General features: G+C 39.6%; 1 long non-coding RNA gene across 1 annotated transcript; it reads left to right on the top strand.

Moving 5' to 3' along the window:
• The first annotated feature begins 26,663 nt into the window (after positions 1-26,663).
• Positions 26,664-49,693, top strand: LOC122428749. The gene is made up of 3 exons (XR_006265812.1): positions 26,664-26,733; positions 44,986-45,120; positions 49,632-49,693. It is a non-coding gene; the product is annotated as an uncharacterized LOC122428749 (long non-coding RNA).
• Positions 49,694-72,089: the final 22,396 nt, after the last annotated feature.

Below are 72,089 nucleotides of genomic sequence, written 5' to 3'. Positions count from 1 at the left end.
TGGTTTTGTATTTGAAAACAATGCTTATCATTCTATCACCAATCAGGCCTGTGTACATTCAGCCCAAGAAGAATGATGTGTGTCAGAGAGGCCTGTCTACACTGCCTAGATGAGATTGGGCCTTGATTTGCGGCCACAGCTGCTAATGGCCAAGAATACAACTATTTTCAACCACTCCACTTAGATTCACATTCTTCTCTGCCCTGGTGCTTTAAAAAGCACCAGGAGGTTTGCCTGTATCCTGGCAGGCCATCATTCTACAGACTGACTTTAATTTGAGCTTGGCATGTCATCGCACGTGTGTGGGAGCATCGTCTGAAATCTTCAGAAATCTTTTCTTTCTTCAGAACAAGTTAAATTGGCCTCAAGAATAAACAAGTGACCTAAGAGAAGCATGACTGATGAGTCACTCTGAATGCTGCTGCACAATTCACATGCTGTTATAGCTACAGGATCCCATGTCCCAGACTCGACTTTTGGACTTTGAGAATCTCCCTCTGTTGTCCTGCCTTGCCTTCAGATGACTCTCATAGGAGAAGATAATAGATGCATTAGAGAGACTCCTGACTGCCCATGTCATGAGACATTGCTCACAAGTTTACTTACCTTCACTCCTCTGAAATGGCCTATTCTCTATAATTACCTTATCATCTACATGCTTCAATCTTTTTTCATAATTTTTCCAGAACCCTAATCTCAGACAGTAGTCAGATGTTAGCAGATTTGATTATTAAAATGATATAAAATTTAGTCTGGATGATAGTATATATTTATATTATTTAAGCTGTCTATTCAATTTACATAAATACTTAAGTCACATTTAAAACTAAAGCACTTAAATCTGGGCATCTTCCCCAACTCACCCATTTCCTGGCTGACAAGAGGACCTGAGGCCAGCAGCGTACTTCCCTGTTATAAACATACATTAAGATGAGTTTTAAAGCAAGTGAAATTGGGGGTTGAGTTGTTGTATGGTCAAGATTCATACCAAGTAGGCAACCCACAAATGGGAGAATAATTACAGTTGCAGAGGTTCTCCCCAAGAAATGATTGGTTTGAGCCCCATACTGGGCTCTCCAGCCTGGGAGTCCTGTGCCAGGAGGATGAACCCCCATAATGTTTGTTTTTGAAGACCAGTGGTGCTTACTTGTGGAAGACCCAGAGGACTGGAGGAAATAGAGACTCTGCTCATAAAAGGCACATACAAAATCTCACACACCCTGGGACCCCAGAATACAAGCAGCAATTTGTACAGAGCCTGGGTCAGACCTACCTGTTGACCTTAGAGAGTCTCCTAGAGAGGTAGGAAGCAACTGGAGCCCTCCCTGGGGACATAGACACTGGCGGTGCCCATTTGGGGGAACTTGTTCTACCATGTGGGCACTGGTGCTGGTAAACACCATTTTGCAATCCTCCCTCTAGCTTATTAGCCTCAGGATAAAGCCCCCTCCCTGCCTACCAGCCTGTAGGCACCAGGACTGAGATGCCTCAGGAACAAGCAACTGAGTTGGCAGGAACATAGCCCTACCAATGAGCCAAGAGGCAGTCTTAAGACCTCATGAATCTGCAGTCACTCCCGGACATGGCCCTGCCCACCAGAGTGCAGACCTGGCCCCACACATTGGTGGGCAGGTACCAGCCCCAGAATACCCTGGGTCCCAGCCCTGTCTACCAAGCCTGATCTAGCCTCAGTACCAGCCTTACCTGTTACCAGCCTAAGGATAAGCACAGCCCCACAACCTGCCATGGCTGCACCCGTCCCACCTACCAGCAGGCCAGCAGCCAACTGGGCCACAGCCTTAGCCAACAAATTTCAGGACAACCTGGACCCCACAGCCAACTATGTCAGCAACTGTCCCAATTGGCTAGCAATCCAACACCAGCTCTGGGACACCTAGGAGACTCCAGGATCTAGTTCTGCCAGTTGATGTTCTAGCACTAGCCCCAGGACCTGGCTTCTCTCACTGGTGATCAGGTACCAGATCTTGGATCTTCTGGACCCCACCTCTGCCTACCAATGAGCCAGGATGAGCTCCAGGGCCCCCTGGGGTTCTGCAGCCAGATGCCTCATGACCCAACCCCACCAACAGTGGCTGGCAGCCTGCACCCACACAAGGCAGGATCTGACCACAAAGCAGAGTGGAAGCCAGTCCGCCCTAGCAGACCACCCACTGTAGTTAGCCCACCACAATAGAAGGGCCCACATGACCCACAGCAAGACTAGTAGTAGTAATAGGAGACTTTAATGGCCCGCTTACACCAGTGGACAGGTCATCCAGACAGAAAAATCAATAAGGAAGCACTGGCTTTAAATGACACATATCATTTATGTGATAAATGCTCTTTATCACATATTAAAGATCTTTAATGATATTATAAAAAGCTCTCCAGAAAGCAGACATAAAGTTTGCATGAAAGTGAAAGTGAAGTCGCTCAGTCGTGTCCAACTCTTTGCGACCCCATGGACTGTAGCCTAGGAGATTCCTCCATCCATGGAATTTTCCAGGCAAGAGTACTGGCTGGAATGGGTTGCCATTTCCTTTTTCAGGAGATCTTCCCGACCCAGGAATGGAACCTGGGTCTCCTGCACTGCAAACAAGTGCTTTTACCATCTGAGCCACCAGGGAAGCCACCACTTCAACATAATAAAGGCCATTTATGACAAACCCACAGCTAACATCACATTCAATGATGAAAAGTTGGAAGCGTTTCCTCTAACGTCAGGAAGAAGACAAGGATGCCCATTCTTGCCACTTTTATTCAACATAGTGTTGGAAGTTCTAACACAGGAATCAAACCAAAAAAAGAAGTAAAAAGAGATCCAAATGAGAAAGAAAGAAGTAAACCTATCATTGATTGCAGATAATATGATATTCTTAATAGAAAATCCTAAAGATGTCACAAAAAAATCTACTAGAGCTTAACAGCAAATTTCTTAAGGCTGAAGAATACTAAGTTAATATACAGAAATCTGTTGCATTTCTATACATTAACAACAAACTCACAGAAAGAGAAATTAAGAAAACAATTCCATTTGTAATTGAATCAAAAAGAATAAAATACCCAGGAATGAACCTACCTCAGCAGGCAAAAGACCAGTACTCAGAAGACTATAATACACTGATGAAAGAAACTGAAGATGACCGAAACAGAAAGGCATATTGTGTTCATGAATTGGAAAAATTATATTGTTAAAATGACTATACTACCCAAGGCAATCTCCAGATGCAAGTCCTATGAAAATACCAATTGGATTTTTCACAGAACTAGAAAAAAAATTGTTTTAATTTATACACAAATGCAAAAGACCTGAATAGCCAAAACAATCTTGAGAAAGCAGAAAAGAGCTGGAAGAATCATGCTCCATGACTTCAGACTGTATTTCAAAGCTACAGTAATAAAATCGGTATCATACTGCCAAAAAACAAGCACACAAATCAGCAGAACAAATAGGGAACCCAGAAATAAAGCCACACATTTATGGTCAATTAATCTATGACAAATAAGACAAGAATATACAATGTCTCTTTAATAAGTGATGCTGAGAAAACTGGAGAGCTATATGTTAAAAAAAAATGAAATTAGAACATTTTCTTATACCACGTACAAAAATAAACCCAAAATGGCTCAAAGGCCTAAATGTAAGACTGGAAATCATAAGACTCTTAGAAGAAAACATAAGCAGAATACCCTTTGATATAAATCAGCAACATTTTTTTAGATCTGTCTCCTAAGGCAAAGAAAACAAGAGCAAAGACAAACAAATGGGACCTAATTAAACTTAAAAGCTTTCACATAGCAAAGGAAACCATTGACAAAACAGAAAGACAACCTATAGGAATGGGAGAAAATATTTACAAATGATATGACTTATGAGGGGTTAATATCCAAAATACATAAACAGCTCTTAAAATTTATCAAAAAGCAACCTGATTAAAAAATGGGCAGAAGATCTGAATAGATATTTTTCCAAAGAAGACATACAGGTGGCCAACTGGCACACGAAAAGATACTCAGCATGACTAGTCACCAGGGAAATGCAAATCAGAAGCACAGTGAGGTATCAACTCATACATGACAGAATGGCTATCATCAACAACACCACAAATAACAAAGGTTGGCAAGTATATGAAGAAAGGGGAACCTTTGTACACTGTTGGTGGGAATAACCTTTGTACACCATGGAAAGCAATATGAAAGGGCCTCAAAAAACTAAAAATTGAACTACCATATAATTTGGCAGTTCTACTCCTGGGTGTATGTCCAGAGGAAACAAAAAACACTAACTTGAAAAGATACATGCATCCCAATGTTCATAGCAGCATTATTTATAGTAACCAAGAAATGGAAGCAAAATAAGTGTCCATCAACAGAAGAATAGATAAAGAATATGAATTAAATACTACTCACCCATAGAAAGGAAAAGAAATTTTGCCATTTGTAGCAATGTGGATGGACCTGGAGGGTATGATGCTTTGGGAAACATGTCAGATAGAGAAAGAGAAATACTATATGTTATCATTTATATGTGGACTCTAAAAAATAAAACAAACTATTTAATATAACAACAAAAAAGAAACAAACTCACAGATACAGAGAATGAAGTAGTGGTTATCAGTGGGGAGAAAGAAGCAGGAAGGGGCAAAATAGAGGAAGGGGATAAAGAAGTACAAGCTATTCTGTATAAAATAAATTAGCTACAAGGATATAAGATGAGATGAGATAAGATAAGGACAGAAGATAAGATGGTTGGATGACATCACTGACTCAATGGACATGGGTTTGGGTAGACACCAGGAGTTGGTGATGGACAGGGAGGCCTGGCGTGCTGCGATTCATGGGGTCACAAAGAGTCGGACAGGACTGAGCAACTGAACTGAACTGAACAAAGATATATTGTACAGCATAGGTAATAAATCCAAAATTTTATAATTTTAAATGGAGCATAATCTATAAACATTTTGAATCATTGAGTTTTACATCTGAAATAATATTCTAAACCAACTATACTTCAATAAAAACAAAACTAAACTCACCTGAACTTCTTGAATAGCAGAGAGAAACCATATTAGAGAATAAAATCTAATGAGGATAAAATTTTAACTAGTGAGGAAAAGATCTTTGTAAAGAGATTATACCAAATTCAATTCCTAATGAACTGAATTGTCACTCTTAAGTGAGAACCAAGTTGAATTATGAAAGTAGCTTTGTCACCTAATTTTTTGATCAGAGCAGATAAATAATACATAAAATGATAGAGTATACAGCATGCAGGTTGGTTAGAATGAACTGTGTAGCCCCTTTCCCCTTGTGACTTTGCACTGAAGTCTGAAAATAAATAGATATTGGCTTAGATGGAACTCTGAAAAGAGATGGAAACTCATTCCTATGAAAGGGCTACAACTATAATTTCAAAGAAGTGTTTTGGGTGTTTTCTGGTAATTCTTGGGAGAAAAACAGAACAGGGAATATAATCTTAAAACATAATGGGATGGGACACAAGCTTGCAGTTAAAATGTAGAAAAGTATACCTTACAAAAAAGAATTCTTTATAGATCCACAGGCTGAGGAAAAGAAGGTTTGAGAATATTTGAAGTAAAAAGAAGAAAACAAATGATGTAATTGTTGGCACATATTATGGCTGCTTGGATGGATAAAAATACAAAGAAGTTATCTTGACAACCATCTCAGAGACTGGATAGAGGAGAGAGATTTGAACTTCCCATATAGATGCTGAAAAGCTCACCATCTAAGAATAATGACAAAAGAAAGTTCTGTGACTTGCAAGCTTCGTCTGTCCACAAGGAGAATGCCACTACTTCATCCTTCCATTCATTTCCTCAGTGAATATCTACTGCTTGTCTATTTTGCTCTAGGAACTGGGAATGCAAGAACAAATAAGAAAAATGGTCTGAAATTCAAACTAACATGATAAACTATTGTGGCAAGGTCACAAATAGAGGCATGTAACAAGTGAGCTCTACACGGGGTCTCTGAAGGAGACCACGTGAATGACATCACAGAAGGAGGTCAGTAGGTTGGGACCTGAGCCACGGCTCAGCCAGGGACAGAGGTGAGGAGGAAGAGCTTTTTGACCAGAAGAAAGCACATCTCAGAACCAGAGAGACGTTTGGTGCGGCCAGAACCTCTCAAAGATGGAGTCTGGTAAGACAGGTGGCTGAAGAGGTGAGCATGTGAATTTAGGAAATGAGAAACTCATCCTGTGAGTTAAGAAAAATGCGACGTAATTGGGTTTTAATTTTAAAAGTTTTACATTGACTCTAATGTGAGCGTAAATGTGAGTCAGTTTTACACTGACTCAAGTATGTTGGAAGAGGGCAGGATGGGCTAGTGAGCCATATTGACTTCGTTTTCTTTTGGCAAGTTTGAAAATTGCTAGATCAGGGAACTCTTATAGACATGCTTTTAGATTCCATCATGGTATTTGATGAACTCTCTTCTCAACAAGTTCTGGAAATATGTACTGGATGATAGCACAATTAAGTAGATTAATCTCTAGACTGCAACCTACCTTTCCAGTCTTCTCTTTTCTTGCTCCCCTACACCTCCCATACTCCAGCCATTAAATTTCTTGATGCCTGAACACACCCTGTATGCTCCAACCTCATTGCCTTTGTTCACATGTTCTCTCCACCTGGAGTGACATCCTTTCATCTCCTAAGCACTGAAACTCTGTCCATTGTTCAGTGGGCCACCTCCTCATACGTATATTTGTACTTGTCTTATGATCCTTGCCTTACTCTATGTTGCATGACACCCATTTAGTAACTACCTAGTACTCCCTATTGCCTTTTAACATGTTTGAAGGCAGTACTATTTTCCTATTACTTGGTATCATAATAATGAAGCTTATACTAGCACCATGAGTAACATCTTTAGTGTTCTTCTGCCTTCCAGACACTATAGAAAGATGCTTGTCATCTTTATTTCCAAGTAGCAGTAAAACGTACTAGTTGGAAGCAAAAATATATCAGTCACCCAGACCCAAGTTAGGTCCTGGCTGTGACACTTATTGGCCGTGTGACTTGAGGCAAGTTATTTAGCCTCTCTGAAGTTCAGTTTTCTCATCTGTAAACTTTTAAGGTTGTTTTGATAATTGAAGTAGACTAGTGTTTAAAAGACATTTGAGGGGAACTCCCTGGTGGTCCAACGATCAAGAATCTGCCTGCCAATGCGGGAGACAGTGCAATCCCTGGCCTGGGAACTAAGATTCCACATGCTGTCGGCAACTGAGTCCATACATCACAACTACTGAGCCAGTGCCCTAGAGCCCAAGCTCTGCAACAAGAGAAACCACCACAGCCAGAGGCTTGCTCATCACAACTAGAGAAAGTCTGTGTGCAGCAACGAAGACCCAACACAGTTAAAAATAAATAAATAAATAAAGTTGTTTTTTTTTTTTTAAAGCAATGATATAAATTTAACAAAATAAAAAGTGAATAAAAGGCATTTAAGGGAATTCCCTGATGGTCCAGTGATTAGGACTTGGCACTTTCACTGTGGTGGCCCGTGTTCAATCCTTGGTCAGGGAACAAAGATCCCACAAGTCAGGTGATGGGCCCAAATAATAGTAATAATTATAGGATAAAATAAAATAAAAGGCATTTATTACAGTGCTTAACACTTAACGGGCTTCCCTTTCAGTTCAGCTGGTAAAGAATCCGCCTACAGTGTAGGAGACCTGGGTTCGATCCCTGGGTTGGGAAGATCCCCTGGAGAAAGGAAAGGCTACCCACTCCAGTATTCTGGCCTGGAGAATTCCAAGGACTGTATAGTCCATGGGCTTGCAAAGAGTCAGACACGACTGAGTGACTTTCACTTTAACACTTAACAAAAGCTCAGAAAACAAATTATGTTTGTGACTTCACTCACCGCTAAACCCATTTCACAGATACTGTGTGTGTTAGTCACTCAGTCGTGTCCGACTCTCTGTGACCCCATGGACTGTAGCCCACCAGGCTCCTCTGTCCACAGAATTCTCCAGGCAAGAATAATGGAGTGGGTAGCCTTTCCCTTCTCCAGGGGATCTTCCCAACCCAGGGATCGAACCCCGGTCTCCCACATTATAGGCAGATTCTTTACCAGCTGAGCCACCAGGGAAGCCCTCACAGATACTAGGGAGATGCAAAGATGCATGTGGACTCCTTTCAGGGAGCTCACAATTTAGTGGAGACCAAACCTCGTCAATGCCGTTTAGTTTTGATAAATATTCATCCTGAGTGTAGGAAAACTTGAAAATGGCAAAGAAATGTTACAAACGTTTCACCTTCAAATGGATGTTACAGGAAATACTAAATGATGATGAAATCATTTTCCTAATATAGCACGTTTAGATTACCTCTATGTAATCCATTAATATTTAACACAAAAATTGTAATTACCCATACAACTTTTTTTTTTTAATGATGGGAAAAAATCATCATGGGAATATATCAAGAAAAAAAGAGAAAGAAGATGTTGAGACTTTTTAAAAAAAGCTTCTTGTTGTAGTAAACAACTGTACTTTTCACCCATTAACTTCCCTCTCTTTAAATATGACATTTAGAGTTGAGGGAAGCCACAGAGTCTTGGAACTTGGGAAAAGCCTTACCTGCCATCTATCCCAGAGAGGGAAGAAAAGACTCAGGACCCTGAGGTCTCACCTGGGGCAGAATCCAAGGTGCTGCTTTACTTTCTTTGTTCTGCATGCAGTTCCTCTCCATCCTTTACCACACTGCTTTCTGCCCTGGGAAGCTGACCTCTATGACTTGTATCCACAAGCTCTCCTGTCCTCAAGCTTTTGGTTGATTTCTTTCTACCAAAAAGAATCACTATCAGGAGATGCTTAGAAGAAAAACTATGACCAACCTAGACAGCATATTAAAAAGCAGAGACATTCCTTTGCCAACAAAGGTCCGTCTAGTCAAAGCTATGGTTTTTCCAGTAGCCACATATGGATGTGAGAGTTAGACTATAAAGAAAGCTGAGCACCGAAGAACTGATGCATTTGAACTTGGGTACTGGAGAAGATTATTCCAGGACTTTGAAAAGACCCTAATGCTGGGAAAGATTGAAGGCAGGAGGAGAAGGGGACAATGGAGGATGAGATGGTTGGATGGCATCACCAACTGAATGGACATGAGTTTGGGTAAACTCCAGGAGTTGGTGAAGGACAGGGAGGTGTGGCATGCTGAGGTCCATGGAGTCGCAAAGAGTCAGACATGACTGAGTGACTGAACTGAACTGAACTTGAGAGTCTCTTGGACTACAAGGAGATCCAACCAGTCAGTCCTAAAGAAAATCAGTCCTAAATATTCACTGGAAGGATCCAATGCTGAAGCTGAAGCTCCAATACTTTGGCCACCTGATATGAAGAACTGACTCGTTGGAAAAGACCCTGATGCTGGGAAAGATTGAAGGCAGGAGGAGAAGGGGATGACAGAGCTTGAGATGGTTGGATGGCATCACGAACTTGATGGACATGAGTTTGAGTAAGCTCTGGGAGTTGGTGATGGACAGGGAAGCCAGGCATGCTGCAGCCCTTGGGGTTGCAGAGTTGGACATGACTGAGCAACTAAACTGAAATGATCAGGAGATGCCAGTTTCAGGGAGAGTGAGGTATTTATACCCCCAGTACCTGCTCTGGTAAACTATAGGTTGTGTCTGGGTGCCTCAATGAAAGAGCCCATTAGAGCCCAGCGCCCTTTTCTTTTCTTTTTTTTTTTTTCCCAGAGCCCTTTTCTATATCTACCTTTATAGCTGCCTTACTTGCTTTGTTCGTGGGGTGATAAAGTGTCAATCATGAGTGAGAGACTGAGGACTTAGGCACTTTCTTTTGCCCTTTAGCCATAGAGGTGGCAAAAATAGCCCCTTCAGTATTTCACTGTCTCTTGCTGATTTAATTATATCCTGTTTACATTTTTGTAAGTTGCTGTATCTTAATTTTTTGCTCGTGTTTGTTATTTATTCATTTTTCTGCACCGGGTTTTAATTGAGGCATACAGGATCTTCGTTGCCAGTGTGTAGGATCTTCATTGTGGCATGCGGAATCTTTAGTTGCAGCATGCAGGATCTAGTTCCACAACCAGAGATCAAACCCAGACTCCCTGCATTAGGGGCACGGAGTCTTAACCACTGGACCACCAGGGAAGCCCCTACTCCATCTTTCAAATTCTCAATTCCTCTTCTTGAATGTGCCACCTGGAACATTGTTGGTATCCAGACTGACTTCCTTGATTTCTAGTTCAGTACTTTCCCCCCACACTATGCTTCCACAGAGAGATAAAAGAAGGATTGCTTTCATGGGACTGGGTTTTACTCCTTTATTCAAAAATTATCTTCTCTTGGAAATATTTTGATAGTTAAGAATTGACTGCAATTTCAGTCTCTTTTGTGATGACATTGCAATTTCTTTGTAGAGCAGTTCAGAAAAAAGATTGGAATTTTTCCTAGGTGAATTGCTGATAGAACCACATCTCTTTCTTAGTTCTTGTCCTTCCTCTGATGAAAATAAAAAAGAGGTTATTCTATGAGATATTGGAACCACAAAATAATGAGACAAACTCACAAATAAAATCCATCTTAAGAATAAAATAGATATCCATGAATGCAATATTTCAACTGTAACATAGCATAAAGAGAGGGCAGGCTGAAAGTAAAAAAGCTGATGGGGATGGATTTTCTTTACCTATTTTGTAATAGTTTTTCTTTTGTAAAAGTAATGAAAGAATAGGTAGGGAGGAGGGGAGAATTGGTGGGAAGATAAGACACGCATGCCTGGTGCTGAATAAAAGACGATTTGTACCTAGTACATTGTAGAAATTGTTCAAGAACAGTTCAGCCATGTAAAAATATGACCCTGTAATACTGCCAAGGTCAATCAAACTCATAGTTATTGACTCAGAAAGAACTGGCCTTACAGGATACCACTGCTCCAAGCCTGCTAAAATTTATTCTTCCAATTATTAACATTTAGAAGATATATTTGAATACTGAGAAATTAATTGTACAGAAATTATGATAAAAAAACACTCATCTTTTTATTTTTCCTAGTGGATAAAACTTTAAAGAGATGCCATAAAAATCTAAAATAGCTACCTAGTCACTCTATCACAGCACTATTATTTTCATTATTTGAATAGCAGTTATTGCTATTGGATATTTTTCTTATTTACATATTTATTTGTTTGGCTTTATTTCTCTAATACAACTTAAGCCCCGTAAAAACAGATATCAGCCTTTTTATTCAAGGCTTGTTGAGCAAATTAAATAAATATTGACTCATAAATAATAATCTGTAGAGAGTTACCCATTAAACTCCAAATCTATATACCTCAAAACCAATAATCACAGTGTCCATGATTGAATAAGAATAAAGAATATGTTGAAGAGTATGTTTATTGCTATCCCATTTATGCAAAAGAATAAAACATGTTTTTTTTTCTCTAAAAAGGTACTATTTGTATGTGTATTACTTGTTAAAGGTAATGCACATACATAAAAATTTGCAAGTCTACAACTTTTTTTTTTAATTACAAAATTGTAATCCATTTTTTCTTCCAGAGACTCAGATTTGGGAGGCTTTACATTTTTTGGACTTCTGTTTCATTTGATTTTTTTTACAAGGAATTGGCATTAATTTAATAATTTTTATAAAAGAAAAAAATAAAATCATGAGGTCAAATTTTGTAATATAATGGCTTTGGAGGCAGCTATTGGGACAAATTAGAATCTGAATTCATAACAAATTATGATTTTGGTTTTCTCTCTCATTCTCTGTTTCTGTTACTAGAATAATGAAATCTTTCCCAGGTTTCAGTTCCTGTCCCCAGCTCATCCCAATAATATATTTTCTAGCCACCTTTCTACCTCTGACCATCACCCCATTAAAATTTTTCTGCCCAATAATATTCCTAGGCTGAGCCAACTTTCAGGTTGTACTTGATAGCAAAAGGGGAAAATGGACAATCTTAAGAGACAGGATTAAAAAAGATTGAAGATGTCAGGGGAACACGAGAAGATGGCAGGGGAAAGGCTGGGGGAAGCGAGAAGAGCTCTAAAGAGATTTCTTCTGCTTCCTACCTTCTCCCTAAAGAAGAGCACTGAAATGTCTCTCTGTACACAGATCCAGGCAATACATTTTAGAACTAGAAATACAGGAGTATCAAGTATCCCCACGTCTGAGCTGGCATTTTGCCTACTCGTCCATGAACTCTCTCACTGGGTACGTCCTGAAGCCTTCTTGGAGATTGCAGGTCATAAATGTGTGTGATTAATTGCCTATGTTGAAACCAAAAATAATGTTTCCAGAACATTCAGATTACAGGGTGAAGCAAGAGGCCGGTGGGTGACAGCAAAGTCTCTGTTAGGGAACCTGACGGGGATGGCTGAAGAAAGATTGCACTCGCTTGGGGCAACCTAGTAAACATTTCTGGTAGATAGAACAACAATAGGATAAGACTAGACAACAGGAATTTGTTACAGATTGTGAAAGGCACCTAATAAATTGAAAAGGACACAGGCTAAAGGACAGAGACTTAGGTAAGAGCAGAGGTATATGTGAAGCAATTGTTAAGAGAAGTTCACAACTTAGCTTCTAAATACAATTAACCCATGTTGATAGATCATTAGAGGTATCTATTGCCTATGGGTAAGAGCAAATGATTTGTTATTTCCCTCTTCTGGTTTATAAACTATAATTGCCTCTCTTGGTATTATAACCGTGTGTACACAAAAACATATATATATTTTTTTTTTTTTAATATGTAAAAATATATTAAATATATTACAGCAGTTCTGCCCAGAATCGAGTAAAGGGAAGCCAGTGGTGGCTTCAGTTGTGGCCATACACTCTTAAAGACTTGCTTCTCACTGTTGAAGACCACCCCACACATTTGGAACAGTGCTTACTTGTCCAGAATCCCGCAGCCATCCTGCCACCTCAGTTGTGAGGTTTGCCAAAGGCAGTTCATGTTTGAAACCCCAGCAATTGCTGTTAAATGAATACAGACACTTTCCAAGTGCAAGCTCATTCCCAGGGGCTAGGGCAGATCCCGTCCTGTTGTTTACTAGTTCCTGGACCTTGGTCTTCCATCCTTCCTCCTCCTCAGTGACCTACCCAAGGGAGGAGTAGCTGATCTTGACTTCTTTCCTCACCATATCCAAATTCATCATACACCTCCCTTTCGCAAGAGGCAGCTTTCACTGAAGTAGAAAGGTGATATAACCTTCCAAGGGTGGTTCTGAAGTAAATCCAAGGTGTCTCAGTGCTAAAGAATCTGCCTGCCAATGCAGAAGATGCAGGAGACGTGCGTTTGATCCTTGTGTCGGGAAGATCTCCTGGAGGAGGAAATGTCTACCCACTCTAGTATGCTTGCTTGGAAAAGCCCATGGACAGAGGAGCCTGGAGGGCTAGAGTCCATGAGGTCACAAAGAGTTGGACACAACTGAGAGACTAAGCCCCATATGTCTACCTACCTTTCTAAATCAGGCTACCATCTGTGACTCTAAGGTGATGTCTGGTGATTTCATTTTTTTTTTTTTTAATCCTGGCCTAAACTATGTACTTTCAGGCACTTCTCTCTCTAAAGAAACGGACAAACACAAATGTAATTTCTGATTGTCACTACCATGTAGAGGACCCCTATGCATGTGTTAACTTCTGCTTTCAGAATTAGAAATAGTGTGGCAAGGTACAAATCACTATCTTTAGACGTCTTGAAAACCTCAAGGCTTCATGATCCTCTTCAGAGTAGAGCTTTGTACTCATGAAGACTTTTTTGGATGTAAATGACAGAAACATAACAGGATCTATCAAAAGCCAAAAAAGCACACTTATTAGCTCACCTCACAGAATGCCAAGTAGGCCCATGTGGTATTGTCAGGGCTCTCTTATTGTGTATCTCAGAGCTGCATGAGTCACTGTGTCTTTTAGTACTGACCTAAGGTTCTCCATGTCAGGGAAGGTTGTCAAGCCCATACCCTTACAGGGTTTGAGCCAAAAGAAAGAGAGAATGCTCTTAAATATATATACATATTGTGTGTGCATATATATGCAGTTTTACTCCAATTTATTGGACTGCATGAGTGTTTTGCTTGACTGGCTGGACCACATATGGGCCCTGTAAATCTTTGTGAATAGGGGCTTGGGGTTCCATGACTAGCCAAGTCCAATGATAATTCCCTTTAGGGTGAGATCAGTCAAGATTGCCAGTGTGGAACAGCCACAAAAACACACAGAAAGAGAAGAAACATTACCTCAATGAGAAAAGAAAAGCCAAGTTTAAGTCAAACTGGGAAAAGGAGGTTGCACTGAGTCCCCTTAAGCTTGTGATCGGCTGAGTCTGCAAGGTTCTCCTGAGAGCCATAGTCCATCCAATCCTGTAAGTGGCTTCATCAGGCATTCAGGTAAGAACAGAAGACTCAGTACAAACCTTTGACCTCATGTCCACAGATTTGAGCTGGGTCTTTGGGGCTAAACTACAGACTTGTTTGATAAAATGTGCTGTCACTGATGCAAATTGGAATGTCAGTAATAGCCTTATTGACTTTGGTGCAAGAGCATGAGACCTGAAAAGTCATTTGTTCTGCAATCCTTTAGAAGAACAAGGGCCAGGTAATATGATCTTCTTCTACTGTGGTATTACTGGAAAAAGGATTGGACTTTTGTTCTAGTTTCATTTTCTGTTAATATGTAGTTGTAGCCGAGGGCAGTTTATTTCACCTCCTTGGAACTTGGTTTTCTAACATGTTAAAGGAAGTGGTTATGCTGGTTGATCTCCAGCATTTTTGATCTTTCAGCTCTGAATTTTTAAGATTTAATTTTTTTCATTGGCTTTCTCCTGACACTTGGGCTGGAAAAGATGAGACCATGGTAAGAGATGGGCAAATCATGGTACTAGACAATTGGAAAGGATATCTAAAAGGTCATTAAAAGACATATGGTTATCTTCTATTTGTTTTAGTTTTCTAAAAAGATATCAACTCCAATGCCATTATTTGCTTTTGAATTAAACAAAAATTACATGCTTATTGTAAGGAACATTTTAAAAGGACAATTATAGAAGTCCAGTGAAGCAACTTTAAAAATAAGTTAGAAAAAGGACTTAAACCCTAACAAGTAAATACAATGATTGGACCTTGTTTTGACTGTGGCTTGAACAAAACAGCTGTAAAATATATATTTTTCACAATTGTAGGAGATTTGAATATGATAGCTATTAGAAGGTATTAAGAAATTACAATTATTATAATTTTCCTAAATGTGATAATAATATAGTTATATTGCAAATTATGGGGGGAAATGAGAAGTTGTTCTTATTTTTTAGTGATGTGTAGTTAAATACTTAGGATTATATGTTATGACAGCTGTGATTCACTTATAAACACATATAATCAAATGAGATACAGTATTAGCAATGAGAAATCTCCAAGTTTCTATGGTTATTTCTGTACTATTTTCTCAGTTTTTCTGTAATCTTAAAAATTAAAAACAAAACAGCACCCCAAAACACAATCAACTGGAGATGATTATCTTTTAAAATTTCAAGCTGTGCTCACCTTACATCTTTAGTTTAAATATAGTTCAAATTTTTAGTTTTCCCAGGTGAAATAGCAATTTAATACCTTTAAGTCAGCTAAAATATGACTCCTGGATTTTTAGCTTTAGGAAAGAGCTATAAGGTAGCAAAGTAGCAGTCTATTAGGAAATAATGGCGTTAGAATCTTTAATATTAAACACACACCCCTCCCCCCCACATACACATAGATACCTGAACCCTTGTAGTTTTTGCTTATTGTGCAGATGAGGCTGAATGATGTAGTGGCTATGCATTCAGACCCTAAAGCCAAAGGCCTGGGTTGGAATCTTCCTTGCCCTGCCACTTATTACCTGTGTGACCTTGAAAAAGATACTTAACACCCTGTGCCTCAGTTTCCCCAGCTGTAAAATGGGAGTAAATGTTATCACCCATGTGATGGGATCCTTTTGAGCATTAGGAGTACATTGCACTTAACACACTTCTTGGTGCTTAACAAGTATTAATCATTGTTTGTTTATTTTGCTACAGGAAAGCCAGGAGTGGTCAAGGTCAATGCTCAAGGAGAAAAATACCTTTACATTTCAAGTGATGAAACTTGTTTGTCCTAGTGTGAACAGCATTGAGATAGAGAGATTTTTAAAAACAGAACGGGCAGTGTGGCATTGTGGCATCTGTTCCATCTTAGTAATTTCCCATAACAAGTGGTTTAAAGTTTTCTCCAAACCCTAGAAAACTAGTATCAGATACAAAGTCTGTCTCAAGAATCTCCAGAAATAACTACATTTTCCCAACAACTTCAGGCTGGAAATATATTTGGTAGATGTTTCATGATACTTGGCAGACATATTAAAATGATAGTGTGGTTATTATTACAACATATCCTGCAATCATTTATAACCAAGTAAGACTCCTTCATTAGCTTATGTATGTATTGTAAGTGCTTATTGAAAACCAAGGACTTGATCTCTCTGTAATACATTAGTTTCCCATTATTTCTGACCTTGTAAAATTAAATATTGCCCAAGAATATGAAACAAGAAAATTTTTTTTCAGCAGAGCTACATCATTATCCTTTTGCTTTCTGGACCGTTTTATGAAAATTCAAGGCTATTTAGATTTATCTAATAAAACTTTAGAGAAACTGCCAAAGACTTGGGTTTCATATTTGTGGTCAGGTTTTTATTTAATAATGGTGCCTGCATTTTAACCAATCTTTTTTCCTTAGCAAGATAAGTAGTAGATGACTTCTCTATTGAAGAATCTTCCATAGCCTTTGAGTCCTCTATCATGCCAACCTGATTCTTTGCACATCATAAAAAGCTGTTTAAAATAATGTATATGGAAGTTAACTAGATTTCTGGTGGAGATCATTTCAAAATATATATATATATATATATATCAAGACATTACATTGTACACCTGAAACTAATATAATCTTATAGTTCAATTATACCTCAATAATGGAGAAGGAAATGGCAAACCACTCCATATTCTTGCCTGGAAAATTCCTTACCTGGACAGAGGAGCCTGGTGGGTCACAAAGAGTCAGCCACGACTGAACAGCTGAGCACAAACCTTAATAAAAGATAATTTGTACAGCTGAAATTGTTGTATGGCTAGAATTTGCATAAAGAAATTCTTTAGTGTCTTGGAGCAACTGCAAGAAGCTAAGTCCTTCAAATTCTTATGTTAAGGAGAAACCAGGCAAAAGAGACTAAGTGACTTAGACTTGAATCCCTTATCCATTTGATTTCAACTTAAATCAGGGAGATTTGTTCCTCTCAGAGAGCTGTTGATATCCCTTTGGAAGCAAGGTCATTTCAGTTCAAATCACATCACTCTTTGCAAACAAGTCCAACTGCAGCGTAGCACAGAAAAGGAGCTGTCTAGACAGGAAGAAACGGACTCGGCTTCTTTTGGTCCCAGAAACTCAGTATCTGGTTAAAATGGAAGCAATGGCTCTGTAACTATATGGCACACAACTGTGCTAAGAACAAAATAGAAATTTAGATTTTTTTTTTTTTATTAGATAAAAGGTATCAGATTAAGTGAACATGCACCCTAGAGGTCTCTAGTAAGTAAAAGTCATGTTGATAATATGATGAAGTCTTATTTACCATTTCCAACTATTGCTCTCTCTCTCTCCTAACAGCTTTAAGTTTTCCTTTTTCTGCCCTAGTTTTAGTACTGAGAAAAGTACCTAAATCTTAAACGTATTTATTCCACACTATATAGGGAGGTATGTACACAGGTATGGGCTTTCCAGGTGGCTCAGTGATGAAGAACCTGCCTGCCAATGCAGGAGACACAGGAGATGTGGGTTCAGTCCCCAGGATCGGGAAGATCCCCTGGAAAAGGAAATAGCCACCCGCTCCAGCATTCTTGCTTGGAGAATCCCATGGACAGAGGAGGCTGGTGGGCTATAGTCCACGGGGTTGCAAAGAGTCAGACAAAACTGAGTGACTGAGCACACACACAGAAATATGCTCACCAAATATTGGGTCTTCCCAGTTCTCTTTTTCAGCTCCTTATGACATCATTTTCAACCATCACTATATCCAATATCTACATACTTATCAAAATCTATTATATCTATAAACTTACATGCTTACAAACAAATATTACTATTATTATTATTAATTGGCAGGTGGTGAACAAATATTATTAATATCATTATTAGCAGGTGGTGAATTTGTCCCATTTCTTCGGTTTTTCTTAGGCTCCCTTGCTCTCCCTCAAGTCTGGCCCCACCTGGTTACTAGAGGAATTTGCAGACTAGTGAAAACGTGAACTGGTTCCAAGTCAGCTTTTATGGGCGGCTTTCTGTGAGGTCGAACTCGCCCAAGCATTTGCGTAGCGGTTCAAGCGCCCCACAAGGCGTGTGTCTGCTGCCTACACTCTCCAGTGGTGAAGCAGGCAAATTGGGACACAGCAGCTGGTCGTGAAGACAGCTGGAAATAACCCAGCCTGATAGGATCAGCTATCAGAGGCAAGGCGGCACCGCCGCGTGTAAACAGCATGCTCTCTCTGAGCCTCTGAGGCGGTGACACAGGCGGCCCCAGGCTCAACCTGCCCTCAAAATAGCCGTGAAGCCACCTCATATGCAGTCTTGCCCCCGTGGAATGAGCATCGCAGGCTTTTAGTTCTGAAAAACCCCTTGGAGCCTGTGTCACACAACTCTCTTGTTTTGCAGATTAAAAACAACAACAACTGGGACTTCCCGGGTTGTGGCTAAGACTGCATTCTCAACCCAGGGGACGTGGGTTTGATTCCCGGTCAGGGAACTAGATCCCACACGCTGCGACTAAAGATCCTGTGAGTTACAACGAAGAGCCAATGCAAACAAACTAGTAAATAAATTTTTTTTAAAAAATGACAACAACGAAAACAAAAACTCACAACCAGGAACACAACCAGATGTGCGACATCCATAGTTGTCACATATACCTGCATGGATGTGTGATTAAGCCCTCTAGGGATCCACGTAGATTCGTATATCATTTGATTGCTCTTAAGTTAGTATATTTGTTTTCTTCCAAAGAGCTAACTCTGCAAATCAAAAAAAAAAAAATTCTCAGATTTAGTCTTGAATATCAAAGTAAATATTTGGATCCACCCTCAATGCAAATACCCTCAGAATGAGTGATGTCACCCATTATGTGGTTCCTCCGTGACAGCCTTTGTCTGGGACCAGACACGGAAACTGCTAAGATGAAAGGCATGGTGATCTAAGGGTGTTCACAGTCTAGTGTCAGAAAGAGATATATGAGCAAATAATTAAGAGACGTTACGAGTCACATAGGAGATTTACGTGAAGAATCAGCATGCGGCAAAGGAGCTGAGTAGTATGTGGGTAGAAAATCTAGTCAAGGAGCCCAGAAAAACTCATATTTAAATTAAATCTCTATAGTAACATTTGAATTCTGCAGAAGGGAGTGAAAAGAATGTAGTGAGTATTTTAGGCAAGAAGGAAGAACATTTTATTTAATCAAGCCAGTGTCTACCAGTCACCATTTTCTCTCTTAGTCTTCTAGTTTACTGTCTAACACAGCTAAAATTTGTGTAAATGAAATGTTTTAATAGTCTCCTTTGAAGCAACACTCATGACCTTCTTTATTTTCCTTCGTTCTTAAGAGAATCTTATATCTTATTTCTTGGTTTGTGTTTGTGTTCTATTTGATTGAGGTTGTCGGAAATATGACCCTAGGATGGACAAGAGGCATTATGTGTTGAAGGTCACTAAACATCAGCTGGTGTTAATTCTCAAACGAGGGGGAGCATTGAGATTTTGGGAAATTGTGAAAGTCATCCAGAGCAGAAGGACTTTCATTATGATCTCAGATTAAAAGTAAACAAACAAGATATTCACAAAAAAATAGGAAGGACTAAAGGACACATTCTCAAAGTTCAAGTTTTTTGGAGTCAAGGACATATAAATTAAGACAATATGCTGTCATCATTGGGTTTCCCTAGTGGTTCAGCAGTAAAGAATCTGCTTGCAATGCAGGAGATGCAGGAGGCATGGGTCCAATCCCTGGGTTGCGAAGATTCCCTGGAGATGGAAATGGCTACTCACTGCAATATTCTTGCCTGGACAATCCCATGGACAGAGGAGCCAGGTGGGCTATAGTCCATGGGGTCACAAAGTCCAGACATGATTTAGGGACTGAATACACATGCACAATATCATTATTTGTCTACAAATTGATATCCATGCAGACGATTTCTGTGTGTGTGTATACAAACTCACAAATCTTATATATTTTATATATATAAAATATACATAAAATCTTATATATTTTATACAAATCTTATATGTTTTAAAATAAAAATATGTACTTACTATATAAGTATATAATTAAGATTTTGCCAAATTGCCTTTAAGATTTATAAGCCCACAGACCCCTCATCCCAAGAAGATCATGTATGCACCTAGACCATGATGCAAAGATGTTCATGGTAGAAATAATTTTTAATACCTCACCTGCCGAATGGAATAAACCTAAATGTTTGATAATAGGATATACTTTAAATATCTTATGATATACCCAGTTAATGGACTGTAATATGGCCATTAAACATGATGTTCTTCTAGAAATCATAAGGATTAACATAATAGACATAGAGTACTTAGGAGTGCCCAGAACCTAATAAAGGCTCATTCCATGTTAAATTATCATCATCATTATTATGATCATATCTTAAGATGTAGTGAGACGTTCCTATATATAGAATGAAAAATAAATACAAAGCAGTATGTAAATTATGATACCAATTAAATATATGTATACACATGTATAGGGCTTCCCAGGTAGCACTATTGGTAAAGAATCTGCCTGCCAATGCAGGAGACATAAGAGATGCAAGTTCAATCGCTGGGTTGGGAAGATCCTCTGGAGAAGGGAATGGCAACCTACCGTGGTATTCTTGCCTGGAGAATCCCATGAACAGAGGAGCCTGGCAGGCTATAGTCTGTGGGGTCGCACAGAGTTGGACATGACTGAAACACTTAGCACGCATGCCTGCATACACGTGTATATTTACACATTCACATATACATGTGTGTACACTACTGTGCTCAGTCACTCATTCATGTCCAACTCTTCATGACTGCATATTTGAAGCCAGGTTTCCTGCATCTTCTGCATTAGCTGATGGACTTTTTACCACTAAGCCACTGGGAAGCCCATACATGCATATGTGTATCTATGCATGTATATATATAAATATTTACACATTTGGCAAAATGATGGAGAGTGTATTAGTTTACTAAACTGCCATAACAAAGTTCTACAGACCAGGTGGCTTAAACAAAAGACATTTACTGTCTGACAGTTCTGGAGGCTAGAGGTCTGAAATCAAAGTGTCAGCATGATTGGTCCTTGCTGAGGGCTCTGAAGGAAGAGTCAGCTCCAGGCCTCTCCCTTTTGCTTGCAGATGGCTGTCTTCTCCCTGTGTCCCCTCATATAGTCTTCTCTCTGTGCATAATGGCAGCCATGTTTTCCCTTTTTATAAGGACATCAGTCATGTTGCATTAGGGCCACGCTAATGACCTCACTTTAAGCTGATTACCGCTGTAAAACTCTTTCCAAGTAAGGGCACAGTCTGAGCAAGTGGGATTAGGACTTCAATATTTGAATTTGAGAGGGAACACAAGTCAACCCAGAATGTCTGTATATCAGTAATTCTAGAATTATATATGACATTTTAGCTTGCTCTTTTTGCTTACTTGTTATTTTCTATGATGGACCATTGCCCTTAATTAAATTTTAAAATGCTATTAAAAAAAATACCATGCCTCAGAAAGCCAGATACCCTATTTAAAATTTTAAATGAAAATACTTTTAATTCTCTGCACTTCCCTATTCATTTTTAATATCACCTCCATTTCTACTGCATAAGACTAAGCCTAGAGCTTCTAAAGAATGTTTAATGTTTCTTATGCAGAGGAGAAATTTGGAGATTGAAACTCTGGACATTCAAACTATGTATGCTGATATACTGTATGTGATATGGTGCTAAGTCACTTCAGTTGTGACTGAAGTGCGATTCTATGGACTGTAGTCTGCCAGGCTCCTTTGTCCATGGAATTTTCCAGGCAAGAATACTGGAGTGGGTTGCCATGCCCTCCACCAGGGGATCTTCCCAACCCAGGGATCAAACTCGAATCTCTTGTGTCTCCTGCATTGGCAGGCGGGTTCTTTACCGCTAGTGCCACCTGGGAGTTCAAGGTTATTATTTTCCTTTGGAATTTCTATTTCACTGTAAATTCCTGAACTGTTGATTTAGGGTAAAATAGAATTATTATGTAGCATCAAAGTAAAGCATCATTTTGGAGGGATGCTTACTCACTTGAAAGTTTAAGAATTTATCAAATCTAAAGCCAGTATTGCACATTTTTCCTGAATGGTAAGCATTGCTATTAAGTAGTAATCCTGTGTTAAAAAGTTATAGCAGAGGTTAAAATATGTTTTATACAATAGATATACTTCTGAGTAATCAAGGCTTCCCTGGTGGCTGAGTGGTAACGAATCTGCCCGCAATGCATGACCATGGGAGTCTCGGGTTCGCTCCCTGGGTTGGGAAGATCCTCTGGAAGAAGGCATGGCAACCTACTCCAGTATTCTTTCCTGGAGAATCCCATGGACTTTTGAGAGTCCCTTGGACAGTAAGGAGATCAAACCAGTCAATCCTAAAGGAAATCAACACTGAATATTCATTGGAAGGACTGATGCTGAAGCTGAAGCTCCAATACTTGGGGCAGCTGATGGGAAGAGTTGACTCATTGGAAAAGCTCCTGATCCTGGGAAAGACTGAGGACTGGAGGAGAAGAGGGTGACAGAGGATGAGATGGTTGGATGGCATCACTGACTCAATGGACATGAGTTTGAGCAAACTCATGGAGATAGTGAAGGATAGAGAATCATGGCGTACTGCAGCTCATGAGGTCACAAAGAGCTGGTTATAACAGACTGAGCAGCAACAACAAAACAAAGATATCAAGTTTATATGGGAAGAGTTCACACTTAAAAATAGCTTTGAAATCTATTGTTTGAAAGTGCTAGTCATTTGACTGTAAGCTTCATTGTTCATTTATGGGTGGGGTGTTCTATGACATGAGTTCATTGTTCATAGTTAATATAAATTATTTATATATTATGTTAGGTGGCTTATATGTCTAAGGCTTAACCAACCATAGTTATTGATCTAGTTTTATAAAATAAATCAGATACCAAAAAAAGTCAGGTTCTTTACTAATATTCCTAGTGACGCTATGGAATTGCAAAAATAAATTATTGAAGAAGGGTTGGTGGCTAATTCCTCGGAGGGTGAGAAAATTATTACTCATTATGTTAAGTAATGTCTTATAGCAACATGTAAATAACTTTAGTGATTACTTGGAAAGAAAACTACTCCAAAGAGAAAGTTCATGTGTCTAATTTGTTTAGTTATTCATCTAATTTAGAGCTGAAAGGTTTTTGGAATGATACTACATATGAAAATATGTCACTAAAATTTATTAGTGCTCAGAGCAAGGGACTTTACCTATAAATACAGATTTAAATAGTTGCATGCTTGGTTATCTCTGATAAGTTAAATCAGATAAGATATTTAATATATAATTCTCCATTTTATGTTAGAAGAGATCCTACCCATCTCCCTGTTTCTGTCAGTTTGTAGCTTGGATGGGAAATTAAAAGTTAATTTTGTCTTTGTCCTTTTCTCTTTTTCTTATCAGCAGTGCCTGGGAGGCACGGTGAAGTATGCTGAAAGTGACCTTCAGTCTACTCATATCATCTTGACACAAGTGAGCCAGGCTCTACCCTTGTAATTTTCATTATTAACCACAAGAAGAGGAGCTTCTCTCAGTAGGAAATACAGCATCCAAAAATATATAGGTATTTTATACATCTCATGTGTGATGACTTAAAGAAGGCTGCAGGGGTAGAGAATCAATAGAGAAGGTGATGTGTGAAGGAGAGAAAATTATAGCTGAAACTGCCACCCTGCAGAGGGTGAAGTGATTTACCCAAGGTTAGCAGCAGAACTTGTCTTTAGGGGCACAGTCCGAGCTAGAACCCAGGGGTCCTGGCTTCCAGTGCAGAATGCCTTCTCCAATTCCTTCCTGCCTGAGTTGGTAGAAAAGCAAATGAGTTTGGTTTTTTTTTTTTTTTTTTCCCTTCCCCAAATCTGTTAATATCACTGGTTTAGGCATTGCACATCCACATGTCAAGGGGTCATGTTATTTCTTTACCTCTGCCCTATTCATATTTTTGTCTCTCTCAACTGAAATAAAAAAGCACAGCTTGTGAGTTCAGAAAGTGGCTCCATGTCAACTTTCCCCCTGTAAATTATTTTTATGAGCATACCAACCAAGGGCATCTCGAAAACACATGATCGCTTTTGGCATCTAACCAACCCTTCTCTTTTTCCCCCACTTTATGGGTAAAAAAAGACTTTTTCTGGTCATTCTTCTCAAACCGAGTCCTTGAAACTTCTGTAATGTATAATGTTAATACATCAAGTAGCAAAGAAAAAAAAAAAAGTAGCCCTGATGAAAGTACTCATCTGGGAGTTCAGGCTCCTGTAATCTACTCCCATTTCTTAGATATATGGAGCATGTGACTAGAGGCTATTCCTGCATCACTTTTCCCTCAGTAAAAAGCTGATTTTAGAAGAATGTCTTGGTTAGGAGTTGCTCCATTAAAAATGCTAGAACTACAAGTCTCTTGCATTATGGCTGAACAGATAGCTAGGGCTGTTAATGACTTTGTTGAGTGTTTGATGAAAGGTGCTGTGTCAAGATCTTCACTTGGATTGACTGAGTAACCACTGTGTGTTCAGTCAACATAGCGCAGGACATCTGAATTCAGCAAAGGACACAGTGCTGCAGGCCCTGCCCTTGGGAGCCTTCTCTATGAACATGCCAGAGCAGAGATAGTGACCTCATATGTCCCAGGGAACATCTTCCCTGGATTGTCCTGAAGTCACCTCAAACTCAACACGTCTGAAATAGAACGCAACCCTTCTCACACATCCATGGGGTCACATGGTTCCTCCATTCTCTCGGACTAGAAATCACATTTTCACGCCAGTGGGTCTGCACTCTCTCTTATTATTGACACTTTCCATCTGTCTCCTGTGTAGGCTGGCATCGGGCTTCCTCCCACTTTTGTAATGACTTCAGGGATGGCCTCTGCAAATGCAGATTCACCCTTGCCAGCCCACCCTCTGTGTTGTTAAAGGGATAACTTCCTAAAACTGACTATTATGTTAACCACCTTCCCCTAAAACCTTCAGTGGCTCCTTGCTGTCTGCTGAATCAATTCTAAAGTTCTCAGCCTTAGAGGCAAAGCCCTTTCATGAAAGGGCTCCATTATGCCTTTTTAAGGCTCATCTGGGACGAGACCATTAATGCAATACATCAATTTCCTCCAAATATGCTCTATATTCTTCAGCCTTGAAGTCTCTTCTCATACAATCTCCCTAATAAAATTCTTTACCCATTTGAACCATCTTTTAAGGTCCTAGCAAACGTTTGCTTCCTTCTTAAGGATACACAGTATGTGCCAACATTTGGGTTACCTTGGGCCACCCCAAGATGGAACTAGAGCAGGCTCCCCTCATTCACATACACGATCAAATCATAAAACATGGAAAGAGGAGAGGATATGATTATGGGAATGGTTGACTGGATATGAACAGGCAGGATTACCCTACAACGTGCCATATTTTGAAGACAGACTCCAATTGTAAGCATGACCCATGCATCAGTTTTATTATAGAGAGAACCACAAAAATACATACAACCTTGCAGTTATATATGTATATATAACTGCAACCAGGGATGAGAGATAAAGAAGATCGGAGGGCAGATGTATACAGGTGGTGAAGTGAAGATCTTCAGTGCATCTTTGTTTTACAGTTGAGGGAGGAGGGATGTTTAGCAATGGTTTCATTTCAGTACTCAAAACCCAAATCACTATAGAATGTATATATTTAGACAGTAAATTAAGCTTTTCATTTTCTTTAACTTGATGTTGTTTCTTTCAAATATGTTTATCCAAACACATTTTCAGGGAGGGGTGGGAAATGCCAGTTACACAAGAAAATCTATCCTCTGCCCGACTGAAGAAATTGTTCAAACAGAATGCATTCTTTCATAAGCACTGCTTCCTAACTCAACCAGGGTCAGTAAAGTCTTAGGTTATTAGTTATGTAATCCCTAGTTCCTCAAACTGCAGTTTTGATTTGAACATGCGGTTTCAATTAGTTGCTTCAGATTTTTGCCCCTAGATAGATCTCATTTTTAGAATCAAGGCAGACTCAGATAATCATAACATTTTAGAATCATTCCTGATTTTGCAGATAACACACCTGACCTCTGAGAGGTAACTTCACCAGAATCACAGCTCCAAGCCCAAGCTCCATTAAACCCTGAGTTGTGTTTTCCAAGAAGATATGCTGAAGTCCTAACCCCTGGTATCTGAAAATGTGACCTTATTTGGAAACAGTTTTTTGCAGACATGATTAAGATGTAAATTAAGGTGAGGTCATCGTGGAGTATGCGGGCGCTTAATCCAATATAACTTGAGTCCTTTTAAGAAGAGAAAGGAGATGAGACAGACACCCAGGAAGAATACCACGTGACCACAAAAGCACTCCAAGAAACCCCATCAGAAGCTAGAAAGAGGTAAGGAAGGATTCCACCCAGAGTTTCAGGGGAAACATGATCCTCTTGATGGCTTGATTTTGGACTTATTCTAGATTCTAGAATGGTGACAGAATATATATGTGCTGTTTTAAACCACCTGGTTTGTGGTACTTTGTTACAAGCAGACTTTGGAAACTCATACACCTCTCTCTCTTTTCGGATGGCTCGTTTTATTTTATATTATGTTCTCTTAGAACTCTCAGAACAAAATGAATTGGGTGGCGTCTGGGTGCCAGACAGTGACTTGAACTTGGTGAAATCACCAAAGCCTTGCCTCACATGCTCGTCCTGACGTTCATCTCTTCTGACCTTTGGGGCCATTATTATCCATGATTCCATGCCCAGAAATGTGCAGACGCTTCCATATCTTGTTTTATTCAATTCTTACAAAACAGATTCTAAAATTGCTACCATTATTTATGCCCGTTTTATAGATAATAGAAGCTGAGGTACAGAAAGGTTAAATAACTTACCCAGAATCACATGGCAAGAAAACGATGGAGTTGAGATTACAAACTACATCCAACAGACTTTAAAACCCCCATATTCCACTTGATACTATATTGTAGAAAATGACTGTAAACTGTTTATCTTAGAAATTCACCTTGGAAACCCCCCAGATTTGTTTGAAGTCCCTTCAGAATTTAGCTCCAATGTTTTTTCTAGCCTCATCTCTTACCATTATGCCCTACTACACACACACACACACACACACACACACACACACACACACACACCCCATAGGAGGATTTTTACATTCCCTGGAATGCACAGGCTCTTTCTTCCCTCCGTTTCCTGCATTCTCTTTTCTTGACACCAGATGCCTATCCCCAACACCTTATACACATTGTGAACATGACCCAGAGGAAACATCAGCCTCTCTCTGAGTCCCCTAAACTCCATACCTAGTTGTGACCTTCCTGCAACACTATTCAAGCTTATATTCTAACAGTGGGCTGGGACTAGGGTGAGGCTCATGAGTCACCCAGGCGTGGTGCCGGAGAAGACAATTGAGGAGACACTCACTGTTAGGGTCTAAGAGCAGAATAATCAGTGGGATATTCATTTATAGTCATTCCTGCAGTAGGGTATCTCCTGGAGCAAATTCTGCTGTACTGGGGGCAGAGGAAATACACAAGAGGAAGAGAGAGGAGATGATCCTCCCAGACAAGGAAGAGAATGGAGTTGGGTGAGTCCTAAGGGCCACAAGAGTCAGGCAGGCCCTACTCTTAGTTGCTGTTCAGTCGCTCAGTTGTGTCTGACCCTTTGCAACCCCATGGACTGCAGCACCCCAGAATTCCCTGTCATTCTTTATCTCCCTGAGTTTGCTCAAACTCATGTCCATTGAATTGATGATGCCATCCAACCATCTCATCCACTGTCGTCCTTTTCTCCTCCTGCCTTCAGTCTTTCCCAGCATCAGGGTCTTTTCTAATGAGTCTGCTCTTCCCATCAGGTGGCCAAAGTTCTGGAGCTTCAGCTTCAGCATCAGTCCTTCCGAAGAATATTCAGGGTTGATTTCTTTTAGGATTGATTGATTTGATCTCCTTGCTGTCCAAGGGGCTCTCAAGAGTCTTCTCCAGCACCACAGTTTGAAAGCATCAGTTATTCAGTGCATAGCCTTTTTTATGATCCAACTCTCACATGACTACTGGAAAAATCAAAGCTTTGACACTACGGACTTTGGCAACAAAGTGATGTCTCTACTTTTTAATATGCTGTCTAGGTTTGTTATAGCTTTTCTTCCATGGAACAAGCATGTTCCACTCTTTCAAGCATCTACTCTTAGCGGAGCCCTGCAAAATAGTAAGAGCGTGGCAGGCAGGGAGAGCTGTCCATTTATCTAGCAAATTGGTTTTAGGTAACAGGGTCCAGTGTCCTTGAGGATCCAGTGGCCTATGTGTGTCATAGAAATAGTGGGACTTCCAGACCTCAAGGAATAAGCTGGGAGTGAACCATAGGCATCTGGGAATAGTCTGTGTGGACCCAAGATAGTAGAGGGTCTCCTCATATGCTCTGGGCTTTGAAAAACCAAAAGACCTTTGCACAACAGGGGCAAAGCAAGGAGAGATCTTCAGAAATGCCTGAGACTGAACTTTCCAGATGCCCTGCAAGGTTAGAGCTTAGAGTAGTATTTAATCTCCTTTCAAGAAGATAAAGAAAAACAACGTTTATTGCACACATATCTCAGTTTGTGAGGCATGATTCATACCCAAATTATTTGTTTTCCTGACTGTCTCTATTACTGGACCATGAGTCCAGGGCAAAAACTCACACCCTTTTGTCTTTGCATTTTCAGCCTTTGCATGGTGGCTATTGCAAAGCAGGCCCTAAACAAATACTTGCTAAATGGCTGAATGAATAAATGAATCACTCAGTCATGCAGTTAATCAGTCTCTAAGGGCTCTTCATGCCATTTGATCCTATGAAGGAAATGAAAACGTACCAGATCCTCCAATTCAACCTTTTATTTCAGAACAGAGCTGAAGTCCAGTCCTCCCCACCATGGAGAAAAAAAAAAAAAAATTGCCCAAGGCAGGGGGAGGGAGAAGGAAAGGTTGGTTACTAACTTGTAAAGGCTTCCTCTTCCTTTAGGTTTTTGATTCGGGAGGATGAATGAGTGAATTTTCCTGCTCTTTTATTTGGTGTAGTGCTAGCTTCCTCCAGGCAATGTGAGAAATCAAAGAGTTAGGCTGGGTACCCACATCAGAGAATTTGATTAAGGACTGTGGGAAGCCATCAGGGAATGCTGTTAGGGAAACGGTGCTACCCCTCTGTTTTTCTTCATGCCTACTGAAAACTCAGAGCTTCACTAACCGGTTTTTCCAGGTGTGCTCATTCTGGAAGGCCATGACCTGGATAATTTGGCTGAGGAAACTTCTGCTCATGATGATGTGGCTACCTGTGGTGTGCTTACCTGGTTTCCAGGAGCCAAGGACAACAGGATTCAAAATAATATTCTATGGTAGTTAACATTCACAAGGTTTTTTTGTGATTTCTTTCATGAGCATTTGTTGTGACTTCTTTCCAGGAAAAAAAATATCTAAGAGCTCCGTATCTGGAAAATAGTCCTAGAGACAGTCAGGAAAAATGAACCAAAAAATAAATATACAAAACCTCTCATGGAGTAAGTAAGCCATCAGGTTACTCCTCTTTCTCTTCCAAACCGCTTGAGGCAATGGTCCACTATTAAATATAATTTAATGGTCCAATATTAAATATAATTAGTTAAATTGGAAATTTGATAAAAACCACTCTGTATCACAGGAATCATTGGTTTCCCCAAATCCTTGATAAACAGCGGCATTTCATCCTTCCTATTCCTAGGACTCCTAAGAGATCCCCTTTCCTCTCCTATCCAGCCTGGTTCAGCTCCTGATTAAATTCTTTTCTCTTAGACTAACAGTCTGGCTCTTCGTTCCCCATTCCAAAGGTTCTATACCCTATTAACTATCTGTAAGAACAGAAGGGTGTTAACTCCCCTAAGAGGTGAGACAGAGAGCCTCCGGGAACCTCTATCACCTGAGGGGGCTGTTTGGTTATCTTTCCTCTTCTTTCTTCTGCACCCCTTTTTGAGGTAAGACTCGTCCCATCCTTGCTCCTTTTTGGTTCCACTGGAGTTCAAAGGATTAGGCAATGGGGTTTGATTGCAATACTCTAGCCCCACCCAGGGGTCAGGACTCATGGCCAAGTTCCTCGCAAGAGGTCACTGTGGCTGACTGCTCCTGGGCCGCTGAGGCTGCAGCTGCCTGATCTCAGACACACAAGGGCACTTCTGGCTCTGCTGGCTGTGAGGTTAGGTTGGCCTGGTGACCACGTGGACGTTCCAATGACCAGGCAGCTCTCCTCTTTTCCTCCTGGGTTCAAGTCTGGAGACACAGATTTTGAAACCAAGAGAAACAGACTTGAGAAACCAAAACAGAATTAGAGAGGAAAATGGTATAAAATTTACAGACTAGGAAAAAAAAAAACTGCCTCTGTAAGAATATGTTCTTGATTTCTGATAGAAATAGTGTATATCCATTACATCTGTGAGCCAAATATTGACCCGACCATGGCTTTTAATGATAGTGTAAGGACAAGCTTGTAATTCCTACATCAAGGAATAAAGTTAAATGAAATTAGATAAAAATAAAACTAGTATCTCTAACCTTAAAATTTTCCTGGTGCTCAAAGTTCACTTTCAAAGTTCAACAGCAGCTGGTCTACCTTCATGACCTCACTAGAGGATCCTGCTTTCCCTCAAGTGTTAGCATTCTTGTGTTAAATTTGCTTCTCCTACTTTATTTCTAGGCTGTTCAGTTTTGTCAAAGTAATCATGTGTTTTAAAGCTGCACATTGACTATGAATCTATCTTATGTGATTCTTGATACACCTGTGTATTTAAATAGACACTTTGAAAATGTAAGGTTTTATTTACAATATAAGCTTTTATTTACAATGTAAGTTTGGGCAAATTCACCCTTGCACTTCGGTTGAAAGGAGCCTAATCGATTTATAATCTAACTTGCATCACTTCCTCATTGTCTTAAGATTCTCTGATTTAGAACTTGTGGGGAGAGCCTGAAGTTGTTTGGTGCTCAAAGCACCTTTTATTTTTTATGTAAAATATGCTCTGGTGCTCATGCGCTTTTTAAATAGGTCCCAATACCTTGACATAAGCATGCTCCCAGACAACCCAGAACCTGTCATTTTATTCCATTTCATTCTTCAGTTTCTCCCAGGATCCATTTCAAACAAAAGAGTAAAAGTGATTATATAAATACGTTAGGTAAGGGGAAAGGAAGACAGAAATACTTATAAGTTGCAAACAGGAAGAAGAAATTAGGACAAACGGGGCTTCGGAAAGGCTGCAAACCTATCTGTAAACAAACAGAGACTGCCCTGGAGAACCTTGATATTTGTCTTTGCTCTGATGGTGCAATGTGGTCTAGGAGTCTGACCAACTGGGAAGCCAAGACTTAGGTTCTCAGTTTTATTTCAGACTTGCTGTTCTGGGCTGAATAGCCTTGGACTGGCTGGCCTTGGTCAGGGCTTCTTGATCTGGCAGATATGTAGATTTCTCAACATTTATAAGTGGAAAGGTTGCTGAGGGGTGAAGAACCTGGTTACAACTAAAGCAAGGCTATCACACGCTATCACACGTGAACGATCAATGCAAGGAGCTTGAGTTTTCACTTGCACATTTGGAGGCAAACTCCAATCTTCTCTGCCCCACACATTGTGTTTGTTTTCATGAGGTCCCTGATCATCTAGGCAGTTTGGAAAGAGGTGGGGAGTGTGTGTGAGGAGCAAAGAGAACCATCTATTGACAGTCTAAGGTGGTTTTCTGTGCTTTGCACATCCTCTTTCCCCAGAACCAACCTCTGTTTAAACTTAGGAATTCACATCGCAGTGTAAGATTTTATAATTAGAATGACTAGTTATTTGTATTTTTTTTCTCCAAATGATTGCATATTTGCATATTATAGAAAAGATATTCAAACATATCTAAAGTTCTCTTTAAAGGTAACCAAGTTTAAAGAAAGCCCCACTTCTATGAAAATTCCACACTCCTTAGGATGGTTTGATTTACCCCAACTTGCTGATCAGTGAAACCCATAAATAGTTAAAAACCTCCAGCCCGTGGTAAAGAGGAAGTAAAATAGACTTATCTCATGACCCCAAAACACATCAAAAAACTGCAAAATAATTAAATTTTTTTTTTACTTGGCATTTTAACAAAATATTTTAGACTGAAAATTTTGTTATTTCTGAATTGGGCTTTCATCTCAATGTTGGAGTCAAATAAATTTGGAAATAATCATGCTTTCTTTGATTTCAAAGTGCAGGCTTTAATAAGAAAATTGCTGCTTTTGTTTTTTAAATCATGCAATCACTCAAGAGGAATGGATTCAAAATTATTGCGATTAAGCCTATGAACAATTTACAAAATATAAAAGCTAATTCTTTAGAATAAATATCCCATTCTTAGTTTGTTTTTTTTTTCCTTTTTCTTTTAATGTTGAGCACTGTTTTCTTTTTAGAGCTCTTTTCTAGCTCTCAGAGCCTAAAAATATGATCTGAACCAACAGCAACTTTTCCCCTCTTCTTTCTTCCTTCTCTTCCCCTTCCTTCCCACCATTCTTTTTTTTTTTTTTTTTTCTCTCCCTTCCCTTGACCTTTTTCTCCCCAACATGCTTCAATAACTCCTGTGTACCTGCCACATTGATGCTGAGTGCCTTGGATTTAAAGGTGAAAAAAATCCAGGTTCTTCAGAGAGCAGGTCATGGGGACAGCAGGCAGCTAACCCCATTTCCCTGTGCCAGAAAGTGTTGAGAACTCAGGCCAGACACCAGGATGCAGGAGAGAGCTTCTCAGAAGAGGTGAGCTTTGCACTAATACTAAAAGACAAATAGTGATTAGCCAGGGCTTCCCAGGTGGCGCAGTGGTAAAGAATCTGCATGCCAATTCAAGAGACACAAGAGACATGGGTTAGATCGCTGGTTGGGAAGATCCCCTGGAAGAGGAAATGGCAACCTGCTCCAGTATTCTTGCATGGAAAATTCCACTGACAGAGGCGCCTAGAGGGCTACAGTCCATGGAGTCACAGAGTCGGACACTACTGAGCAATGGGCAGCAGAACAGTGATTAACCAGGGACTTGAAGAGCATGAATGCTGGGAACAGCATCCACAAAAGTGCAGAAAGAGAATGCTGGTTGACACCTCTAATTTGTTTGGGGTGGAAGGGAAGGGGTTGAAAAATGAGAGGAAGAGATGAAGCTGGAGTCTGAGATAGGATCAGGGGCTTTTTATGTCTGGCTATGGAACCTGGATTTATTCCTGTGGGTACATGGAAGCCACAGAAGGTGATTAGCTAAAAGAATACCAGGACCAGATTTGCATTTTAGAAAGAAGGATGACCTGGTTTCCTTCTAGAGGTCTCAAGAAGTTAGGTGTTGAAATTAAGAAGTTCTGGGAGATACTGTGTCATATGAATGTGAATATTATTTCAGAATCAACCTGGACCCATGCATGCGTTCATGCAGCAAGGCTTTAATTAAACATCTGTTTTCCACAAGGCCCCCAGCTCAGTGCTGTAGCAAAAACAAAACTTTTAAGACATAGTCCCTGCAGTGCTCCTAGCATCCCTTTTGAATACCATATTTTGATGAAGGAAGCTTGCTCCTGCCTGAATCTCCCCAGCAAACCCCCATGCACTGTCTCTAACACCCATTTTGTCTAGAGTTTAATTCCACTATTCTAAAAATGCCTTTTTTGGTTGTTGTTTTGAAATGCAACAGCTCCGATAAGTTTAATAGCATCTATTCTTCCTCTTTCTTAGGAAATATTTTCAGTGTCAACGACATCTCCCCTCGTACTCACCATTGACAAAAATGGTAACAAAATGAAGAGCAAAACTTAAGGCTTGTAAATCTGCACAATTTCCCAATCTAGGTGGATGAATTTCCTTCATTTCCAAGAGTGTTCAAAGTGCTACAAGTTAATTTAAAAGAAAAAAAAAAAAGCTGGTTGAACATTCTCACTCTAATTCCACTTGTAGGAAATAAAGAAGGATAGAAATTAACACCTATCTCAGTGGAGTGTTCTGAGAAATCACTGTGTGAAAAGGCAAGAGCGTGATCTCAATCAGAACTCTCTGCAACAAGATTTTGGAACCAAATATAGCTCCTATCACAGTCTTGGCTTGTAAGTGGAAACAATCGATCTTACAATTAAATTTCTGGGGCTTCTAGATGAAAAAAAAAAAAATCCCAAATAATCTTCATTTATATCTTACACCAATTTCCTGAGGTTTTAGAAATTACAGAACTTGCCTATTATACCATCTTTTCTAAGGACACTTGTACAAAGTAATTTCACTTTCAAAAATTAGAAAAACTTTTTATAATGACATTGTTTAAGGTAAAAGTGAAAAATGACTTGGAAAGACAGTAACACTGGAAACAAGACCACGAGCTGAACAAAATGGGTATCACACAAGGAACATCAACAGAAAGCTAAATGTAGAACTTGTGGCTCATATCTTAATGCAAGATTAATACATATTATTGTAATTAATGCATATATTAATGCAAGAAACATATACATTTATTCGTAATTATTGACTAATGATAATTTGCTGTGGAATGATTGAACCAGAACTAATTTTTGTTCTGTTCATTTTAGCACTATAATCTGATATTATGAAGATTTCTATACTAAAATTTAATATGGTCAGAATTTAGGCAGTATTAATGTCTGAATATATAGCCACACAGTGTACATATTATGGATGCAATGCAATGCATGCATGTGAAGTTGTATCTGACTCTTCTGTTAACCCATGAACTGTAACCCGCCAGGCTCCTCTGTCCATGGAATTTTCCAGGCAAGAATACCAGAAAGTGAAAGTGAAAGTCGTTCAGTCGTGTCTGACTCTTTACAACCCCATGGACTATACAGTCCATGTATAGTCCAGGCCATGTATATACAGGCCAGGGTCCTGGAGTGGCTACTAGAGTAGCCTTTCCCTTCTCCAGGGGATCTTTCCAATGCAGGGATCAAAGCCAGGTCTCCCTCATTGCTGGTGGATTCTTTACCAGCTGAGCCATGAGGGAAGCCCAAGAATACTGGAGCGAGTTGTTATTTCCTTGTCCACACATTATGGATACTATGAACAAATTGAACACAAAAATTTCTGAAATGGATTTTGATAAAAAAGAATTATCCCTAGAGGGGCTTTCCAAGTTGTTCTAGAGGTAAAGAACCCACCTGATAATGCAGGAGACATAAGAAATATGCGTTTGATCCCTTTGTCGGGAAGATCCCTGGGAGAAGGAAATGGCAACCCACTCCAATATTCTTGATTGGAGAATCCCATGGACAGAGGAGCCTAGTGGGCTATAGTCCATGTGGTCACAAAGAGTTGGACAATACCAATTGGTATGTGTGTGTGTGTATATATATATACACACCAATTTTGCATAATAAGTAGTTCAAATCATTTTGAATCACCAGTTGCTAATAGAAGAAGTTTATTTTATGAGGAAAATAGGATTCTGTCTATATCCTAGAAGAAATTGTCAAAAATGATAATGGATACTGAAGAACCTATAAAAAATATGAAGAGGAGGCTGACAGCTCTCAAGGAATCTTCAAACTGCTTGAGGTTTATTTACTTGGCCCACCCACAAGAACAGGGAATCTTCATTGCTTTCCAGATTCTTCTGCACAGGACGTTTGTTGCTACAGGACAAATGAAACCAAAACAGTGCTAGAAATGGAAAATAAATATCAAGGAAATTGTAGAAACATAAAACCACTGGTGCTCTTCTTGGTATCCAGACTCTTGACCTCCCAGTGGGCTTCCCAAGTGGCTAGTGGTAAAAGAATCTGCCTGTCAGTGCAGAAGACATGAGTTCAATTCCTGGGTCTGGAAGGTCCCCTGGAGAAGGGAATGGTAACTCACTCCAGTGTTCTTGCCTGGAGAATCCCATGGACAGAGGAGACTTTGGGGTTACACTCCATGGGGTCGCAAAGAAATGGACACAACCCAGCACCACACAGCGGCAGCAGACACTTGACCTCAAATCTTGCCTCCACTAATAACTAGCTTTGAGACCTTGAAGATGGCCGTCATTTTCTCTGGACCTCAGCTTACTTACATGTTAAATGTAGGCAATGATTTTCGTCCTATACGTTTTACCAATTGTGAATAACAAAGAGAAACAGTAAGATAAGAAACATATAAGAATGTATCAAATTATAAAGTGGGTGTGGAAATTTTGCCACGTGATGAGTACTGTTCTCTCTGGACCTTTCTCCTCCAGCGGTTTCTTGCTAGGTACTGAGAAAATACACAGGTTTGTCCAAGAATAACTCAAACAGAACATTGTTGAAACACATATTTCAAAAACAATTCTTTAATCACTAGAGGATACATTTTTCCCTTGATTGTGAAAGATCTATTGTATCTTTGATAGTAGTCTATTCAGATATTAGTCTATATAGATATTCAAGGATAAGTATGGCCCCTTTCCATGTTCCAGAAGGCTCAAAGACTTAGCATTTCAGTAAATCTATAAACTGGTAACTTCTGTCTTATAAAGTTCCAGTTTAGAGTTTATGATCTTTTCACCTGCAACATTGATCTCATATATTACAGGCTCCCTGAGCATACAAACTTTTTGTTAGATCAGGCCTTCCAATGTCTAACCTAGAGTCACCAGAGTTATATCAAAACTGAACACTGATAAAATGGTACTCAACTTAAAAACTTTATTCAGTTCAGGTTAGTGCAATTTGGCAAACAATGACTTAGGATTAATGCTGAGCCAGGCACTGTTCTAGCTAGGGGGCTGTTCAACAAGGATTTATTTAGATAATAACCTCAGCCCTCCTGTGAGATACTATCCAAACCCATTCAATGGCATTTGGGCTTTAAAAAGAAAATCTGCTGCCAATCTAATAAACTAACCATGTAAAAAAATAATTTTAAAAAAGTGGGGAAATTCAATATGGCCAGTTATTAGATGGTTCATGGTTGTGGTTTAGTCGCTAAGTCGTATCTGACTCTTGCAACACCATGGACTGTAGCCTGCTAGGATCCTCTGTCCATGGGATTCTCCAGGCAAGCATACTGAAGTGGGTTGCCATTTCCTTCTTCAGATGGTCCTTAATTAACATCAATTTTCTTTGTGATAAGACAATGCCCATTTTTTGAGAGATACATAATAAAGTCAGAGGAGGTGACTGATGTATGCCTGGGATATACTTTTTTAAAAAACTTGGAAAGAAAAGAAAAAATGGAAAAAAAAAATAAGGTAGATGAAACACATATACTCAAATTCTGAGAACTGTTAAATCTAGATTAATGGCATTTGAGGGGTTATTTATTATTTTTTTTCTCTTTTGTGAATGTTTGGGATTTTTCACATTAGATGTATTTTAAAACTTGGTTGCCCAGACTTCTAGCCTGTTTTGTTTCCCCCCTCTACCTTGCTTTCAGCACCAGGACTATACACTGAAACATGCATCTCAAGTGGTATGTCCTATCTCCAGTCCTGCATCCAATTCAAGGGCATCCCTGAAGGCCTCAGGTCACCTCTGCTGAGAGGCCTTTGTCTAGTGGCTCAGATAAAACCGGTGGTTTCCTCCATCTCTGGACACTCTCAGGACTTGACTCATAGTTCTATTATGGTATTACACAATTTTATTACATGTAACTGTTCCTTGTCTCTTTCTTCAGCTGGAGTGGAAACTCCTTAAGATTAAGCTTGTGTCTTCACTGTCTTTCTTTCCCCTTATTTATCACAGAGTCTGCTCTGCATAAATATCTGCAAAGGGAGAATTATCCATCTTCCTAGGACCTAGTGCATAACACACAGTCATTTCATATCCTCAATAAGGATAACCTCAAAAGACCATTTTGGGGACTAAACTGTGCAAGTCATATTTTGACTGTAGAAATATGGAGCTATGCAAAACGTGTGTATTTGTTTATCTTAGCCTCGTTACTGGAGCAATTTCAGAAACCTACTTGTTCATTTCAGGTATGAGGCATTTGATTGACCCGAGTTAGCAGGGACACATCTTGGAGAACACTGAATAACTAGGTCTCATTCTGGTGCGATGCACACTATTACTATCCACAAAGTGCTTTTAATTTACCAGGGAGTCTTTTGACAAAGCTTTTCTCCCTTCTGGGGCTTCTCTGGTGGCTCAGAAGGTAAAGAATCTGCCTACAATGCAAGAGACATGGGTTCAATCTCTGGTTTGCAAAGTTCCCCCGGCAAAGGAAATGGCAACCCACTCCAGTAATCTTGCCTGGAGAAGTCCATGGACAGAGGAGCCTGGTGGGCTACAGTCCATGGGATTGCAAAGAGTCAGGCACGACTGAGCGACTAACACTTTCTCCCTTGGAGGAAGTGTGGGTGGGGGTGCTGGTGATGCAGGTCAGAGAAGCAAAAAAAAGACACTCCCCGCTAAGCAGTAGAGTTCTTCTGTGCTGTTACAATGCAATACAGTACAATCTCATTAGATTAAGCAGATTTGCTTTTTATATTGACTTTTCATAGAGATTGATTCTACAAATTTTTGTGAAAAGGAGTGTTCCAGGGTCAAAACAAACATGTGACACTTTTCTAGTGGCAAACGCTCTGTATAAATTTAGACTTTGCTGAAATGACTAGCTATCATGCAATCCAATCTTAACGGGCTTTTAAAAATCAACAGGAAAAATATATTTTATGAGTTTGACTTGGTTGTTAGAGCTCCATCTATGTGCATGATTTACTTGGGCACGTGGCATGTGTTTTGAAAAGTCAGCCTCCCTTAGGAATTGCACTCTTAAGATACTTGCTTAGAGATATTTAAGCTGTCAGTTACAAGATGCTTGAGCCAGAAACGGGCAAGTCTGGGTTAAGTGCAGTTGTTATTTAGCCTTTCTGTGTATGTTTGACAGTTGTGGTCAAATATATAGGTGTCATCTCCCTCAAGTAATCTTTACCATCTGTTGCCTCAGCTCATCTTAGGGTTCATAATTGTGTTGCTTCTCTTAGGACCAAGTCGAGAGTATAACGTTAAGCTTAATATAGACTTGTTAGCAGGCTTTTATTTTTTTTTCCCCAGTCTAACCATGTGTGCTTGTCCAAAGAAGGCTACACAGTATTTTATAGTATTTGATCACAGATTGTGAATTCCAACTTTGCCTGTTTCCTTTGCCCACACTGAAGTTGTATCTTCTTTGTTCCTTTGATTTGCAAAATAATGATGGTGGCTGAGCATCCAGTAAAGAACTCATCTTTTCTGGAGCAATTTCTTAAGTAAGGATTTTAAAAATTATTATAAAAACCAAAGGAAATTACACCATATAGTTTTTTTTCAAGGCAAAAGTCACTAGTCATGATCAAGCATTCCTTCATACTAAAGACTGAACACACATAATAAATATAATTGGGGGTAAATTTGCTTTAGGGTAAGAATGAAGACTTGAGCTGCTGTATAGAATAATGTGCCTTTGAGTTGGAGTCTTGAACCACCACCATAGGTTTAAGGCAATTAAATCTTTTTGTTACATTTAAGCCCCATTTTCATGGGAGTATAAACTGTATATTTGTTATGAGACTTATTTATGGATTTGTATAGCAGGGTAATCTTTATTAAAACACATATATATGGAATCTAGAAAGATGGTAACTCTTCCTTACTTTTGTGGGAACACATGTCTTTGTAATAGTGATTCTGAGGTCCATTACAAAGACACATGGTTAAATTATTTCCTCTGTGGGACAAGAGTGCATGGTACCTTGTGTTTGGACTTTTGTGGTTCTTGGGGATGGATTGTAGTTCTGTTATAATGTTGACCCATAAATAATAAAATATAGCAATAAATTTAAAAATATAATAAGTCATGGACTTCTCAGGTGGTGCTAGTGGTAAACAACAAGCCCATTGATGAAGGAGATGGAAGAGGTGCAGATTCAATTCCTGGGTCAGGAAAATCCCCTGGAGGAGGGCATGGCAGCCCACTCTGATATTCTTGCCTGGAGAATCCCATGGACAGAGGAGCCTGGTGGGCTACAGTCCATGGGGTCATGAAGAGTCAGACAGGACTCAGGTGACTTAGCATGCACACGCTGTTGGCTGCGCTCTGCTTGGCTATGTAAGCTGTGAAATTAAACAGCAGAATTAGCATTCACACTCTCTGTTCATGAATAAGATTCTTTTAATGACAGTGTATTTAGACACAGATAGAGGGGAGTTTAATTATTGATCGAGTTTCTTTTCCTGAACGGAATACATAGAATGTTCTTTCAAAATTCAACAAAAATCATAGGAAATACACTCTTAATATATGATGTAAATTGGGTGTGTGGCATCCTTGGGATGCAATGAAAATAGTGACAAGTAAACAATAAAACAATAGCAAATCAGTTTAGCAAAACCAGAAAGTGGAAAGCATTTGATGAGACACAACTTCCACAAAGAAACCGTGAGGTGCTGACAGAACTCTTATATAACCTTCAATGCTGGAAGGGCCGTTGTCATAGCTGTTCCTGGAAATCTTGAGGTTTTATTTCTCCTAATCACCTACAATATTGTGCAAACAGCATTGACTAATTTATATTGTGTTTCTTCTTAAGGATGACTCAGGTTCAGTTCTCAAAGGGGTGCAACAGAGCAGCATGTAGGAGGCATATGCAAAGAAGCTTCCAGATGCAGGACAGAACATGGCCTCAGGAAGGTCACCCGGGTCAAGCTGATTACCTCCTCCAGCGCTGGCAAGCAGAGGGCTCAGCTGGGTTACCCAGGTTCACATGAGCTATTGACATTCAGCTGCAGCTCCCTCTCAGTTACTGATCAGCAGGAGACAGTCTGGGCCTCAGGTTAACTCTTCCGTGCCCTGTTTCAAGATTGTGCTGAGGTCAAAAAAGAACCTGTGACTTCACCTCAGCTTATTCCTGGTTGTATTGAAGAAATAAACCTACTAAACCAATATCTAATATACCTCTTACAAGGGATGGTAACAGTCCACTTAATCGTTTTAAAGATTCTAGATAAGACATGAGTAAATATGTTTGTCACGTATTTCTCCATCATGCAGTGCATGTTTATTTCTGGGGAGGGTGGGAGTGGGGTAAGGTTTACCATTTTAATTTTTATTTTTCAATCAGAAATTCCCACTTTATCTTTAATAAAGAAGATATGATTTTTAAAAAGATAATAACAAAAGGTGCGTGTTTCCTCTGAGTTGTTCATGTAAAATGAACCTCAGGGAAAACCTTCATACCTCAGGGAAAAACTTTATCTGAGACTCGGAATTTCGAGGAAACTCTCAGTTAGGTTACAGACTCTGAGCTCTATGCTAAGCCAGTTCCTTCAAGTTCTGATCTCCTGATCTCTGACCATAAAGTTGACACATTATGGTCTTCTAGAAGTGACTTAACCATCTGCTTCTATAAACTCATTTGTAAATTGGGAATAACAATTAATCCATGAAGCCTATCTCTCTGATAGCAGTGGGAAGACTGACCTACTGTCTAATCCTAGGGCCTCTAAATTATCTTTGTCATCAGTAGCTCTCTGTTCACCAGCATTCTACTGGTCCTGAAACTGAATCAGTGGTTCTCCTTTATTCCTAATTAAAATGGTTTAGGATCTATATACAATGGAGGCCCATTTTTATTCAACTACTTTTTTTTTAAAACAAAAATGTCTTAAGCTTCATTAAGGGTAAAGCATTTGTGAGGCCAAAGCCCTACCCTTAAGAAGCATGTTGTTTAGCCAGAAGACAGAGCGTTACAACACGATGTGGTCAATTCTGGAAAATCCAAACGAATGATTCAGACTCCAGGTGGATTGGGGGAGGTAGGAATTATCCTGTTTGGTTTCTGACTCTGTCAGATGGCCTAGCTAACTGCCAAATCTCCATTTGACCTGAGGAAATAAACAAGACTACTTATATAGTTTCTCTCAGTCATGATTTTAATCCCCAAGGCAGAGATCCCTAGATTTACCTCTTTCTGTAACTTTTGACCTAGCTGACAATTTTCTCTATTATAGAGGTTCTGGGAGCTATGTCAATTTTAGTGTTTGAATTTAGTGTGAATAAAGTAAATTGAATGATGCTGGTCCTGAATAAGTATTAGCTTTCTACCTTTCTGTCTCCAAACTCTTCCATTTGATTTCAGTCACCCCCCTATATCTTCAGGCATTTTCCAAATCTTTCACACTAATGCCCAGCCCTCTTTTGAGCTCCAGCTCCATTTCTACACTTACTGGCTCTGCCTTTCCCCTCCTGTATCCCAATATCATTTTTAACTTACAAGTCTGTAGTAACATGTTTCCTCAAACAAGCTTCTTTCCTGACTTCTTTTTTTGTAGCATATAAAGTCATCATTCACCCTGTTAACCAGCCTTTCAACTTCAGAGTTCTCTTTGATTTCTCCTTTGGCTTTCCCACACAATTTCTCTCCCATCACCTAAATCTGATCTTCAGGCTTTCCTTAATTTATTTGTACATACCTGTCATCAGAAAATCTTTTTGAAACAAAACTGTCATTCTCTCACTCATCTGTCACACCCTTGAGGACCACAGGGCAAACTCCATACTCCTGTATGTTACATTTAAACTTTTTAATGCCTTCTATCAGCCTTATTACTAATGATACTCGCCACTGTCTTTATAAGCACCCTCCAGAGTTATTCCAGCCCCGAAATGCTCTGTATAGTACCTCCTTCTCTTCCCATCTACACTTGCCTTCTCTGCAATCAATATCCTACACTTGTTCAAGATCTCATTCAGTTGGCCACAAAACCGGCACCGATTCCTCTTGCAAACAATCTACCTTCTGATATATAGTGCTTAAGTTCTGCTTTTCTGAAGGAATTTCATATTTACTATGTTACAAAACAAAAATTCAACTGGGTAAATTTTAAAGATTTTTTTTTTTTACTTTATTCGATGATTCACAGTTGGGCAACATTCCAGCTAGCAAATAGAAAGGAGCTCTGAGTAGATGTATGAAATGGAAGACTCTGGGAGGCAGAAGGGGTGAAAGTTACTAGCAAAGAGTAGATTGTTGTGGCAAGGTCACCTTCCTTTAGGGGACAGCAGGATCTATCAGAAAGGTTACCTCACTTGTACTGACCAGGTCATTTCAGACTGACTGATTTAAGATTCCACTCCTGGAGAGGCTGAAACTGTCATCAAGTTAGGTATTAAGTCCTGGCTTGGTGATATGGACTTAGCAGAAACGACTCCATTAAATGAGACATGTTGTCTCATTTAAATAACTATCAGGACCACATTGGTGGTGGCTTAATTGCTCAACCGTGTCTGACTGTTTGCGACCCCATGGACTGTAGCCCACCAGGCTCATCTGTCCATGGGATTTCTCAGGCGAGGATACTGGAGTGGGTACCCATTTCCTTCTCCAGGGGATCTTCTTGACTCAGGGACTGAACCTGGGTCTCTTGTATTGCAGGCACATTCTTTACTGACTAAATCACCAGGAAAGGCCATAAGTACTTATTAAATTCACCCTACGTCTATGCTCTAAGAAGATAGAGGATATTGTGTCTTCTTGATGTTTGAATCTTCATCAGCGTCTAGCACAATGCTTTTTAAATAACCGATAGTTAATAATTCTATTGTAAAAACAACATGAATAAAATAGAACTAAAAACTATCTTTTCCTGAGTAGTTTGAAATTTTAAAAGTTTTTGAACATGAAAACTGTAATAAAATCCATTCTAGTTCATCATTATCTGTATTCAAATTTCAAGAGGATGACGAAAAACTAAATCTATCTTTTGACCTATAGAGTTAAGGACAACAGATGGCTTATAAACTAAGATTAAAATTAAAATGTGAAGAATTAATATCATCAAGAGTGAACATCCCATTGGATTGCAAGTAGAATGGGAAAAGTCAAATAATGTAATCAGACCATTCTCATTTGGCTCTCAATTAATAACTAGAAGTTACAAAGTTCTGCTCAGGAATATTAATAGCAATGTCCAAGCAGGAATTTCTATGATTTCATCTATGCAAAAAATCTAAGGGAAATATGAAATAGAAAGAGTAATTTCTGGGAAAATATGGATAATTTATTATCATATTATGGTGAAGCAATTAACAAATTAAATATTAGTATGTTAAATACTAAAATAACAATATTTTATATCATTATATATAAAAAGAAAGACTTGTTTGTGTGGCTTGTGGCAGAGTGTACAAGAAGGGTATGAAGCTATTGAAGAGGATGTAAAACTACCTTTTTGAAAAGGAAGAGTGACAAATTTGGTAATATGGTAAAATCACTGTTGTGAAAAATACTTCTGAAAGACCTACTACACAGATGCACATTCTTCCTATCTGAAAAGAGAAGAAGAAAATTGAATTTTGTCTAATCACTGCTTTTAACCTCTAGGGTTGAGTCTGTCACTCCTTGGTCATTAGAAATGCATTCTTTTTCTGCCAATGTTCTTGACTTAAAATTGTGGTATTCCTATTGGGTATTTTCCTTCCTCTGACAGGTAACTTTTTATTACTGCTTTTATTCAGAAATGAAGAGCTCCTCTTTAAAACTGTTATAGATAAACATATAGGTATGAGATGGTGGCACTTCTCTTGACCCCATGATGTGACTTTCTCATGATAGCATTGAAGCATTGTTGGTATGTCAGGTTGTTTTCTGTCCTATACTTTCACCTGCAGTTTGATCCATGATTTTTCTCAACAGGGGTGACCTCTCAACAGTGGAGGCTGATCTGTCTGCCCTCTGGTTTCCCAGAAGATCATAATCATGCTGCAATTGAAATTGTGCGTCAAGGTAACTTGAAGTCATCACTTTCTGGACTGCTTATAGTCATCTCAGGTATGACAAATGCACCCTTTATGTTACATCTTAAAAATCTGGCATCATCCATTCTTCCTACATCTTCCTTTCAATGCAGACAAGTTACAATAAGTATGCCTTCAATGCCAGTATGTAGGAGACAGTATTAAATCGCCTGTGAGCAGTTTGTATTTCAACAAGCCCTCCTGGTGATTTTGAAACATGCTAAGTTTGAGAGGCACTAGTTTAGGTAATAAACAGTAACTGCTGGAACAGAAATCCCCCAGAGCTCACAACAAAGTCTCCTTTCTTGCTCACATTACAGTCCAGTATGGGTGAGACAGGTGCCCTCTGTCTTATAGCTAAGATATCTTGAACACTTGGCTTTCAAGTTGCTGAGGGAGGAAAAGAGATCTGAAAGGTTGCTTGGGAAGGGTTTATGGGTCAGGCTTTGGATTAGCATATATTACATCTGCCCACATCTTGTCTGCAAGAGTCTTGTCAACTAATTGCAACATCCAGCCAAGAAGGCTAGGGAATGTAGAGGAGCAATGGTTGTTTGTGAGAGTTAACAGTTGGCCACAAGCAGGAGCAGAGAAACAGTATATTACATCCATCAGCAGATAAGTCATTCTAATTTTTTCTTTTATTTATAGGTGACACTAACGGTAAAGAACCCCCCTGGCATCCAGGTTCGATGCATGAGACAGGGCGCTCAGGGCCAGTGCACTGGGATGACCCTGAGGGATGGGATGGGGAGGGAGGTGGGAGGGGCTACACATGTACACCCATGGCTGATTCATGTCAATGTATGGCAAAAGCCACTACAATATTGTAAAGTAATTAGCCTCCAATTAAAATAAATTAATTAATTAAAAAACAAACAAAAAAGAACTCCCCTAGCAATGCAGGTAGACATAAGAGACAAGGGTACGATCCCAGGGTTGGAAAGATTCCCTGGAGGAGGCCACGGCAACCCACTCCACTATTCTTGCCTGGAGAATTCAAGGGACAGAGAAGACTAGCAGGCTACAGTCCATGGGGTCTCAAAAAGTCAGACATGACTGAGCATGCACATAACATCTATGGGCTCCTGGCACCGAACTAATACCTTGAAAGTCATCTTCCAACTTGTGCTTGACCCTTCTTCTAGACTAGGGTCTGTTTATTCCTCCCAGAGCTTTGTCTCTGAACCAGTTTGTGGCCGGGCACAGATACGATGTAGATATAGACATACGCAGACAAAAAAACACACATAGAAAAATAAACACAAATAGACAATTAGACATAAAAATGAAAAGGCTGGTTCAAACTGTACTGAAGTGTAGAAATGAAAGATTATTATCTTCCAAACTGTACTCTTCCCACTTCCGCAGAAGAACCAAACTTGAACCACGTGTGGTTCGTCTGGTGTTTAACTTCTTAACTCTCAACGAGGATCATGAACTTCAGTCTCACAGACCAGGCAGCAAAGTAAACACATTAAGCAGGGCATAAGGAACACAGGTGCAGGGCTGAGGAATGTGCTCAGTGGCATAGCACAGGCTCCATCCAAGGGAGGCCCGTTTGTCGGCTCCGGTTAGTTGCTCCCAAGCAGGAATGCAACTTCAACGCTGCTAGATCTTTCTTCCACTTTTTTTTTCTCAAGAAAAATGGGAAGCATGAATGTTTTGGATATGTTTCTTAATTTTTACAAACATTTTATGGGAAATAAAAAACAAAAAAGGCCTCTTTTGCAGAATTTGCTTGTGGGCTACCAATTTGCAATTCCTGCATTAAATTGTACATTTATACCTCCATTTTACATTAACACCCTCAATTGTTTAACAAATGTAAAGCCCAAAATTTACAACTTAAAATATCTCTTTACTTTTTCACATGAAGGGTGATGAATTTGCAAACTTATACTCTCTATTTCCAGTTGATTTCCACTCCCTTAATATTGTACTAGTCATGTTATTACCAAACTGTGTATTTATTTATCAAAGCTGACGTGCATTAACTCCTTAAGTTCCAATAGTAAGATAAAAAATTTAGTGCTTCTCCACATCTTTCTTCGTCCTTTCCTCCATATTTTCTTAGCTCTGTTAGCTGTGCCATTATTTTTTACATTGACCAAATTCATGTTATTTATTATAACATGTTATATAAGTTATGTATTATGTAAGTTATGTATTACCATTATAATTAATTAACTATATAACCTTTTGTCTATTTTATATTTTAAAATTCAGAACCAATAAATGTTTTCAGTATTATAATTACAGTAATTATTAATCACCACAGAACTAGGTAGAATGATATAATCCTGTTTCCCTAAACCTTATCCATGCGACAAACACTCCAAGAGTGAAAGTCAAGGGGTTCTCTTTCCTTCCACACCATGAGGAGTTCAAAATCATCCCATATTGCACTTTTCTTTGTATTTTTTGAGGCTTCCTCACATAAATCTTTTCTTTTCCTTGAGTTTTCAATCTCCTTTTCATTGTCCTTATTGAAAGAAGAAACTTGAGCTTTTATTTCAGCCTCAGGATAATCCTGCCTTTCAAGTTTACAACATGTTGAGGTTAATCCTTTTGTTCTTAAAAACACTGTGGCTAGAACCCTTGATATTCATGTTCCAATTTTGACCATTTTTCTTCTCACGTGCCACAGAGCCCACTCTGAAGGGATTTCTTTTCATGGTTCTTTTGTGTTGGGGCCACTATTTCTTAGATCCTATGACTTCTATTTCTTCAATTCCTTTTTTGTTGGTTTGAAGAGAAACCACAATTACTTTTTTTAAAAAGACCCAGAGGAATCGGGTGGAGAGGGAGGTGGGAGGGTGGATCGGGATTGGGAATACATGTAAATCCATGGCTGATTCATATCAATGTATGACAAAACCCACTGGGAAAAAAAAAATAATAATAATAAAAAAAAAAATAAAAAAAATAAAAAGAAGTGCTAAGTAAAACAACTCATTTTGTTTTGGAAAATACATTGATTTTATACCCTCACACTTTTGCTGCCCTCAGATTGAGAACTCTAAAGGAGAATGTCTAGTTCTTTTGGTGCCTAGATATAAATCTTTCATCTTGTACCCAGTTGGCACTTGGTCTTTTCTTTATCTTTCATGACTTTGCTCCTCCTTATACTCCTCGGCCCTCTCCATTTTCTCCTGCTTAATTTATTTCTATTTATTTTTCTTTTTTGGGACTTTGTCTTAGATATTTTGTAACTCCTGATCAATTCTCCATGTCTCTTTATTTTTCTTTAACATATGTGTTAATGATGTGTTAAATATATATAATATAAATATCCTACATTAAAATTATGTATGATATTTATACATATTAAATTTTTTATTTTATATTTACGTAAATATATTTTCAGTTCAGTCCAGTTCAGTCACTTAGTCATGTCTGGCTCTTTCCGACTCCATGGACTGCAGTACGCCAGGCTTCCCTTCCATCACCAACTCCCAGAGCTTACTCAAACTAATGTCCACTGAGTCAGTGATGCCATCCAACCATCTCATCCTCTGTCATCCCCATCTCCTCCTGCCTTTAATCTTTCCCAGCATCAGGATCTTTTCAAATGAGTCAGTTCTTCTCATCAGGTGGCCAAAGTATTGGAGTTTCAGCTGCAGCATCAGTCCCTTCAATGAACACCCAGGACTGATCTCCTTTAGGATGGACTGGTTAGATCTCCTTGCAGTCCAAGGGACTCTCAAGAGTCTTCACCAACACCACAGTTCAAGAGCATCAAATTTTTGGTACTCAGCTTTCTTTATAGTCCAACTCTCACATCCATACATGACTTCTGAAAAGACCAAAGCTTTGACTAGACAGACATTTGTTGGCAAAATATATTTTATACATATATAAATGTATATACATGTATATACATAGATAAATGTATATATATATATAAAGTTTTATATATTGAATCTATATGCATTTAATTAAACAAGGCCATTAAACTGGGGTGGTTCCAACCCTTGGTGGCCTGTGTAAGCAAAGCAAAACCTAAGCCAAGATCAGTGTGCTAGAATCTGCGAAAAAGAAACGTAAGGACAACTAATGACAGACATCCAATGAGGCTTTTCCAAATAAGGCAATTCCATAAGCGATAGCCAGTCAAATAATGTCTTTGCTCTGTTTTCCTATCTTCTCTATAAAAGCTTTATCCCAGTCAATGGAGCATTCTTCACTCCTTTCAGTTTGGTGCTGTCTAATTTGAACTGATATTTGTTCAAATAAAGTCTCAGGGGCTCCCCAGGTGGCTCAAAGGTTAAGAATGAGCCTGCAGTGTGGGAGACCTGGGTTTGATCCCTGGGTTGGGAAGATCCCCTGGAGAAGGGAAAGGCTACCCACTCCAGTATTCTGGCCTGGAGAATTCCATGGACAGAGAAGCCTGGCAGGCTTACAGTCCATGGGGTTGCAAAGAGTTGAACACTACTGAGTGACTGACACACACAGAATATGTGTTGGAAAAGAGTGGCTGGAAAAACAGGTTGCTGCTTAGTTTGAAAGAGTCATCTATGGAAATGGTATTTTATTCCGTAGGTATGCCAACCCTGAATATTGATTAGAAGGAAGGACTGTTGCTGCAGCTGAAGCTACAATACTTTGGTGACCTGATTTGAAGAGCTGGCTCATTGGAAAAGACTTTGATGCTGAGAAAGATTGAAGGCAAAAGGAGAAGAGGGCGACAGAGGATGAGATGGTTAGAGAGCATCCATGGACATGACTCGATGGACCCGAATCTCAGGAAACTCTGGGAGATGGTGAAGGGCAGGGGAGCCTGGCGTGCTGCAGTCCACAGGGTCACAAAGAGTTGGAAACAACTTAGCAACTGAGCAACATCAACAGCAGCAGTAATTAAAAAGCGAACAGAGGTTTTAAAGCATGAGCATGGTGATTTGGGGCAGGGAACAGGGACTGTTTTCCTCCTACTTATCTTAGGTTCATTGGCTGATGCCTTGTAAATCAGACAAACAAGAGATTATTCGTAAGAGAATAAAAACAGAAGTTTTTAACACATGCACAGTTCATACGCATAAAAGTACTCAGTGATGACTTAACTCAAAAAGAGTGGTTAGAACTTGGGTTGGTATGACACCTTAACAAAAGAACAATAAATTTTTTAGGAAAATGGTAAGACAGAGGAAGAGGACATTGAGTATCTAGAATAACAAATTATGAAGATAAATATGAAGATAAATGTAAATATATGGGGAAGCTAATGGAAGATAAGGGCTATTCAGTAAAATTTTTCACTTAGGATTCTCAGGTTCTGTCTATGGACTGATAAGGATCTCGAGTTTCCTCTGGTGATTAACTTCTATCCTTCCAGGAGGGGGAGAAACAGTTTTATAAATTTATGTCCTGCTTAGAAAAATAGGGGGAAGGTAGAGAGCTTTTCTTTTTTTCTGATTTTTCTTAATTGTCTTGAGTGCAAAATAATCATTACACCAAAATGACATATTTTGTAGTGACATATTCTGCTACAATTCAGCAGTCAAATTTTAGGTTGATAGATGATAGATAGGTTGTTTTAAGATGATAACCTGCAGGATTTGTGGGGAAAGCACTAGAATGAGAAGGAGAAGTCCAGTCTGGAATTAATATAATGATACATTTGAAACCATTTACCTCAGACTGGGACTTGAACCCATGTGCTGGGACTAGAACCCAGCCAAAAAGCATGGTACCTGGTTTCAGGACCTAATGAAGCTCGGGTCTTAGTGTCTCATCACAGAAAGAATTTAGTGAGAGACAAGTGATAGATAAGAAGTGGATTTATTCAGATTCAGAGAGAAGCGACACCCCACAGGCAGAGTGTGGGCCATCTCAGAGGGCAAGTGTGGCTGTGAAATGTGGTGTGGTTAGTTTTTATGGACTGGATAATTTCATGTGCTAATGAGTGGGAGGATTATTCCAGCAATTTGGGGGGAGGGGTGGAGATTTCCAGGAATTGGGCAACCGCCCACTCGTTGGCCTTTTGACAGTGCCTTGGAACTGTTGTGGTGCCTCTAGTCATTGGGCTTCTTTTGTGGCTCAGCTGGTGAAGAATCCACCTGCGGTGCGGGAGACCTGGGTTCGAGCCCTGGTTTGGGAAGATCCCGTGGAGAAGGGAAAGGCTACCCACTCCAGTATCCTGGCCTGGAGAATTCCATGGACTGTACAGTCCATGGGGTCACAGAGAGTCGCTTTCAGTAGTAGTAGTAGTGTTAGTCGTTCAGTCGTGTCCCACACTCTGTGCCACCCCAAGGAATGTAGCCCGCCAAGCTTCTCTGTCCTTGGGATTCTCCAGGCAAGAATGAAGAATACCGGAGCAGGTTGCCATTTCCTCCTCAGGGGATCTTCCCGACCCAGGGATCAAACCCAGGTCTCCAACATTGCAGGCAGATTCTTTACTGTCTGAGCTCTAATCAAAGTCGACTTGTCTGCCATCTTGGGCCCATTTGATTTTAATCAGTTTATGTTGTGTCCTTGGACAACATCATTCTTTCAAAAGTTGTGCCCTGCCCCTTTCCCTTCTGTGACACATATTTACTCTGTTTTTGTTTCTTAGGGACCATTCATTCTTAAGACCCCAAAGGCTAACAATGATCGCAGCGGGAATATGAAACTGAGCAGGACCCTGCGGTGCCCTCCCCAGTACAAATCCTTTCCTTATTCCTCATTTCCTATTGGTAAGAAATAGACCTCATTCAGCCTCACTGACCTTTTCTGAGTTCCATAGGGCAGATTCAGACAGTTGCTAATCAGGGAAGGGAGTGAAGGCAGAAATAAGGGAGGAGCGGCCAAGAAACAATACTGCAGCTTTGAGGCAGGATCTTGGTTCCTTCTCAAGGAAAATATATAGCAGTATCATTCAGTTCTTTTGCCTAGAACTAAAGTCTTCACCCGAGTGGAGGATGGTAACTCCAGACTAAGCACAAGATTCCTGGAGCACCACCCTGTTACCTCACCACCAACCAATCAGAAGAGAATCACACACATTACAACCCTTACCCCAGATATTTGCTATTAAAAACTTCTCCTAAAAAAACAAACATCAGAATGTTCTTTTTTTTTTTTTTTTTTTTTAGCATAAGCCACCCTCTCTCTTTGCGTGGCCTTGCAACAAACCTTTCTCTGCTCCAAATTTCAATGTTTAGGTTTGTTTGAGCTCATTGGTGACACTAGTGGTAAAGAATCTGCCTGCCAATGCAGGAGATGCAAAAGATGCGGGTTCGATCCCTGGGTCAGGAAGATCCCCTGGAGTAGGAAATGGCAACCCACTCCAGCATTCTTGCCTGGACAGTTCCTTAGACAGAGAAGCCTGGTGGGCTACAGTCCCAGGGTCGCAAACAGTTGGATGTGACTGAGCGACTAAGCAAGAACATCATGCATCTGGCATAAGAGCTTGAATTAAGTAACAAAAATATAATTTTCACAAAGTGTTTATGAATTTAAAGATTCTCCTGAAGACAGAGAGGCAGAAACATGTCAGATAAAATATAAAATGGGCTTCCCTGGTGGCTCAGGTGGTTAAGAATCTACCTGCAATGTGGGAGATCTGGGTTCAATCCCTGGATGGGGAAGATCCCCTGGAGAATGGAATGGTCACCCATTCTAGTGTTCTTGCCTGGGGAATTCCATGGACGGAGGAGCTTGGCAGGCTACAGTCCATGGGGTCACAAAGAGTAGGACACAACTGAGCTACTAATACACACACAAAATATAAAATAAGAGAACTAGTAAGTATTTTTAAATGTGTAGGAAAAATTACAAATGCAGGTGGATAATGTGACTCAATGAATGCAGTTGTTTAAGGCTGATTGAATAGATTCATTGATTGTCTTAGTGGAACCCAAGGCTTAAGCTATCTAGTCAACATGAGAAGAAAGAATTTTGATAGTACACCACTACAAATATGCCCACAAATTTTCCTCCCATACTTTATAATAAATTTCAGTCATACACTTAGGTAATTGTTAGCTTAGGAAGTTGTTATAAAGCCATAGGCCATGTTGTCCAGTTTCAAGTGTTATAGATTTGAAACCAAAAATGTATTTCCAAATTACTAAATTCCCCTATCTCTATTTCTAGAATGCCACAAAGAGAACAGAGGCCCAATGTATTGCCTCTTAAATCCTTTTCTGTTTTTGCTTTTAATGTGGTAGTTGCTCTCATGCTTCTTACTCCCAAAACTCCCTGAGGCTCTTTCCTCTGAGCCAGTCTGAGCACTATAATTTTGTGGTTGTTTGGTTGGGATTTTGCTTCTTTTTTTAATTTCCACCTCTTTCCTTTTGAGTTTGCATCACAGAAGATCAGAAGAATCAGCCTGGCAGCTTCATTCTCAGTAGATGGCCAAGAATGAGAAGAAACAAAGAGAGCAATGGCAAATCATCTTAGACAAGCAGGAATAACAGCTGAAAGGGGACTGAAACAGAAGGAAAGGGGACAGGACACAATCTCTCAAAGAATGACATAGCCAAAGGACATGGCAACACTGGTTAGAACAAACCATGTTCAAGATGGTGGAATATTTGACTTGCAATAAACCTTGAGCCTCATCATATAATCAGGCACTTTGTAATATACTAGCACCCTAAATGACACATTCACCAGTCCCATGACAGTTCTGAGGCTAACCATGAAAGACCAAAATGTGGATGGTGGCCCAGTTCCTGGAAATCTGCACCCCTTCCCCCCCAAAATAAGTGGAATAGTGAAATTACCCTATAAAATAACCCAGCCTATACCACAAAACTCGGAGAAGGCAATGGTACCCCACTCCAGTACTCTTGCCTGGAAAATCCCATGGACGGAGGAGCCTGGTAGGCTGCAGTCCATGGGGTCGCGAACAGTCAGACATGACTGAACGACTTCACTTTCACTTTTCACTTTTATGCATTGGAGAAGGAAATGGCAACCCACTCCAGTGTTCTTGCCTGGAGAATCCCAGGGATGGGATCGCACAGAGTCAGACCCGACTGAAGTGACTTAGCAGCAGCAGCAGCATACCACAAAACTATGCCATATTTTGGGGTCTCTTGCATTCTGAGATGGCCCATATTCTGTCTATGGAGTGTGTTTCTCTCTAAATAAATCCACTTCTTACATGTCATTTTGTGTCTCATTCAATTCTTTCTGTGATGAGATATCAAGAACCTCAAATTCACAGGGAACAGAACCATTCACTGAGGAATTTATCTCCAGTAACAAATTGGACCAGGGTGAATCCAACCAGTCCATCCTAAAGGAGATCAGTCCTGGGTGTTCATTGGAAGGATGGATGTTGAAGCTGAAACCCCAATACTTTGGCCACCTGATGCAAAGAGCTGACTCATTTGAAAAGACCCTGATGCTGGGAAAGATTGAGGGCAGGAGGAGAAGGGGATGACAGAGGATGAGATGGTTGGATGGCGTCACTGACTCAATGGACATGAGTTTGGGTAGGCTCCAGGAATTGGTGATGGACAAGGAGGCCTGACATGCTGCAGTTCATGGGGTTGCAAAGAGTCGGATACGACTGAGCGACTGAACTGAACTGAACCAAACATAAGAAAGGGGTTATACTAAAGAAGAGAGACAAGACAAAATATGGGAAAAGTTGGAGTATATGTCTGGTCTTTGGTCTGATAAACTATGCTCCTCTCTGGTTTTCACACTGGGTTAATGAGAGTGAAGATAGAGTCTGAGGTATCTAGTATATATTCTCTCAGATATTTGGTTAAGCTATGATTTATTCTTCTTAAGTTCTTAGATGGGGAATGAGTATGGACAAGTTACAAATAACAATGAAATAATAGTTAATGTTTACTGAATGCTAGTCCCTTTGGAAACATTTTCTCATTTAGTTCTCACAGATGCTTAAGAGGTTTATACTGTATACTTTACAGATAATGTATGTATTTATAAAGTATATTTATACACTTTATAGATAAAGAACTTTAGAAAATTTAAATAACTTGCTCAGGTTGGTGGAGCCAAAATTTGAACACAGATAGTTTTAGTCTAGAGTTCATAATTTAGCAATTGGATTGAGTATGTGCTATAACCTTTTCCTTCCACACTAGATCCCTAGAAGGGATGGAAGGGAGGGTAAGAGTCTTTACAGAACACATTAAATTGAAGTTAAAAAAGTTATCTCACCTCATGATGTTTCCTCTAAATGTTTAGCTTTTATAAAAATGATAAAAATTCTCCTGAACCATGAAAATTAGCTAATCTTAGAGAGAAAGACCTTTACTAATAGCTAGTTGAATTAACTAGCTATAATAGCATCTCTGGGAGGAAGTTAACACTATTTTTCAAATAAACAAGTATGTTTTGAGTGCCAGTAGGGCCCTAATTTGGAAGCCAAACAAGATGTATAAAACTTTGATCTTGTATATAGAACACTTAACTGGGATAGTATATATAAAGTGTGTAGCCCAATCTGTTGTCTACAGCACATCAATTTATGTTGATTCTGTTCCCTGTTCTCCTTAAGGTCTAATTGGGGAAGCATGACTAATGCATCTGAAACATATGTAAACTCATGAAGTACAATTGGTATAGGTAATATGTGACTTTTCAGGTGGTGCTAGTGGTAAAGAACCCAATGCAGAAGGGTTCAATTCATGGGTCAGGAGGATCCCCTGGAGGAGGGCATGGCAACCTACTCCAGTATTCTTGCCTAGAGAATCCCATGGACAGAAGAGTCTGGTGGGCTAAGGTCCATAGGGTCACGAAGAGTTGGGCATGACTGAAGTGACTTAGCATGCATATATAGGTAATATGTGCTATATTTTAAATAGAAGTGAAGAGATGGGGAAGGCTATCCAGGGGAAGTGGGTTTTGAATTGGAATTTTGCAGACTGGTAAGATTTACTTAAAGAGGTAGGTACTTATTTAGGAAGATGAAATAATTTAAATGTATGCAAGATTCAATACAAGTTTAGGAGATTATTGGATGTATTTGTATAAGTTAAACATCCTTTTTTGAAACTGAAAAAAAAATGCCATAATTTCTAGAAAATGGTGAGATTTTAAGTCTGTTCACTAATTTGGGTTAAACAGCATAACTATAATGAATGCTTTGGTGGTACATTATTCCAAGTGAATTAAGCACTGGGAGTGGAGACGTCTGACCCCAAAAGAGCTCTTGAAACAAAACAAAGGTACACATCAAATGCTTGGTTTTACTCCAAGAAAACCTCAGAGCCTGGCTAAAGTGAAGTATTTCAAACATGTTACTTAGGATAACAGCCCAGGTTTTAGAACTCTTTCAAATTATTTAAAGAAGGGACAGTCATAAAAAGAGCATCATCTTCAGCATTATCCCACCAAATATTATTAATAATTTGTCTTACAAATGTAAACTTTTCTTCTTATTGTAATTATTAAATTAACCACCTAGTGCAACTTTCAGTACTCAATATATTATACTGGAAGTTACATAGAAATCAGAATGTACAATTTGGAAGTGATTAAAGAAGCATCACTTCATTATAAGACAATGATTTTGTATACAGCCACACATTTTTGTTATTTTACAGTCTTGGTATTCCTTGTGTATTTTTAAGGGAATAACTTTGCAAAATGAGTCTGAATCTTGGGAATTACTCTTTGGTTTAGATAGGAAAATTGGATCTTGCTAAAGCTGAGATGTATAGTCATTAGTCCTACTGCAGTATATTGTGAAAAGACAACAGAATTACTATCTCAAAATTTATATTGCTGTTCCGTATTGTGTAAACTTGCAATATTCTGCATGGTGCCTGTATATTCCAGAGAAGAGGAAAACCAAAGAGGATAGCATTTTAATAACATTAGGTCACATGAATTTACTTTTGATACAATGCACATGGGATGAAATACAAAATCTATTAGAACTAATCAAAAACACATGCCAAAAAATAGAAATATGGCCCATTGTCTTTAATACATTCAAGTGCCATTTAATACCAAAAATGTTTCACAATTAACTTGATTGCTTACACATAGAATAGTGGATATAATAGTTTTCAAATGGAATAACATGTTAAAATGTTCTATGAATTAAGAAGTATCATAAAATGTAAGGTTTTATAATAGTAGCTATCTTTGACAAGTGCATTTTATAAGAAAAATATGGTACATATCTAACATCTTTAACTGTATACCTCCATTTGGATATTTTGTTAATGAATGATTCCAGATTATTGGTTCTGTCAAATCTGTTGGTACTAGAACTTTCAGAATAAAAATAAGAAATGAAATAAAATAGACCTAATATTAAAACACTTCATTTTTTTCTCTAAATAATTGTGAAAGGAAAATAGAAGTAGTTAAAATTTCAGATAAAAACTATTTAAAATGCATTTATACATATCTAAAGATAGTGCCTTGAAGTATTTAACACCTCATTTTGGTTTCTGCAAATATGCGGAACACAATGCTAGGAAACTGTTGGCACTTGAGTCTTAATGTCATTATTTTCAGATCCAGCTTCTAAAGAATATAATCACTTCCAAGCACTAGTGCATTAGGTCTCAAATATAGGCAACAAACAATGAAATTGACTCGTCACCCCTTAGATGGAGACAAACACACTTCTATTGCTCAGAAACATGTCTAATCTTTAGTTAGTTAGTAGGTCTGCTAAATGCCAACATCTGCTGGACCATCGGAAAAGCAAGAGAGTTCCAGAAAAACATCTATTTCTGCTTTATTGACTATGTCAAAGTCTTTGACTATGTGGATCACAACGAACTGGAAAATTCTTCAAGAGATGGGAATATCAGACCACCTGACCTGCCTCCTGAGAAATCTGTATGCTGGTCAAGAAGCAACAGTTAGAACTGGACATGGAATAGCAGACAGGTCCCAAATCGGGAAAGGAGTAGGTCAAGGCTGTATATTGTCACCCTGCTTATTTAACTTAAATGCAGAGTACATCATGAGAAACTCTGGGCTAGATGAAGCACAAGCTGGAATCAAGATTGCCGGGAGAAATATCAATAACCTCAGATATGCAGGTGACACCATCCTATGGCAGAAAGTGAAGAAGAACTAAAGAGCCTCTTGATGAAAGTGAAAGAGGAGAGTGAAAAAGTTGGCTTAAAGATCAACATTCAGAAAACTAAGATCACGGCATCTGGTCCCATCACTTCATGGTAAATAGATGGGGAAACAGTGGAAACATTGACAGACTTTAATTTTGGGGGCTCCAAAATCACTGCAGATGGTGCTTGCAGCCATGAAATTAAAAGACACTTGCTCCTTGTAAGAAAAGTTATGACCAACATAGACAGCATATTAAAAAGCAGAGGCATTACTTTGCCAACAAAGGTCCGTCTAGTCAAAGGTATGGTTTATCTAGTAGTCATGTATGGAGGTGAGAGTTGGACTATAAAGAAAGCTGAGCACCGAAGAACTGATGCTTTTGAACTGTGGTGTTGGAGAAGACTCTTGAGATTCCCTTGGACAGAAAGAGATCCAACCAGCCCATCCTAAAGGAAATCAGCCCTGAATATTCATTGGACGGACTAATGTTGAAGCTGAAACTCCAATACTTTGGCCACTTGATGCGAAGAACTGACTCCTTGGAAAAGACCCTGATGCTGGGAAGGATTGAAGGCAGGAGGAGAAGGGGACGACAGAGGATTAGATGGTTGGATGGCATCACCAACTCAATGGACATGAATTTGAGTAACTCTGGGAGTTGGTGATGGAAAGGGAGGCCTGGCGTGCTGCAGTGCATGGGGTCAGAAAGAGTCGGACACGACTGAGTGACTGAACTGAACTGAACTGAATGTCTACTAACCCAATTTAAATTTACAAGTGTGTTTCCAAACATAGTTAGGTTTTCCAGATTTCATGGCCCATATTTTTTAACCCTGGCAGATAAGCCTATTGATCTTTCTCTTGCTTTACCCTTACTGATGGATTTCTCCTAATTCCACCCTCTGGTTGAAGTCTTGTTGGCAGGGCATTGTGACCCTTGTGACCCAGTCTGGGCATCCTGACCTTAGTGATCAGACCTCTTGGTGAAGGGACTTTTCACATTTGGATCCCACTCTTCCCTGATAGACAGGAGGCACTTCACAAATGAATTCTGATGCCTTCTGATTTTGCAACCACTGGGTGAAGATCACTGGCTCCAGGTGGGTAGTATGTTTGCTTTATTAATAACACTCCAGCTGTGTCATTTTCTAATAGGAAGAACAGCTATACTGGTCTGAATGCAACTTCTGACTATTTGTAATTCTCCACTTACAGGAACTTCTTCTGTCCTTAAATTCAAGGACTTAGTTAAAGGGGTAAGCAAACCCAGTGGGAAGTCCTCTTTGATGTGCTGGAGCTCAGATATGCAAAAGTCTTGATCAGCAAATGCTTGAAAATTGCTGACTCTCCTCCCCTTTGGGATTGGCCATTAACTCACTTCTAGGCTTCTCAAGTAAAGCTGCTTTTCTGGTTGCTTCAACTTCAGTCAATAAGTGGCTTTTCGTCAGCAAAGTTTTGGAGTGTTAATAACACTCCAAAAAAATTGTCAAAGTGAACTCATTTGGCATCAGCTCATTAGCATTTGTAAGGGACAGCCTTGTGGTATCCACATAGAATTGCTGGATTACTGGGGTCTTTCTTATTTGTTCTCTCTGCCTTCAAATCTCTTCCTGCTTCAAAAAAATCTTAAGCAAATCTGTAAGAAAAATTTCCAATACTCACTTTATTTCATGACTCTAGAGTTTTCGCTGGGATCCAAGTCCCATCTCCTGCCATTAGTCTCAGCATCATTATTTTGTCACCTCCCGCAACATACTTCAATGCTATTTATCTGCTCCAGGTATCATTGTTTCTTCCTACAGTACAGTAAGTTCCCTACATACGAATAAGTTTCATTCAGAGAGTGCGTTCCTAAGTCCAATTTATGTGTAAGTCCAACAAAGTTAACCTAGGTACTCAACTAACACAAGCAACTATATAATACTATACTGTAATAGGTTTATAATTCTTTTCACACAAATAATACATAAAAAAGAAAGACAAAAAATAAACATGTTTAATCTTACAGTAAGTACCTTGAAAAGTACAGTAGTACAGTGCAGCAGCTGGCATACAGGGGCTGCACCAAGTGAACAAGCAAAAAGTGTTAGTAAAACTGGAGGAGGGAGGGAGGGTGGGAGATGGTAGAGCTGAAGGACCGTCAGCAATAGGACATGGAGGGGAAACATGCAGTTTCACTTGAGCCAGATTGATGGCACAGGTTCTGCTTCCTGGCTGGATCCAATTCTATTGATGCTCTTGCTTCCAGACATTCTGGGCTTGAAATAAAGATGCAGCATGGCTGTACGCTCTACAGTACTGTACAAAGTACACAAAAGCGCACTTGGAAAGGATACACGCACATGACAAGGTACACAAGACAGATGCACTAACACGTTATTGGACACGCGAACACACTTCACACCTTTGAAAGTTCACAACTAACTTGAAGGTTCTATGGAGGGGACTTGCTGTATTTTTGTTCTCCAGTCTATGGCTTCTATTTTCATTATACCTTTAAATTTTAAAAGTTCCTTCCTCCAGAACTTTGCTGGAGTTTACCGACATCTGACCTATTGCTCTTCTATTCATTATTCAGCTTGGACATATGAAATTCAACTCTATTATATTTAAGCTATTCTTAGTAATAATGACAATATTACTGTTTTTGTAGTCTTACTGCATCTCTCATATACCACTTTTTATCATAGCAGTATGCCTCTAAGATAAATATTATGGAGAAAAAAAAGAACCTAAAGCTTACAGAAATTTAATAAGATCACTTGTGTAGTAAGTACCAGGGCTGGATGTGAACTCAGATCTGTCTAATAGCAGAACCTAGGTGCTTAATTACTTTTTTATGCTTCTGGTCACTCAAGCACCCACTCCTTACTAAGTACCTGGTAGGAATCAGACTCCACAGGTAAGTGCTGGCGACAGTCAGACCATATTTCCTGCCTTCCTCTATGTATGTGTTTGGAGCAAAGAGATAAATGATAAAATGTGCAGAACTACATTGAGTACCTAAGGAAAACTCACCTGAAGAAGTGATAGAGTTAAATCTGAACTGGGGGAGAAGGAACTTGCCAGGCTGACGAGGTGGGGCTGGCCCTCCAGCTGAAAGGAGATACAGATACCAAGGTGGAGAAGCAAGAAGGATCTAGACACACTTGAGAATACAGTCACCCACGTCAGGATTAGCTGGAGAGGACGTTTCAGAGGTTCGGCGGCTCAGGTCCCACAGGACTTATATACAGAGGCAGAGAGGGTTGGACTTTATCCTCTAACATTTGGTAGGCTTTGTCACTGGTGCTCGCTGCATGATTTCCCTCCTGACTGAATCCCAGGAGTTTTAAAGACAGGGTCATTATCATCTCCATTGTTTGTATTCTCACACAGATGCCCCTCCAGGCAGAAAGGGATCCATCTGTCCTTTGGAAGCCTTGGATTCCTTGCTGTTTTTTCTTTGTGTGGACCTGGCACCCTTATACTGGGAAGTGAGGGTCCTGAAGATGCAGAGTCCCTATTCAAAAGAAGTTAAGTGGCAACCATCAAAAGGTGTGATGCTTATTGAACCTGTTCTAAAGCTGTGACAAGGAGTAAAGAGAGAGAAGCCCAACAGTGGTTTTAAGATAGGGAATTAGCCTAGAGAAGATGAAACAGAAACACAGAGTAAGAAAGAGAAGTAGAGTAAAGGGGAGGGAGGGGATATAATTAACACTTATCAGTTTTACCTTGATAAGGAGCCCTGTCTTTATTACCATTAAAATAAGATCACTCCTCCAAGCCACTATTTAAAAAAAAAAAAAAAAGATTTCAAGTAAAAGGTGATTTCAGTTTAAAAGAGAAAAATCAGGAAAAAATTCAGGGGTCAGATTAGGAATTTTGTGAAGGGAAGCTTCATGTGGGTACATTTTTACACATATAAATAGAAGTATTATCCTTTATTGCCAATGAAAAAGATGGGTTGTCTTAAAGCTACTTATGGCCATGCAGTTTGGGCCCATGCTGTTGTAATTGTGAGAAGAGAGTGATCAGGGTGCTCCACATTCATACATTAGCAGGAGATTACTAAAAAGACCTAGAAAAGATGGAATTGTAGTACCCTAGAATGTATCTTGCTTGGGATGAAGGGGTTTTTTTTGTTTTTCAACTTCCTGGAAGCCTCAATATGGAAAATGTAACAATTATCCTCTTTTACTTCAGAGTTTCAAAACAGTTCTATTTAGTAATCCAAACTCAGTAGATTGAAAAAGAGAGACTTGACATCTAAATCCAAGTTCATACGTCTAGTTAGTACTGGCTTCAAATAATACAGAAAAATAAAATAACTGTGTAGAGTTTCATCAAAGACAAGATCATATACAAAGGCTTAAAATTCAATAAATGAAAATATGGAAAGCAAATGTTTAAAAAATGCAGTATAAGAAATCTCCACACTGTTTTCCATAGTGGCTGTACTAGTTTGCATTCCCACCAACAGTGTAAGAGGGTTCCCTTTTCTCCACACCCTCTCCAGCATTTATTGCTTGTAGACTTTTGGATAGCAGCCATCCTGACTGGTGTGTAATGGTACCTCATTGTGGCCATCAGCAGACGAATGGATAAGGAAGCTGTGGTACATATACACCATGGAATATTACTCATCCATTAAAAAGAATTCATTTGAATCAGTTCTAATGAGATGGATGAAACTGGAGCCCATTATACAGAGTGAAGTAAGCCAGAAAGATAAAGAACATTACAGCATACTAACACATATATATGGAATTTAGAAAGATGGTAATGATAACCCTATATGCAAAACAGAAAAAGAGACACAGATGTACAGAACAGACTTTTGGACTCTGTGGGAGAAGGCGAGGGTGGGATGTTTCGAGAGAACAGCATCGAAACATGTATATTATCTAGGGTGAAACAGATCACCAGCCCAGGTGGGATGCATGAGACAAGTGCTCGGGCCTGGTGCACTGGGAAGACCCAGAGGAATCGGGTGGAGAGGGAGGTGGGAGGGGGGATTGGGATGGGGAATACATGTAACTCCATGGCTGATTCATGTCAATGTATGACAAAAACCACTACAATACTGTAAAGTAATTAGCCTCCAACTAATAAAAATAAATGGAAAAAAAGAAAGAAAAAAAAATATAGTATAGTCTGTTTGAATATGGATACTGCTTGAACTCGTGTGACTGTGGGAATGTGGTCACTGTTCTGACCTTCATTTCTTTGTCTAGAAAAGAGCAGGAAACAAAGTGTCTATCTCGTGGAGTCCGTGTGAGAGTCACACATTATAGGCGTGAAGCATGTGACACAGCACTGGCACCTGGAAAATTCTCATTCACTTTAGTCAGTTCAGTCACTCAGTCGTGTCTGACTCTTTCTGACCCCATGGACTGCAGCACGCCAGGCCTCCCTGTCCATCACCAACTCCCGGAGTTTACTCAAACTCATGTCCATCGAGTCGGTGATGCCATCCAGCCATCTCATCCTCTGTCGTCCCCTTCTCCTCCTGCCCCCAATCCCTCCCAGCATCAGGGTCTTTTCCAATATGTCAACTCTTTGCATGAGGTGGCCAAAGTATTGGAGTTTTAGCTTCAGCATCAGTCCTTCCAGTTAACACCCAGGACTGATCTCCTTTAGGATGAACTGGTTGGATCTCCTTGCAGTCCAAGGGACTCTCATCAAATGTTAACAATTATTTTTATTCCTTTAAAGTCTATTAAATCTCTTTCAAGAGTATAAAGATTCATGAGATGTCATTTGAGTGCAATACAAATGTTTTCAAGACAATTACATTGGTACCAGGTGTTTGAATCTATAGTGTGTGTGTGCATGTGTGTGTATATACACATGTATATGGGCTTCCCAGGTGGTGCTAGTGGTAAAGAATCTGCCTGCCAATGCTGGAGACACAAGAGACATGGGTTGGATCCCCGGGTTGGAAAGATCCTATGTGTGTATATATATATATATATACTGCCTCCTGTTTTACTCCCAATGCAAATTGTAGCATATATAAAAGGGGAAAAGGGGAGGAGGAGGCTGACTACCACACTGTTGGAATTCAACACACATACATACATTCCAAAACATTTCTCAGCACATGGCACTCTTCTCATCACCAATACTTTCCTTTCACCTACAGACTGAGGAAAAATTGGGGGTAGGGAACCCTTCACTTCTGACTTACTACCTAAAGCTTCAGGATGAATGTCCTAGAATCTTAAGTAAGGTTTAACTAATGCTGAGTAGCCAAACTTTCATAAGTTCTGTTTATAATATGTATATATCTATAATATAATATTCCAGAAAAACATCCATTTCTGCTTTATTGACTATGCCAAAGCCTTTGACTGTGTGGATTACAATAAACTGTGGAAAATTCTGAAAGAGTTGGGAATACCAGACCACCTGACCTGCCTCTTGAGAAACCTATATGCAGGTCAGGAAGCAGCAGTTAGAACTGGACATGGAACAACAGACTGGTTCCAAATTGGAAAAGGAGTACATCAGGGCTGTATATTGTCACCCTGCTTATTTAATTTATATGCAGAGTACATCATGAGAAACGCTGGGCTGGATGAAGCACAAGCTGGAATCAAGATTGCCTGGAGAAACATCAATAACCCCAGATATGCAGATGACACCACCCTTATGGCAGAAAGTGAAGAAGAACTAAAGAGCCTCTTGATGAAAGTGAAAGAGGAGAGTGAAAAAGTTGGTTTAAAGCTCAACATTCAGAAAACTAAGATCATGGCATCTGGTCCTATCACTCCATGGCAAATAGATGGAGAAACAGTGACAGACTTTATTTTTGGGGGCTCCAAAATCACTGCAGATGGTGCTTGCTGCCATGAAATTAAAAGACGTTTACTCCTTGGAAGAAAAACTATGACCAACATAGACAGCATATTAAAAAGCAGAGACATTACTTTGTCAACAAGGTCTGTCTAGTCAAGGCTATGGTTTTTCCAGTGGTCATGTATGGATGTGAGAGTTGGACTATAAGGAAAGCTGAGCACAGAAGAATTGATGCTTTTGAACTGTGGTGTTGGAGAAGACTCTTGAGAGTCCCTCGGTCTGCAAGGAGATCCAACCAGTTCATCCTAAAGGAGATCAGTCCTGGGTGTTCATTGGAAGGACTGATGCTGAAGCTGAAACTCCAATACTTTGGCCACCTGATGCGAAGAGCTGACTCGTTTGAAAAGACCCCGATGCTGGGAAAGATTTAGGGCAGGGGGAGAAGGGGACGACGAGGATGGGATGGTTGGAGGGCATCACCGACTCAATGGACATGAGTTTGGGTAGGCTCCAGGAGTTGATGATGGACAGGGAGGACTGGCGTGCTGCAGTTCATGGGGTGGCAAAGAGTTGGACACGAGTGAGCGACTGAACTGAACTGAACTGATACTATAATATATAAAATATTATTTTACATCTGTGATAGAAGTATTATCTCTTCTTGTTAATAAAAAACATGTTTAGTATTTAAACATGCATTGCAAACTCCACTTCTTTAGAGTAAATTAGTATTTTCTTTTTGTAAATTTGACTCTTCTGGTGGCAGATGGAATGCCAATGTTAAAGAAGCCATAAGCAGTGATGTCATTCTTAGGACCTTTCCACCAGTCTCATCAGAACTATGCAATGTTGATCTAATGACATGGTCATTTTCCTATTAAAGGAAAGGTCATTCCTATTAAAGGTCATTTTCCCCTCAAAAGTTATCCTATTATCTGCAAGAGGGACATCCCTATGCTGAGTTTAATTTCTGTGTTTCTGCATGATTTGTCTCTGGGTCCTCCTCTTGAAATGCTCCAATGATGAATATTTGCCTCAAGATCCTATTCTACTGTGGCCTCCAGCAGGCACCTCAGCACTCTAAACAGGGCACTTTCCACGGGTGCCATCAACTTCAGAAGGAGATGCCTTTTATATGTCTCCTGAATATGGTCTCAGTACTTTGACCCTTATCCTCTTTAGTGGAGTTCAATTCTCTCCCACATATATTTAAGCTAATGAGAGAAGCGTTAAGTAGAAGTTGAAAAAGGGGACAAATAGATTCATCATGAAAATACACTGTGCCATAAAAAAAACTCCATACACCAAGATGCTATTCACAGTGGGGAGTAAATTTATGAATCTCATCGCCTCAACCTACTATATGGACGATTATATATAAATAGGTTCAACAAGGATGCTAGTAGGATATTAAACAAAATTGGGATGCCAGAGGTGGAAGTGGCAAGCTGATTCCTTACCTTCAGGAACATTGTGGAGGTTGGCAGGACACGGCTTCGTGCCTCAGTCAGAGAGGAACTCAACTGGGTGTATTAGTGTCTGGTGGCCGCTGTAACAAATTACTGCAAACTTGGTGGCTTAAAGCATCAGAAATTTATTCTTTCATACCCTGGAGGCCAGAAGTGTGAAATCAAAGTGTTTTCAGGGCACAGTCCCTGCAAGGGCTCTGGGGAAAAATCCAGCTCCCAGTGCCTACCCTGGTACTCCCATCTCTGCTTCTATCTCTTCAACATCTCACTTCTGTATCAATCTTATAAAGATATATGTGGTTATACTTACAATGCAGGATAAGCATCTTGTCCATGATTCTTCATTGCATCTTTTGCCATACAAAGCCATATCCATTCTTCTCCCATATTAGGTAATTTTCGCAGATCCCAGGGATTGGGATGTGGACATATCTGCTTAGGAGTTACTACAGGGAAGGGAATTATCTAAAGGCACTAGAATTTGTAGGGTTCCTTCTTTTTTTAGAATCAGAGAGCTACTCTAGCCTAATCATTGAATGCGTATCATGAGATACGAACTGTAACTTTCCTGATTTCTGCCTTCCCTACATCAGCATTGAGCACCAGTTCTGCTGGATGTTTAAACGAAAACGAGAGCAACTGAATATATTTGAGAAACAGTACATGTAAAACAACTTCAAGGGGACTTCCCAGAAACCTCCTATCCCTATCATCTTTGCGATGTTCTAAAAAGACAATACAATAAATTCATTTTCCAGTCTCTTAACTACAAACCCTTCTTAGTGTTCCCTAACATATACTTTGGGAAACTATGCTTTAATATTAATATCTTTAAGAATAACATTCACTCAAACCACATCATTATATTTCCCATGAGAAACAAATGTAGGTCCATGGCCCTCCTTGTCTCATTTATAGGTTATAATTTTCTTATAATTATTTGAATTATTATAAGAGGAGCCTGTAACAAGTTCCCTCTGGATTTGAGCAGACTTTCTTTCTTTTGGGTTTGCATGAAAATCAATAATTTTCCCTAAAGACATCCAGCAACTATAGTCTAAACATATACAGAGTCCAAGGAAAACTGTACATAAGCTTTTGTGAATTGTGGGCTCACTCTTGTTTGGAAGTGAATGCTGTCTGCTAGAAACTACTGTGCATTCATCCTGACTCTTTTGTGTCAGGCTGCCAAGTTTATATCTTTTAGACACTATGCAGATCTTAAAAAGAACATTTCACCTATTCCCTTAACATCTTTTCATCTCTTGGAGTCAGGTAAGAGAGGAGGAATATTATTTTATCACAATAGTTTGATATATTTTTAAGCCTTTGGATGCTCTATTATTTTAAAAAGTCTTTTCAAAATAAATGCTTTTATATTTTCTTTAAGAAGAAAATGGGCATCATGACTGACTCAATGGACATTAACTTTTGCAAACCCCAGGAGATAATAGAGGACAAGGAATCTTGGTGTGCTACAGTCCATGCGGTCACACACCACGATCCCATGGGGTCAGACACGACTTAGTGACTGAACAACAACAATATTTTTTTATCTTGTCTCTCAACAAATATTTGTTGAATCTTTTGATGTGCCAGCTCGTGTGGTAGATTTGGGATGGGGAAGAATGTGAGTCTAAATGAGACTTTGCTCTTGCCTTAAAGGCACTCTCAGTTTAGTGGAGGACAGTCAGTGTGAGAAAAATCTATCTATTATGAAACACATTTGAATAGCAGGGTGAGAAACATGGGGTAGCAGTGAAGAGGAGTAAAAGATGCACTCTGCTTGGGAAAGTTTTGTGAAAGTAACATTTACACTGGGTTTTGAAGAATGAATAGGAGTTTATTAGCTGTTGGAAAGTACAGTCCAGAATGGGAAAAAAACAGCATATGTAGGGGTAAAAATTGAAGCTGCATCTAGTGTATTTGAGGAGCAGTGAGAAGTAGAAAATTACTAGCCAGAGATAAAAGGGACATCTCATTGGATAGAGAGATATGAAGAGTTAGGCTTGTGTCTAATCCGGAATGATTTTGATTGCTCTGCCAAGAAGCTTAGACATTACTGTGCAGATAATTGGGAGCCTTTGAAGGGTTTTCTACATGGGGTTAACATGATGAAATTTGATTTTCAGAAAGATAATTCTGAAAGTCAGGAGACATGGAAAATGTCTCTGAGAGGGAAGAGTCTGGTAGATTTCTAGTCTGCTAGTGTGTGTGTGTATGTGTGTGTGTGTGTGTATGTGTGTGTGTGTGTGTTAGTTGCTCAGTCTTGTTGGACTCTTTGTGACCCCATAGACTGTAGCCCACCAGGCTCTTCTGTCCATGGGGTTCTTCAGGTAAGAATACTGGAGTGGGTTGCCATTCCCTTCTCCAGGGGATCTTCCTGACCCAGTGATTGAACCCAGGCCTCCTGCATTGCAAGCAGATTCTTCACCCTAGGAGCCACCATGGAAGCCTCCACAGATTTCCAGTAAGAAATCTTAGTAAGAATCCATTTAAAAGGTGAAGAAGACCAGCACTAAGGCTGTGGCATCTGAGACAGGAGTAACTTGATATCTTGACAATTTGACTGATAGTCCAGTGAAGGAAGGAGTAGCTGATACTGACTCCAAAGCTTTTGTCTTGTTCGGTCAGTTGGGTGGATAGGGAAGATATCAGGCAAAACAGACAAGAACAGGAGTTGCTTTGGGGTGGATTTGTGGGTGGGAGTGGGTTGGGAAGTCCTGGATTGTAAGTAGCGAGGGAGATGATACAGTCTGTGGCAGAGACCAGGGGCTAGCTCACTTAGCCTCAGTTTCACCCAGTTTCCATGTGACCTGCTGTTATAGATCAGTCTACTATTAATACAATGCAAGACTACTCAAGATCTACATGTCCCAGCCCTCACTGTGGCTCCCCATCATATACCCACTTCTGAGGTTTAGAAGGTGGAGGTGGACATCCTGAGGCAAATACCACACTCCTGTTACTTCAGCTGTCGCCACTGGTAAGCATGACCTTGGGTGTTTGTTTCTTCTGGGGCAGCTGTAGTAGTTTCCAGTGTCCAATCTTCAGCTTGACAGTGTTGAAAGGAAATGTGGAGAACACTCGTCTTGCTGGCAGAGGTCATGGAAGAGGGGCCATGACAGCTCTGGAGCTAGCAGCCTCCTGCTTCTCCAATCTCCTGACTAAGACAGAGGCAGTGTCTCCCATGAACGTAGTTCCAGAGGATTTTTCCTGGGAACTCAGTGTAGGGCCTATTCCTCTACTTTGCCCACAGTTCTCTTTTGTTTTTTGGCCACATCGCAGTTTGTGGGGGTCTTAGTTCCCTGACCAGGGATCAAAACTGGGCCCTTGGCAGTGAAAGTGCAGAGTTCTAACCACTGAACCACCAGGACTTCCCTTCCCACAATTGTCAAAGCGCCAGAGTCTTATTTTCTTAGCCTAACTAGAATGCTTTTAGTTTCCTATATCTGAAAGTAAAAAGTGTTAGTCACTCAGTTGGGTCTAACTCTTTGCGATCCCATGGACTGTCGCCCACCAGGCTCCTCTGTCTTTGGAATTTTCCAGGCAAGAATACGGGAGTGGGTTGCCATTCCTTTCTTCAGGGGATCTTCCCAACTCAGGGATTGAACCCAGGTCTGCTGCATTGCAGACAGATCCTTTACCTTCTGAGCCACCAGGGAAGCCCTCCTATATCTGACCCCTGACCAGTACACCTTCAAATGTGAAAAAAAAAAAAAATCAGAGAATTCTTTAAATATTGTTCTCTTTATAAAATCACTAAATATGTTTGACATATTTGGCAATTACTGACACTGCAACAGTCTTCTGTATCGTGAGATTAATAACAGCATGACCTTCTCATGAATACCTGTGAGCATGCAGTGCCTAGAACAGTGCTCTCCACTGATGGTGGCCAATGCATTTTTAGGTTTCATTGCATTGAACTGAATTGACTGAACAATCTGTGCTTCTCCTAATAGTGTCATATAATACATTTGGCAATCTCCCTAACTCTGATAGTTGTTTTATATGATAAATTGCCCATATTGTTAGTGTTTAAAACGCTTTGATCTTAAATTTCTTCAGAATTCTCAAATGCATGCCATCTGGCTTCAGTGACTCATGGAAATTTAATGTCTTGAGTTGTATTCACCACCTGTTGTTTCTTTTTTTAGATTTATGCTAGTGAATCATATTTGCTTTCAATGAAAAGTAATTCTTTAGTAAAAATGCTGCATTTATCCTGTCAGGGATGATCACGGACTGAGTAATACAGAAAAACAATTCAACCTCCCTTAATCCTTAATTACTCCTGTCCTCTCCAGGGCAGATATGATTGCATTTTGAGTTCTTCAGCAATCACCAGACAGGGATCACTCTCAATGCTCAGACTATTCTTGTAGAGTGGTTTTTCTCCTTTAGGTTTTATCTGAATTTGGTTATTTTCATCTTTTTTGCATTTTAGCTGTATTCATATCTTGTGTTCTATGTCCATACTACTGTCTTTTCCATATGTTGTATTTCTTCTTACAGACATTTATGATTTTAATATTTTCAGTGGTATGAGGTCTTCAAAATGTTCCCTACACATTCTTGTATAATAAATTAACTAGAGGACAGATGAAGATGGGACGTAGATACACCTTCCTGTACCTGTCAGGATACCTTTGTACCTATCCAGGATACATTTGCTATCAATGTGAACTGGCTGAAAGGTAAGTGGAGTCTGTTAAGAAGTACTGAGATATCAAAGACTTCAGGTACAGTTTAAATGGAATTCTCCCATTTCTTGGTGATTTTCATGGTGATTTTCTGCCTTGTTTGTGTTGGCTTCATCTTTAGGCTGGTTTTTCCATAGTTCTAAGACAACCATTAACTATAACAGGAGTTGTATGTGCCTTATCACATCCATTGAACAAAATTCCTAAGCTCTGCTTTCTCACTGAACCACCTTTTAATAAAGGGGAAAATGAGTTCATCTCTGGAATGACCACATGAGTTATATACTTCATGAGTATTACCCAATGAGGGAAATTTGAATGGATTTGGGGAAGGAAACTATGATATCTCTTCTTCCTATGACCCTGTTTGCCATGGTCTGAGTTAGACTTCAGAAGGTCAATTGGGAAATTTCTCCATATCCTTAAGGTCAGAATAACTTAATATATATTGTTGCATCATTTTTACTGTGTTAATTTTTCCTGTTTCTTCTGTAACAATGCAAAGTTTGAGGGCATATTTTATCTCTTTTATTCCTTTATTACTGATGCTTACCAGCTACCACAGGAGTCTCCTGACTGTAGAAAGCCAATATATATTCACTCTCTATCTATACATCCTTCTGATTAAATGGCCTTAGAATTACATAATTTTAGATTCATAATTTTTTTTTTTAAGCTTTTGTCCATGCCATGAGGCACATGGGATCTTAGTTCCTTGACTGGGGAGCAAACCCATGCCCTTGACAGTGGAAACGCAGAGTCTTAACCACTGGACTGTCCTTGGATAATTTTTGACTTAGGCTTTGCCTCTTGGATCATACTGATCCAGACCTAGGTCATCAGTCAATTTTTAAGCACATGTTAAGTCCTACTGTATGCTAGGTGTTTGGTGGGGGTTTGGATGGGGGAAATAGCTGGGAGTTTAATACAGGTAGTATCTCATTAAAATCTTTGAAAGCGAAGGTAGCTATCTCTCAGGTCTGTGCTTCTCCTTCTATCAGTTTTGGGATTCTTCTTATCCTCAGGTGCTGTGCGCATGT

Source organism: Cervus canadensis, chromosome 27 (genome assembly GCF_019320065.1).
Source record: "Cervus canadensis isolate Bull #8, Minnesota chromosome 27, ASM1932006v1, whole genome shotgun sequence".
Lineage (NCBI taxonomy): Eukaryota > Metazoa > Chordata > Mammalia > Artiodactyla > Cervidae > Cervus > Cervus canadensis.
Note: the sequence above shows the minus strand (reverse complement) of the source record. Positions and strands in the feature narration are given on the sequence as shown.